General features: G+C 51.0%; 6 protein-coding genes and 1 pseudogene across 6 annotated transcripts; 5 read left to right on the forward strand and 2 right to left on the reverse strand.

The window, feature by feature from the left end:
* The first annotated feature begins 2,559 nt into the window (after nt 1-2,559).
* LOC100899222 (notch-regulated ankyrin repeat-containing protein B-like) lies at nt 2,560-2,898 on the forward strand. Its single transcript, XM_003742785.1, has one exon. The coding sequence runs from the start codon at nt 2,560-2,562 to the stop codon at nt 2,896-2,898; it is 339 nt and encodes a 112-aa protein (XP_003742833.1).
* A 17,988-nt stretch (nt 2,899-20,886) lies between these two features.
* On the forward strand, nt 20,887-22,533 carry LOC100899364 (cholinesterase 1). The gene has a single exon (XM_003742786.1). It carries the CDS (start codon nt 20,887-20,889, stop codon nt 22,531-22,533), a length of 1,647 nt encoding a protein of 548 aa, XP_003742834.1.
* Nucleotides 22,534-23,141: 608 nt separating this feature from the next.
* Nucleotides 23,142-27,341, reverse strand: LOC100899505 (sodium-coupled monocarboxylate transporter 1). The gene is made up of 13 exons (XM_029111302.1): nt 26,995-27,341; nt 26,643-26,844; nt 26,463-26,528; nt 26,255-26,374; nt 26,002-26,156; nt 24,838-25,001; nt 24,601-24,739; nt 24,326-24,498; nt 24,082-24,236; nt 23,806-23,948; nt 23,582-23,729; nt 23,377-23,478; nt 23,142-23,237 (listed from the first exon to the last, which is right to left on the reverse strand). Exons 1-13 carry the CDS (start codon nt 27,174-27,176, stop codon nt 23,142-23,144), a joined length of 1,845 nt encoding a protein of 614 aa, XP_028967135.1. The 5' UTR covers nt 27,177-27,341.
* Nucleotides 27,342-29,804: 2,463 nt separating this feature from the next.
* Nucleotides 29,805-32,543, forward strand: LOC100899649 (probable glutamate receptor). The gene is made up of 8 exons (XM_029111303.1): nt 29,805-29,932; nt 30,013-30,100; nt 30,185-30,343; nt 30,422-30,548; nt 30,645-30,871; nt 31,902-32,158; nt 32,249-32,427; nt 32,488-32,543. The coding sequence occupies exons 1-8, from the start codon at nt 29,805-29,807 to the stop codon at nt 32,541-32,543; spliced, it is 1,221 nt and encodes a 406-aa protein (XP_028967136.1).
* A 1,831-nt stretch (nt 32,544-34,374) lies between these two features.
* LOC108864189 (probable glutamate receptor) lies at nt 34,375-36,382 on the forward strand. Its single transcript, XM_029111304.1, has 6 exons — nt 34,375-34,502; nt 34,630-34,717; nt 34,802-34,960; nt 35,041-35,167; nt 35,267-35,493; nt 36,122-36,382. The coding sequence occupies exons 1-6, from the start codon at nt 34,375-34,377 to the stop codon at nt 36,380-36,382; spliced, it is 990 nt and encodes a 329-aa protein (XP_028967137.1).
* A 5,189-nt stretch (nt 36,383-41,571) lies between these two features.
* Nucleotides 41,572-42,688, reverse strand: LOC114828197 (uncharacterized). The gene is made up of 2 exons (XM_029111305.1): nt 42,551-42,688; nt 41,572-42,408 (listed from the first exon to the last, which is right to left on the reverse strand). The coding sequence occupies exons 1-2, from the start codon at nt 42,686-42,688 to the stop codon at nt 41,572-41,574; spliced, it is 975 nt and encodes a 324-aa protein (XP_028967138.1).
* Nucleotides 42,689-49,094: 6,406 nt separating this feature from the next.
* On the forward strand, nt 49,095-50,869 carry LOC100899924 (SCAN domain-containing protein 3-like; annotated as a pseudogene).
* The last annotated feature ends 18,732 nt before the right edge of the window (nt 50,870-69,601 follow it).

The following is a 69,601-nucleotide window of genomic DNA, read 5'->3' on the forward strand; positions in this document are numbered from 1 at the left end:
CACCGAGAGCACGGTGAGGAGCTTCTTCCGCGTGTATTTTCCGAAGTTGTTCGATCGATAAGAATCCTTCGGGGTTCCGCCTCAGTCAGTCAGCGAAAACGCCGAACGGAATTCCCGAACGATGGGTGTGGTCACGGCCGCGAGCGATATTTCCGTCGTCTGCGGTCGATTACCGCAGAACGGAACCATCCGCGACGCGATAAATTCCGGACCAGAAATAATTAAGCAGGAGCCGAGTCCGCAGACGGAATTCGAGCGTCAATATCCTGAGTGAGACCGGAATGAAAAGAACAATTTTTAGGCTTGTGGTCCTGCCCATTGCTGTACTCTCCGAGTAGCAGAGCAATTTCTCTGCGCGGTGGAGATTAAATAGAGCGCGGGCCGGGACACGCACGGAGTCCAACGGATATGGGAACTGAGTTCTCGTACGCTGAGAAAAATAGAGCACTTATATTCGGATTCCCAATCAACAGCGCGGACCATGTATGGACACCTAACCCAAAATGGACGTATCTTCATTGGCACGCTCGGAAATTCCCATGAATTGTTTCTCGAGCGACCCGATGTGCACCGATCTAGAACTCATTGATATTGTAATCGAAAGCTATCGAATCTGAGCCCGTGGACATTAGCAATTTCATTCCCCTCAAATGAGGGGCAGAACTGGATATCGAAAAGCTCAGGATAAAATATATCGCGAGGGCATCCTTCCATGTCCGACATCCGAAGCTAGGCTGGGAATCTAGTTTTGTGAGGTGACGGTGTATTTTGAAGCAAGCCATGGCGAATTCCTGCTCGCGGCCGTTTAATTCTTCATCTGGTTACGACTCCGCTCCTCGACCGGTCGGAATTCCTATGCTCTCTCCGATGGCGGGTACGAACAGGAACAAGAGACATCGAGAATGACAAAACGCAGAGGAATTCGGGGGCAACAGTCAAGGGGCCGGGGTCCGGGCTGAGACTCACATGAGCCGGACTGGGTTTCACAGTGAAGCGCTTGCTCGCTATAGATATCGATAATCGCCGTTCTCACGCTGCAGGAGGGCAACTAGTTATCATTCAAACGAAGAAGCATTCAACGGGGCAGCCATAAATGTTCCGCAGGAATAGGCGGCGCCTTTCGATGAAACTCGCTCTAGTCTAACGAATCGCAAACGGAATAATTCCGTATGCGGTCCCGCAGCTTGAGACTACAGTGCTCGGAACATCGCGTGGGCCAAGTTCACGTACAACGGGCAGCCTTCCCTCGAGAACAACCACTAAGAGACCCGCATTGGAACGCAAAGCTTCTCCTTCCAAAGACTGGCTGCGAGCAGAGCGTGCAAGCAAATGAGAAGAGATTTCCATCTAAAGGAATCGTATTGCTCCCTTCCTGCTCTACCGAAACTGGGAAGATGCGCCCCAGAACCTCGATCTCCTCGATCAATCAAGTTGTCGAGCGTTCTCCGAGGAGTTCTTGCATAACTGGGTCACATCACTTCCTTGTCGGAGCGATTACTCGGATTCGATCACTCGCAATGTCTGTCCTCGCAGTTCGTAGTCAGTCCTGGCAGTGAAGGTGGTGGAGGAAGTATCCGTTGCCTACTCGAGTCTGACTGTGTCACCTTCCCACCACAGCAAATGAATCGATGAGAACAATCCTTGATAGGGTTTTAACCTTAGATCCACCTGTTTCTCGTTCCCACAACCATAGCCCGAGAGTTTAGTCATCCCCAGAATTTTTAGATGGGCTCTAACCCGGCTCCATACTGAACATTCAGCTTCGCATAGTGTGACGCAGGTTCGTTCTTTCTGGCCGTGATTCTCATGGAGCTCAACGGTTTCTTTCGCGGGTGCTGAGCTCGACGGGGACGACTTCCATCTTCCGGCAATTGTTCTAAAGTGCGGTAAGCTACCAATCACTAGCAGCTTGGAAACAGCTAGGGAGCGATGACGTGCTTCTGAAACATAGGTCTCCGATTTCTCTCCGAATCCGCGCGAAATATTTCTGAGAGGACTGAATTCTCTCACGTTTGTCAATGGTTGGAAACGTCCTTTTGTCCGGACGAATTTTCTGATGATGCCCCTCGTACCCTCGGACAAAGCTCTTGTCGACGACAGACGACTCGAACAACAAATATGCGAAACATTATGAGAAAATTCTCACGATTCCCTTTCCTTCGGCTGAAACCCCTCTCCCTGACTGGAACTCGCTTTATTGCTGCTGCCGATTCGATCGTGCCTCGCCAGAATAGCACGGACGATCGGCGAGGAGGGCTGCGCGGTGCGTCTACTAGCGCTGACAGCTGCTGAGGAGCGACAGTTGTTAATTTGAGCACAGTTGTTCTTCAAGAGACAGTCGTCGAGCTTGATTTCGAGCTCGCCCTGTCGGTGCGACCACAAGCTCGAGAGCAAGACGATATCTGGATACAGCAATCTTTCCCAGTCCCACTAGGAGCTCGGATCGACCATACATGTGCGCATGTACTTGGAACGTGGAGTGTGTACTTCGACTTCGGACCGGCCCGGTTCGGTGAATGACTCCCAACTTCAGTTGACGCAGTTCATACGTCCACCGGTATGACCCCCACGGCTGAACTTGTGGTGCCGACCCATACCTCGACGGGTTCTTCGGCTATCAACCAAATTTTACGTTCGGGTGACACAAATCTGCTCTTGAAATTGCTATCTGACGGAGAAGTCGGCGAAATCAACGTCAACGTATTTGATCGCGAAGGAATGACTCCTCTGCACAAATCCGTGATGGATGGCAATTTCGAATTGGTTAAACTACTAGTGAAAGTGGGGGCCGATGTCCGGTTGGCTTCACGCGACGGTTGGAATGCTCTGCACATCGCCTCTTTCGGCGGCCATGTAAATATCGTCGACTACCTGATAAACTGCTCGGTACACCCTTGAGCATCGAGCAATGCGTATGACTTCACTCGGGGCAAGGATGCTGATGACTACCTCGTAGACGATGGGGAAGTCCACGGTGCCGGAATTTCGCCGGGTTAACGTGACCTTTCCGAGAAAGAATTCCATCGGATGCCTCGGGCTCTCACCTCGGCTGGGAGAGACCTAGCGCAGTTCCAGACCCCGGGTCCTCGTGCCTTTGGCGGTTCTGATTCGAGAACGAAACGATAGGAGGCCGGAGAAAAAGATGAATATTATGTTGCTAGCAGGGGAGACGATCTTCTTCTCCTGCGGCTGAATCGAGAGGCACCGACGCACAGTGGTCGGAAACCACGGAAAATCATAACTTCTGAACGGCTGGACCGATTTCGCTGAAATTTTTATGGTGGGTTATTGGGCCTAAAACGCAACTTTTGAGGATATAACTGGGTCTGGGTTCGACCCCGGTGACCCCGAGAATCGAATTTTTTCACTAAATCGGCGATTGCGGCTAAACGGCTGAACCGATTTTGGATTTCTTGGTGGCGTTGGAAAGCTGAGTGAATTTCGCATCTTTTTGTCTCTTGAGAGTTTGACCTATGACCTTTCGTAAGCGAGCTAGCGGCCGATTCTTAGAAGCGCCGATATCTCCACGAAAAATGCTTCGTTTTTTTCTCGCAAAAAAACGATTCGGTGTGGAATTGGATGATCTACCCGTTTCTGACGATATTACAATCATTTAGTAAAGAGGAAAAAATATTTTTTCAAAGTCAAAATCACGTTTTTTGCAGTTTTTCACGAAAATGCCCCACCCCTCTAGGTCCGTAGACCCACCAACATTTTTTATGACTGCCCCTTACGCCCCCGCATCCCATGAAGGTCATGTTGGGCACCCTTCCGGGATTATCTACCTTAAATCCGGAAAAACCTTCAAATGGCAGTTTTCATAGAGAAAAATTCTTAAATTAATTCAGGGCTAATATTCGCTGGATCGGCTTTATTCTTGTAGAAAACCGCGCAAATCAACTCAGAACTTCGAATTCGCCGCCAGCGACGCCATCTTTGGTGCCGCCGCGGCGGCTACATATACACCGCGCGGGACAATCGATTCGCCATACGTGTTAGTGCTTGAGCTGTTCAACGGCCGAAAGCTCTTGCGATGAAGTCGTACATGCTTGTGATACCCTACGGGGATCTTATGGACTTCTTCCTATCTAATCAATTCGACCTGGACCTCATCATGGAAGATATCCAGCATCGGTACCACATGATTCATCAAGACGATTTCAAGGAGCCTCCCGGGACTCATCGACGTCAACGTTCACGAGCAGAGACTTCTTCAAACAATCCTGGTACTTCTTCCCGAGCTTGATTCTGCAGCGACCGGTTGCTTTCCACCTCTTCGTGAAGTTCGGCAAGATGAACTTGCTCAAGTGTGCTCTGAACTCCTTGAAATCGTCTTGATGAATCATGTCATCATGTGGTACCGATGCTGGATATCTTCCATGATGAGGTCCAGGTCGAATTGATTAGATAGGAAGAAGTCCATAAGATCCCCGTAGGGTATCACAAGCATGTACGACTTCATCGCAAGAGTTTTCGGCCGTTGAACAGCACAAGCACTAACACGTATGGCGAATCGATTGTCCCGCGCGGTGTATATGTAGCCGCCGCGGCGGCACCAAAGATGGCGTCGCTGGCGGCGAATTCGAAGTTCTGAGTTGATTTGCGCGGTTTTCTACAAGAATAAAGCCGATCCAGCGAATTTTTAGCCCTGAAATTAATTTTAAGAATTTTTTCTCTATGAAAAATTGCCATTTAAAGGGTTTTTCCGGATTTAAAGGTAGATAATCCCGGAAGGGGTGCCCAACATGACCTTCATGGGATGCGGGGGCGTAAGGGGCATCATAAAAAAATGTTGGTGGGTCTACGGACCTAGAGGGGTGGGGCATTTTCGTGAAAAAACTGCAAAAAAACGTGATTTTTGACTTGAAAAAAAAATATTTTTTTTCGTCTTTACTAAATGATTGTAATATCGTCAGAAACGGGTAGATCATCCAATTCCACACCGAATCGTTTTTTTGCGAGAAAAAACGAAGCATTTTTCGTTGAGATATCGGCGCTTCTAAGAATCGGCCGCTAGCTCGCTTACGAAAGGTCATAGGTCAAACTCTCAAGAGACAAAAAGATGCGAAATTCACTCAGCTTTCCAACGCCACCAAGAAATCCGAAATCGGTTCTGCCGTTTAGCCGCAATCGCCGATTTAGTGAAAAAATTTCGATTCTCGGGGTCACCGGGGTCAAACCCAGACCCAGTTATATCCTCAAAAGTTGCGTTTTAGGCCCAATAACCCACCATAAAAATTTCAGCGAAATCGGTCCAGCCGTTCAGAAGTTATGATTTTCCGTGGTTTCCGACCACTGTGCGACGGTAGCACTGGACCACCAGCCGACCGACCAACAAGCAGAAGACCGACCAGTCCACGAGCCATCCATCGACTTCTGCTTGCTCGCAAGTTAGTCAGAAGTCTCGTCGTGTCATCGACAGGCAAAGTGATAAACCGAGCGAATGACGGAAGTGGTCATTGCTCGGCTTGCCCCACTCTAATTATTCGAGCGTACAGCGACGTGCTCTGTGATCGTGCCGCTCGTACAAGAGACTGGAAAATCGAAAGGGACACGCTCGGCACTCGAGTCTGCCCTGCCCAACGTAGTATGAAATTCCTAAAGCCCACAAAACCCAACCGAAGAATGATGATCGCCGCGTTGAGGCGATCGGCAGCTTTGTTGAAAGAGCGAGAATTTCCGAAGATCTTCATAGGAGATTCCGACGCTCGAAACTGTACATACGACAATCGGAACGAGAGATTGTGGACGGAAGGGCGCGAAGCTCTCCATGAACACACTGTATATATTCAGAGCATGGGAATCGTCTCTGATGCTCCCTAGGACGGAAGGAAAAATCTCAGAATCATCTTTCACTGTAGAGAATAAATCGTTGCCTTGTTACCGAAATGAATCACATGTATGATTGTGTCTCTTTTCCACGACTTCTCTCCTGAGCACGGAGAGAAACGTGGTTCCGCCGCGTTCAAGGGTTTCGCTCCAGCTGCTTGCGGAGCGGTCTGCGGTACCGCTGCGATTTCCCAAGAATATCCTCAGCAGCGCGCGGGTCTTCCGATCGGAACCGCTCCGCATTCCCTCAGACGCTAATGGGTAGTGATGAATTTCATCCGAAGGAACCATTTCGACAGACGTGATTTCTATCCGGGCTCGACCATGAAAATCAGTCAGCTTCGATTGTTTGTCTTTCTCTTCGAGCATTCGGTGGAGACGTTCAGCACACAGCCTCCGCTCAGCTATCCATCGCTGCCCCGGACTCCGGAACACAGAAGTTCATATTTCGCAACGCATTATGGCATCGGTCATCATGTCACGAGCTTACAGGCGTCATTATGCATCGGAAGTCATGCAATCACGAAGCGAAGTCCTCGCGACCAACTCATTGCGCCTAGTCAAGAGCCCGTACGCCGCATAGACCACGCCTTTGGAAGGGATGGGTTATAGATCGAATTCGATTGGTTTCGACGTTATTCTGGAGTTGAGAGGGATCGTAGCTCCTTCTTCAGCGTCCGCAGCAGTCTGATTGATTGAAGCTGGATTTCGCCTGGGTTCAGACAGAAGACGCCTTTGATCATTATCGATGAGATCGTAGAGCTGACTCAATTTTCGCTGTGCTCGAAGAATAGTCGAGAACGCTTCTCTGAAGGGTCGTCAGGTAGCCGGCGATGCTCCGAGATGTCGACTGATCAGGACTGATTCTTGAATGGTTTGAGTTTGTGGGTAAAGAGATGGTCAATCGAGTCGTCTGAGTCGATCTGAACTGGAATCAAGAGATCTGGAATAGGACTCCGAAGGTGTAGGGGGAAGCTCGCCCCCGACCCATCCCGGCCGTTCCGCGAAAAACGAACTTCCGCAAGCCTGGAGTCACTGGTATCCCGCCTAGTATAGCCGAAGCTGAGGCGATCCGCGAGTATGAATTCATCAAGAGAGGGAGAAGTTTTTCCTGAACGTGGAACAACGCGACTCGCTGCTGAAATGCTTCCGAACGACTCTCCTTGAAGCGTAGAAAGTTGTTCGTGAGTCTATTCCTGAGGATAAGGTCCGACCGACGATGATCTGATATTCAGACCGATGGCACGCGGAGTTCACCAAGGGTCGGGGTAGATCTGATTTTCAGTGGATCAATCAATGAATTGCGATTCCCTTCGAGCTCATGCAGTGAATGAATATCGAAAGAGAACCCGAATAATCGAGGCTTCTTTGTACCTGACGATATCGATGGTCAGCTACTTCTCGATTCTGAGCCAGAGGGAAAGAGCCGCCCTAGCGAGCATGGGCTAATCAGGTCATGATTCATGTTTCCTGGCACTTTCATCTTGCTCGCTCGATGTCGGAATACGCATGGATTCATTGGAAAGCAGTGATGGCTCGCCAAATGATGCGAGAGATCAATCCCTTTACCGGGAACACATAATCGGAAAACTAAACGGAAGCCCCCAGAGAACACTGATGGAAGAAGGTGGGAATCGAGCTTCAAGGAGGAATATATCGAGTCACCACTCTCTACCGCAAGCGACCAGGGTTAACTCATCTAAATGGCTTACTGACAGCGTATTTCTACCCTCTATAAACATGATTCCGGGGACCCACGAAGAACGTTCGAAGGCTCAACTCATGGCTCACGGCCAAGGCTCAACGACTGTTCGAGCACTGAATTGACAGTGCATCCTACTGTTTTCTCACCAGGCGGGGTCCGCATGTCGCTTGGATAACTGAATTGACGAATGGCATTTTGGTATCAAGCTAGCTCTCGCACCGTCCAACCTGCAGCCTGACTCAGCTCTAGCCTTTAATGCAATTCCGGCTGTTGGCCGATGTTCCGGAAAATACCATCGCCCTGCAACACCGAGCACTCAAGCCGAGGGCGCGTCTCACTTCTCCATTTCATCAACTCAGATGTACATACTGTGTGACTCCCATCCGAGCGCTGCCTCGAGCTTCTAGTGGTCCTGGGATTTATTTCCCTGTGATAGCTTTTAGGTCGAGGTTTTTCAACACAATGATTGGTCCCTCTGAGTTGTTGAATGTTTGAGCGGAGTCTAGCCACAGCGAAGTTCTCCAAACGTGCCATGCCCCCCAAAAATCTCCATCCGTATTCTAAATTCTGAAGCGTAGGAGCGAGTCGCCTTGGTCTTCCCTTGTCCTCCATTACCCCGATATCGGTCTGCCCCCCCCCCTTAAACGAAATTCTGGGTACGCCCCCGAGTGCGACCAATCGCCAGGGACATGGGGAACTTCAAAACGCAGAGGAACTCGGGGGCAACAGTCAAGGGGCCGGGGTCCGGGCTGAAACTCTCATCAGCCGGACTTGGATCCACAGTGAAGCGCTTGTTCGCCATAGATATCGATGAACGCCGTTCTCACGCTGCAGGAGGGCGACTGATTATCATCCGCCTGAAGAAGCATTCAACGGAGCCGCCATAAATGTTTCGCAGGAACAGGCGGCGCCTTTCGATGAAAGTCGCTCGACTCAAGCGAATCGCAAACAAACGAATTCTGTAACATCGCGTGCCCGATATCACGGTTAGGGGGCAGCATCCTCTCGAGGACAGTGACTTTGATGTATCGAATTGAAGAGCAGAATTTTTCCGTCGATAGATTTAGTACGAGCTGTGCTTGCGACGAAAACAGGAGAGACTTCCATCTCAAGGAATCGGACCGCTCCCTTCCTTTCCACCAAAACTTGTGCAACTTCGTCTTCACAAAATTGCGCCCCGAATCCTCGATCTCCTCCTTCCCAATCGATAGATCAATCAAGTACTTGTACTCCAAATACATTTTGCATGACTGGGTCGAGTCAGTCTTTTTTTCTGCGATGTGGAAACAATGTTATTTATTCGGGCTTAGCGCATATAATTGGTGTAGACTGACAGCATCAGACTAGCCGACTCCCGGCAGACCGTCCCTATACGGTAACGAGCCGATGACGGCTGCGGAATTGCCTCTCTGCACTTCGATCGCCAAGCGTTGGAAGAGATATTCGGTTGCCCTAGAGTCGCCCGTCGCCCCATATATTCGTTTGCCCTAGTCAGTCTCTTGTCGGAGCGATTAGTCAGAGTCGATCATTCTCAATGTCTGTCCTCAATTTTCGTAGTCAGTCCCGGCAATGAAGGTGGTGGAGGAAGTATCCGTTGCCGTCTCGAGTCTCACTGTGTCACCTTCCCACCACAGCAAACGAATCGATGAGAACAAACCTTGATGGGGTTTTAACCTTAAATCCACCTGTTTCTCGTTCCCACAACCATAGCCCGAGAGTTTAGTCATCCCCAGAATTTTTAGATGGGCTCTAACCCAGCTCCATACTGAACATTCAGCTTCGCATAGTGTGACGCAGGTTCGCTCTCTCTGGCCGTGATTTTCATGGAGCTCAACGGTTTCGTTCGCGGTTGCTGAGCTTGAGGAGTCCGGGGACGACTTCCATCATCCGCCAGTTGTTCTCAAGTGCGGTAAGCTACCAATCACTAGCAGCTTAGAAACAGCTCAGGAGCGATGACGTGCTTCTAAAGCAAACGGCTCCGATTTCTCTTCGGATCCGCGCGAAATATTTCTGAGAAGACTGGATTCTCTCACGTTTGTCAATGGTTGGAAACGTCCTTTTGTCCGGACGAATTTTCTGATAATGCCCCTCGTACCCTCGGACAAAGCTCTTGTCGACGACAGACGACTCGAACAACAAATATGCGAAACATTATGAGAAAATTCTCACGATTCCCTTTCCTTCGGCTGAAACCCCTCTCCCTGACTGGAACTCGCTTTATTGCTGTTGCCGGTTTGATCGCGCCTCGCCAGAACAGCACTGACGATCGGCGAGGAGGGCTGCGCGGTGCGTCTACTAGCGCTGACAGCTGCCGAGGAGCGACAGTTGTTAATTCGAGCACAGTTGTTCTTCAAGAGACAGTCGTCGAGCTTGATTTCGAGCTCGCCCTGTCGGTGCGACCACAAGCTCGAGAGCAAGACGATATCTGGATACAGCAATCTTTCCCAGTCCCACTAGGAGCTCGGATCGACCGTACACGTGCGCATGTACTTGGAACGTGGGGTGTGTACTTCGACTTCGGACCGGCCCGGTTCGGTGAATGACTCCCAACTTCAGTTGACGCAGTTCATACGTCCACCGGTATGACCCCCAGGCTGAACTCGTGGTGCCGACCCATGCCTCGATGGATTCTCGGCCATCAACCAAATTTTACGTTCGGGTGACACAAATCTGCTCTTGAAATTGCTATCCGACGGAGAAGTCGGCGAAATCAACGTCAACGTATTCGATCGCGAAGGAATGACTCCTCTGCACAAATCCGTGATGGATGGCAATTTCGAATTGGTTAAACTACTAGTGAAAGTGGGGGCCGATGTCCGGTTGGCTTCACGCGACGGTTGGAATGCTCTGCACATCGCCTCTTTCGGCGGCCATGTAAATATCGTCGACTACCTGATAAACTGCTCGGTACACCCTTGAGCATCGACCAGTGCAATGCGGATGACTTCACTCGGAAAGAGGATGCCGATGATTTCCCGAATCACGACGGTAGCGGATACCGCGGCACCGGGACTTCCACGTCAGAATTATTTGTGGTAGAATTATTCGTCTTCGAGAAAGAATTTCATCGGATGCCTCGGGCTCTCACCACGGCTGAGAGAGACCTAGCGCAGGTCCCAGATCCTCGTGTCAATGACGGTCTCTATGTTGGGAACGAAGCGATAGGAGGCCGAATAAAACGAAGAATATTATGTTGCTAGAAGAGGAGACGATCTTCTTCTCCTGCGGCTGAATCGAGAGGCACCGACGGTAGCACTAGACCACCAGCCGACCGACCAACAAGCAGCAGACCGACCAGTCAACGAGCCATCCATCGACTTCTGCTTGCTCGCAAGTTAGTCAGAAGTCTCGTCGTGTCATCGACAGGCAAAGTGATAAACCGAGCGAATGACGGAAGTGGTCATTGCTCGGCTTGCCCCACTCTATTTATTCGAGCGTACAGCGTCGTGCTCTGTGATCGTGCAGCTCGTACAAGAGACTGGAAAATCGAAAGGGACCCCCTCGGCACTCGAGTATGCCCTGCTCAACGTTGTATAAAATCCCCAAAGCCCGCAAAACCTAACCGAAGAATGATCGCCGAGCAATGTCCTGAGACGGGACACGTTGAGACGGTCGGCAGCTTTGTTGAAATAGCGAGAATTCCGAAGATCTTCATGGGAGATTCCGACGCTCGATACTGTATATACGACAATCGGAACGAGAGATTGTGGGCGGAAGGGCGCGAAGCTCTCCAGAACACACTGTATATAATCAGAGCATGGGAATGGTCTCCGATGCTCTCTAGGACGGACAAGAAGATCTTAGAATCATTTTAAGTGTAGGGAATAAATTGTTGCCTTGTTACCGAAATGAATCACATGTTTGAGTGTTTTGTTCATCTGTGACTATTCCTCGGCGTTTGTCATTGGGAGAATTACGTCGCATCCACTGTTTCCACTCCGGCTCCCTGAGGAGTGGTCTGCGGTACCGCTGAGAGATGAAGAAGTGTTGTTTTTTCTCACGGTTACGTGGACGAGGAGCAGAGTGTATCTTCGGAATAGAAGCGTCGCCTTCAGCGGATGGTCACCTCACGAAGTGCCGTGATCAATTGCCATCGACAAACGACCAAGTCATTGATGACAGGAACAAGTCGACGACGGTCGCTTGCTTTCTGGATTATTTTCTTCTTGTTTGATTGAGTCCTTTCTTCTGGGACGTTCACGAGAGGCTTCTTCCCACTGCTAGAGAACAGATTCGTTCTGAACGCGTGAGAATCAGTTCATTTTCTCCCGTCGATCGATATCTGCGATCTTAATCATCGATGATCGTCCAATCGAAGGACTACTGAACATTTATTCAGTCTTCGGACTTGATTCCTTCTCCCCGGTTGAAAATTCAGCAGATCCGCTGGATGTCCCTAATGCGCACTGCCAGGTTCCCATGGGCTCCGTGATCAGAGGTTGAGAGGCTCTCGGGTTCAGGAGGTTCAACTTCCCTGGTTGGACCACGGAAGAGACAGCAGCCAGTAAGCCAGCTGAGTTGCTGCATCCTACACTTGTTGCATCCGCTAATCTGGTTTGGTCGAAAAGACAGGAAACAAGAAGACAGGAAGTAGAAGTGTAGTTCTGTGGAGGTTCATCATCAAGCATCGTCTGTTTGGCCGCCACCGTAGACGCACAGGTGGTAGCGTCGCCGACGGTCTCGTAACGCTCCAAATCTGAGGATCGGTCTCCGCGGTCTGCTTCTTTAATGTCTCATCGCGATATCAATTATTGATCTGAAATGAATTCCTTCTCTATCGATAATTTTCCAAACCTCTATGGATGGCTCGTAGAATCGGGAAAGCGAGCTCAGTGGAGCGCTCAAGACGGTTTCATACCTCCCGGATTCCACGATACAGTGACTCGATCACTTCAGACAGACGACGATCTATCGCTTGAGCTGAGAAGATTCGAGCGGGAACAAACTCCTCAGAAACGAGTCGAATCGGGAGTGAGATATGAGATTTTCGACAGACGTGCGTGACGCCCAAGGTCGGACACCGTGGCTGCCTCAATGCGTTCACATTCTGGGAAACGAACGACCGACCGACTTGTACGTCTGGCCTTCCTCATCTAAACGTCGACGGATCGAGCCTCCGCCGACTTGGGATCATACAGCTATGTCAGCAGCACCTGTAACAAGTTGCTTTTCTAGCAACGAACAGCCCAAGTCTCGAACGAGCAGATACTCCGATCTTTCTATTTGAGTAATATCGGTGTCGGTGGGCGAGGAATTTCAGCTCCTCGAACTCGGACAGAGGGTCGGATGCCGCGACAGGCTGAGCGAGCGAGCAGAAGAAGAAGTAAGCGTCGAAGAAGGACGTGCGGACCGACAGGGCAGGCATGTTCGGCTCTCTCAGGAATGCGGGCTTCGGCGCTAGATCGCCTAGCTGCTCGCCTGCTACTTTCACAAGACGGCGACCGACCGACCAAGGGACGGACGGATCGACAGAGCGCCCGATTCCGCGACGGCCGAAGAAGCCGACGGCGCCCCTAAAGTCGAATGCATGCATGCCTATTTCTTCTCGTCTTCTCATTCTTCTTCCACTACTACTCGATTGTAGCTGGCGGGGTTTTTTGTTGTCACCCAAAAGTCTCAAACGCTCGCTGTCGTCGTCTCCTCGCTGATCGAGACCGCCGAATATAATATTGTGTGAGAACGCTTCAAAAACCGAACGAGATTCACGGACGTGGTTCGAGCCACACCGGCGTCTAGGCTCTTCTGGCGGCAATCGACGGCCCAAGTTTCTGAACGAGATTCCTCATTGGGATGCCCGTCGGCATTCTTGGCTGCTCGTCGTCGTTCCGACGCAGTATCACGAACATATGTTTTTCTATCCATCGGTGGAGCCCCCTCGCTCGGAAGCAATGCATGGAGTATGGATAGACCCCATACCGATCATCTTCACGCTGACTAGTGATTTCCACTGATTTCTACGCTGCATCGGCGCGTTCGATCGCTTCACACGGTATGGGAACCAGAAGCAGAACAAGCAGTCTCTTTAAATTGTCTCTCACAAAATACGGTGAGACATTGGACAGATCCAGCTGTCTGACGGCGGCATCTGACACTTCTGGCTCATACCTACGTTCTAGCTGTGGTGGCTGTACGTCGTCGCAGGCGAGAACGACATAAAGAACGACCCCAGCATTGGCAGCCACAACAATCCCGACCGTAGGCCACAACCGCGCAGCGTCAACGGTGTACAACGGTCTCCTGTTCTTTTGGCGGGAAGGACTTCAACCTCAGTTCCTAACGATTGGACTCACTCGGACTACCGATTCTGGGAACTCGCCTCGGCGTCGTCGACGTTGTTGTTATTATTATGAAGAACGATGTCGAAGCGAAGTGGTCTCCCATTGATCTGACGAGCGAGCGAGCAAGCAAGCCAGCCAGAAATAGTGCCGCTGAGAACGTCGGATCACGTGGGAACCACCGTTGGCATAGACCAAATCCGGTGATTTGTGCTTACCAGCATATAGATTCTCACCATCCCCTCTTGAAGGTGAACACTGATGAAAAACACCGAAGAAAAACCCGGCCTGCGACGATATCATTTGTTTGCGATAAACGACGGCCCCAAACTATCAGATGTGCTCTCTTCGAAGAGCTTGTCAAGCATTCCCTCTAACGGCGTGCGAAGCATCCATTAGCTATTGCTACTCGCCCCGGTCACAGCACAGCTTACCCGCTCGTGTCTTTCCTCGATATGAGGAAAATCGAGCGCTTCAGAGATATTGCTCCGCAGTTCCTGAACTTATGATTCAGTCTTAGGTGTTCTCAGACAAGCGCCGCTGGAATGCGATAAGAGACGGAAAAACACTCAGAACAATTAAATCAGAGTTTACCCGCCAGAATTACACAACGGCCATTCGAAGTATGCGCGAGTTCTGTGAGGAGTGCCCGCTCGTCTCGCGTTTCCGACCTGGAATGAGACATCAGACGAACACTGTCGATGCTTGCCTATATTCTCTTTTAGGCCGTCGCGAACGGAGTTTTGCTTATTCTTTTTGTTTAGAATTCAGGTCGGTTCGATTGTTCGGTGGGATCGTTGTTCGGCTCGTTCAGTCGCTTCGTCGGTCGGCCCGTCGCTGCATCGCTCGCTTCACGAGCCCTCTTCGAGTCAGGTTTTCGTCGCGTCGTGTGAATCCATCTAGTTCTCAGGGAATGCAGCAACGGTCTCTTCTCTCAACAAAAGGTTTCACACACAAAACATCGAAGAGGAAAAGGAGGCTCTCTCAGAGTATTGACTTGGAAACAAATAGAAGTCATGGAGTCCGGTCTGGTGACTTTGTAGTGATCTTCCATTTCTTCGTTAATTCCAGAATATTCCAGACTCCCAATGTGCATGGTCAAACTATTTGTCACCGAGGCGCCGCGACAGAGATAGATTGTTCCCAATCAGCCTTGATCATCACGCGGCTGATGCTCCGAGTGAGGACTCGACAAAGGAAACTCGTACCGTCGGCGTCGGAGGAGGAAACGCTAGGCGCCGGACCTTAACGATTGAGATTCCGATCCGCAAAAGGCGAAAGCTAGAACAGCCTAGTTTGGGATGGAGTCATCGCAACCGTCGTGAGTTTCGGACTTGCGAACTTCTAGGCTGATCTCCTCTGCGGGCGAATGCGTGCTTGATGACAAGCTCGTCCCAGACACTATTCACTCCGACATTCACTCCGACACTATGGTGGCATTTCGCAAGGGAGGTTACCGTGCTCTGGTGCTGCCGGAACCAGCTGATTTGGAGACAGCTGATCTACGAGACGTTGCAGCGGCTCCGTTGGTTTGGCGAGCGCGGACTATTGATTCGAATGGAGAATGAAACTTTGACGTCATGGGGGAGCACGAGAATTCGGATTGTGCTGTCGCTGTTACTGAGTCGAGAAGACCGGCTCGCGTCCGTGTCTGAACGGTCTGCATTTCTGAAGAGGGCGTCAAACTCGAACGGGAAAAGACAAACGCCACCGGTGAATCTCCCATGGTGAAGCTAGTCACGCACCGCTGCGCGATCGCTCTGTTAGGAACGCATACAATCGGAAGACGGGGATCGTGATAGAGTTTCACAACGAACTTTCCTACAGGAATGTGCGACGATTCATTGGCGGGAGAGGAGAGGGCGGCAGGCGGGGGGGTCGTCGCGAGAAGTCATGGTACATGGTCTGTCTAGGCGGTTTTCGCCGCCGCCGCTGCGACACATTCGTTGATGTCGATGGTGGGCTCGTGGGACGATCATTCTCGAGCGAGAGTGTCACAACCACCAGTGAGCGAGCAGCCAACCGACCGAAGGTAACGGTCGCCTGGCTGTGAGAGCGAGGTCCGCTTCGAGCATCCCAGTGGGAACATTAAATACCCGTCTCTTGTTCCGCCGTTTAAATTCCTCCCCGGCATCTCAATCAATGAACCCCCGTATCCGAAGTGTAAGCCCAACTAGGGACCACAACTTCAGATGCCTAGCAGATCGTTCTCTGTCTTCGGAACACGTCGGGTTGTGCCAAAAAATATACCAATTTTCGATGACATTCCCTTTCTCCCCAAATATTCTCATTACCCTCACAGCGAGAATTCTCATCCGATTCTTATGAGACTCCCGCCTTCGAGATTTCAACGAACGAAGCATTTTCGGGAGCCTGGTAGGAGACGGGGCGGAGCATATTTTTTCCATCGGACAACCCGGAAACCATGTCTCGGGAAGATTTCACGCAGAGCACTATGAACAGATTTGAGAGGAGGGGGTACCTATTAGTGAGCGTCGCAGGAGCACCCTCCATTGAAGTCTACAACATAGATAACTGCGGCTTTGGTTCGGATCGACTCGAATTTGGGCCGTAAATCTTTATCTACACCGCCGACGACTGATCGCGATTTCTGCAAGTTCCAGAAATCGCTTGATGCCGTGCTCGTGATTGCAGGGCTGATGAGGCCGTGTCGACTCATCCGATGATATTTGATAGATGTACCTGTAATCCTCGACCGCTCGGAGCTTGCCTCCTGACAAGGACTCGAAGAGATATGCGTGTTTTGTAAGCAGGATAACCATATTTTTCACAATGCAACGCCCATGCTCAATGAATGAGTGCTCCCCGTGTAGCATTTCTCGGAGTGATGGTGGATAGAGTCAGTGAAGTAGTTCCGGAACCGAGAAAAAACTCCACGGGAAATTCCTCTCATGAGTGAGAGCTATACATATAGGATCTACGTTCGCCCGCGGTACTCCCACTCGCACCATGCGGATCCCTTCGTCTGAGCTGTCGGTAGCATTTCCGGAGAGTCTGTACAGAAAATATCCCTCGCAACATTGGAGATATCTCTCTAGGGAGCCGAGGATCCACAGATCACAGGGAACTATCTTCATTGGGAATTTCCACGGAAAGCACGGCGACCACTCTCATATCACGAATCAGCTCACGAATCCATTTGGGTATACCGAATGCTTTCGGAATCGGATTGGGGGTTCGGATGGTGGCTTCGTGAAGTCCTGAGGTTCGACATCGGTGAGAATGGCATTCCGTTCCCACCTGTTTTTGGCTTGTATCCGAAAATCATTTAATACTCGGGGAACAACTCTGCACCGTCATCCGGTGTAGTCACTGAGAACTGGTGAGCTACCCAGAGAGAGATAGGAAGAAACAAAGAGAGAGAGGTAGGGAGCGAGCAGTCACTCGACTGTTCTCAACGGAAGTTCATAAGCAAGTGCATTCCGAATCATCCTCGTCCTTTACATACAACACGATCGGATGCACCGGTTCTGAGCGTTTTTATGTCTTGAAACATTCGTTTGCTGTTACGTCTCACAACAATGGGATGTTTCACCACCGTATGAGGAGTCAAACTCGAGACAATAGAAACAAATGCGCTGAGAGGTTTCGCGCTGCACCGTCATGCGTCAAAACCGAGGACCCGGAGCCGAACGAACCGCTATGTAGAACATTTGGAATTTGGCAGAGGCTCGTCTCTAGGCGCGAAAGGTTATGCCCAATGGTCCGCCGAGTGATGCAAGTTCTGGAGACGTCTGTGCTGCAATGTTCTGAAGCCCGGGCTCATGTCGTCGTTCCAATCCTGATTTTCGACGTTGGAGTGGATTGTATTTTGCGTTCTCCAGGTCAGCTTCCGCTCTCAGCCTCGGCAGACAGCTTTCGAGCCGTAGTCTGTCGTTGATGTCAGTGGCGGCCGATTCTCAGGCTTTGGTTGCAGAGCGGGTGGATCGCTTGGAGGAAATTTCTCACGCTTCCAAGAGAGTGACTCGTCTGACAAGCTGCGAGATATGATCAAATGTTTAAACTGCTACCTTGACGATAACTTCGTTCTCGTGTTGTTCTATCGTGTTTGTTCAGATCGAGGGCTCCCTTCTCACAATCTTGATTGTTCAAAGAAGATACCTGCTCCTCTGCATTGGGGCTTACTCCGAATGGCCAACATTTACCGATGAAGTCGGAAAGCATCCGAAGAAAAGAAAACCTAAGCTTGGAATGATCTCCATATTTTCGAGATGGTCCCTTTATGGAGGGAAGAATGTTCCAGCCGCGGTGAGAGTTGGCGCGATTCCGCTCGTTTCGAACGATTTTTCCGTCATTCGGGATCACGTCGGGAATAATCGTCGCACGCATACCTTGCGCCCAATCTCATCGCGTTGACATCCTGCTGTCCCCGTCTCAAAGTCGGGAATTTCGTTTAGGAGGCCTGGGCGCGCAGGGGTATTCACTTTGATCAGGGCTACCAGAGTTGGTTTCCTCTGAGAACATGCAGAAAAGCGTCGACGACGAGGAAGTAGAAGACGACAGGTCAGAAGAGAGGATGGAGAAAGCGAGAAGCAGAGGATTCTTCTCTTCATTTCTCTTCCTGGTTCTCACACTAGACAGCAGTCTCTTGTTGGTTGGAGACAGGTTGCGCTGAGAGTGCTGCAGGGGCCACAGGCAGCAGCCGCCGCCGCGGCTGCTGTAGAACCAGTGCGGACGAGAACGTTGAGTCATTGCTCTTTGTGAGGAAGTGAAACCTATGAGAAACTTTGGTTTTTTCTCTCCGTCAACCTGGCTCGAACGTGGGTGACCCCCACGCAGACTTCCGCAACGACAGTTGATCATCCCCGGCTGTGAGTGTGTGGAGACACCGGTCAGAGCCCTCGTCGACATCCTAACCCTCTTCCTGGTCGCCGAGCTGCGATGGTTCCAATGGATTTCGATCTCAGCTAACGGTCAGCCGTATTCCTCCACTTGCGGAATGTGAGACCATCGGCAAGAGGGTTTCTGATACATCCCGAAGCCGGCGGCATCGGTCTCGGAGCGCCTCCGAGATCCTGTAGATTCCGAACAGTTTCGGACGCAAGGTGAAGAATTATCAGATGCCGTTTTCGCCCCATTAGCCGTTGACTGTCCCGGTCATCGAGGGTATACTCTACGGTGAGGAGCCGATCGGAGCCATGGATTAATGTCGTACCACCATGCGATAATTACGTAGATGAAGAAGTTGCGATAGCGGAACGAAACATCGTATATAAATCAGATGCAAAGGGGCAATTCAGTCCCCGGCATCTCGAATTCCGATCCGAAACTATCGTTGAGATGACGATGTAGCCGATAATTGTTTATACAAACACCAGCCAGAGGAGCATGATGAGCTGGCGTGACTCCGACGGCGCGGCGCTCCCTTGCCTGCAGTACTCACGTTCGGTCTCTTGTCCTTCATGATCCAGCGAAACTCTGCCGCTTCCGAATAACGACCGTTCTCGCTTTGATTTGTGGCCACCAATTACGGCACGGGAGTCCCAGTGTAGACGTCATGTCACTCGATCGGGTTCCGCGGAAACCTACGACAAATATGAAAACCTGATGATCGTCTGTTAGAAAATCGTCCTCTGCGCAGCAGCCCCGACTCGCGATCAGCGCTCCTGACTGATGGCGAGCCGGTTGCTCAGCTTTCGCTCAGCTTCCAGAATCCCACACTCGAGCTCGCGTTCCATCGCAGCAGAGCTGCGAAACGTTTGTGCTAATTATAAACCTCCCGAGAGTCTTGGATTTCCTTTCACACGCTTACATAACTCTCTCGTAACGAGAATAACTGGAGCACGTCTGGTGACACACCAATACACGAAAGTGGGTCAGGTTTACGGAGCTTGCTCGTAGTACTAGTGAAGATGGAGAGAAACGAGGTTAGCTATCGCTTGAGAATAAGTCGAAGAGCAGCAGCCTTTGCCGACTCCAACCGCAGCAGGCAGACTGGCTGGTTAGTGGGCCCCAAAACTCTCAATGAGAGAGTCTCATGAATGAGCGTAGTGCACGACGACGCTCCGAGACCCTACAATGAACATCCTCCAGGAGGCCTTGTGCAGTGGTGAATTGTTGTGAACAAAAAAAGCTGCTACCGAATCAACCTGATCGGACAATGACCATGAGAAGAATCTCTCCCCAATATTTCCCCACGAAATGTTTCTGACGAAAGAAGCTCCACAGGTTGATGCCTTGATTTGAGGAATTTATTGGCCCTTGTTTCGACGCTTGTAGGTTGGATCCCGACGACTCCCAAGCCTTGTGCGATTCCCTCTGATGGAGTGGTGATCAAGGTTTTATATCCCACGTTCCCGCCTCGGAGCGGCTTGGCTTCCCGCTGCATCGAATCGAGTCGTGGCAGCACGCTACTTGATGAGCGTCGGTTTCGGTGAGGTGCAGGAGCAGAAGTGAAAAGAAGATACCCACTTGGTCCCCCAGGGAACCCTTCGTTGACTCTCCGTCCTCCCCATCAGGTTTTCTGGAATGTGAGACTTCCTCATTCCCTGATTCATGGTAACAATATCCCGAGCGGATAATGGATTCGGGCTCCTGAGCTTGCGAGGCGATAGATATTCTAGGTTCGGCAGAATCCTCTCGAACTTTGCCCTGAACGGGGACTCCTTCGAGTCCTGGCTCAATGAGACACTAGTCTAAGGAAGCTCCGAAATGTGCATCAATAACCATTATCGAAAAGTTGGATGCGACAGCCTGACCCGGGACTCGGGACCCAGGATTATTCGAGGAGAGCGCAGGTATCTCGGAAATGCGGAATCTCCCGTGGGATGTCGGTGCGACACCATTGCGAGTATAACTTCGCGCATGCAAGGGAGATTTTGAATTTGTATTCGGTAGCTGATTTGATTTCTCGTGCAGCCGGGCAATCGCTGCTCTTACGCTGACTTCATATCGAGCGACACAGGGTGCTTTTTTCTGTAATTCCGGTTGTTCACCGGTTCCGGCGCGAAGGCCACGGCAAGACTTCCACAGTTGATCCGCTGCCGCGGTCTATCCACAACGAGACTATCACCAGAGTCCTCCGGCCGCTGCTCTGAGTGAGTGGCAAGCGCCACCATGTTGTTGCATGTGCGCTTCGTGTTAGCATTAGTTTTCCTTTACGGTTCGATCCCACTGACGCGGTGCATCAGTGAAAATCCAGTGGTGCAGACTCCATTGGGAGCGCTCAAGGGTCGAACCGAAGTCTTCAAGTACTCCGGCCAGAGTCTGGACGTGTTCAACGGTGTCCCGTATGCCGAATCGCCGACCTCGACTGGACGCTTCCGGAAGTCCTCACCTGTGAAACGCTTCACTGCCGATGGGAGCGTTTATGACGCCACCCACTATCGACCGGGTTGTATACAGCCGCAAGGGTTGTTCGGCATCAATGAGAGCACGGTATTCGATGAAAACTGTCTGTTTTTGAACATATGGAGAAGGAGCGGCACGGACGACTCTCACCGGAAACCTGTGGTCCTAATAATTCACGGAGGAGGATACACAGCCGGAGACGGGCACGAATACGACTTCCGTGGGACTCAACTGGCCGCGTTCGGGGACGTCGTCGCCGTGAACATGAACTACAGGCTCGGTTTGTTCGGCTTCCTTGACCTTGACTTGCCGGAAGCCCCCGGAAACATGGGTCACACAGACCAAACTCTGGCGATGGAATGGGTGCAGAAATACATCGCTCTGTTCGGTGGGGATCCTCAGCGAGTGACGCTATTCGGGGTGAGCGCCGGCGGCTTCTCGATATCGGCACACCTGATAAGCAAACAATCGGAGGGTCTATTTCACGCCGCCATCATCGACGGTGGGGTGATAACCAAAGCCAAGACCGACAGTCGCGCGGAGCATTTGACGAGCGTCCGCAAAGTCGCCAGGGGTTTGAACTGTTCAGATGAGACGACCGAGGATCTTTTGAAGTGCTTCACCGAGGCCGATGCTCAAAAACTTTTGGAACAACAACAGGCCAATTCCTTACTGAAGATTTTCACGCCGCCGACTCATGGAAACGGCTTCCTAGCGAATATCCCGGAGAAGATCGTCAACCACCAACCAGGTTCATTCACGCGAGTGCCGATACTCGTCGGAGATTGCAGTGACGAGGGAAGCATAGTGTTCTACCCTGAAATCGAGAATGTGAATTTGACGAGCGTTTCCGAAACTCTAAATTACCTGCAGACTGAGCTCGGAGATCATCCGCTTTCACGAAATTTCAAGAGAGAAGATATCGTCGAGGGATATAATATTTCGGAGGGTGGCACTTCGGAGTACTACCGGAACGTCAGTCTGGACTTCGTCGGCGATGGGTTTTTTGTCTGCCCCGTGAGGAACTTCGTGCATCACTATTCTTCAGTCGCCTCGACACGTTTCTATTACTGGGAGCATCTCACGAAACAGAAAGTCTCCCTGGATCCTCTGACTTGGGGCGCTTTCCACGGAACCCCATTCTTCCATATGATCGGTTCGCAGTTCACGTATTTCGAAAACGACACCATATCTTCAGAAGACGCTGACTATGTGAAGAAATCCATCAGGATGGTTGTGGACTTTGCCTCGGATCCTGCGGCGAAGCTCCGGTTCGGCGACATCGAATGGCCCCCGTACACGAAGGACCAGCGCAATGTTTTCGTTTTTGGCAGAGAGAGAGACTACCTGAGTCTTGGTCATCCGAAAGACTCGAAATGTGGTACGGTATGGAGAGCCTATGAGGATATTTGATTTAAGTTCCACACTGGAATATTGAAGTCGAAGTCAGAAATCCGAATCGAATAAATGAGAGGCGGAGTTCCTATCCTCAAGCGTTGAGCTTTCAGTGCCCTGCGAGGGTGTGCTAGAACTTGAGGGAACGGCAGGAATTCAGGAGGAGAGCGTCTTCTTTTCATTTCTAGTTCCCAATTTATGCGGGTTGATTTCTAGAGATGAATGCTTCTCTACCACGACAGTATGCCTAAATATGTTCAAGTTTCGCGTCATCAATGCGATATCTCCTCGTACGCCTAGTGCTCAGTTTTCAACGTTTTCTTGATTCTTCGGCTCCAGAGATCACAGGGAGAACGAGCTGGCGTTACATCGAAGTACGATGTGAAAGAATGAATGGGAGTAAGTTCTTAGCGGAGCCGCGAGATTACACCGTCGAGGGCGGATTCTAATCTTCATCCGCCGGAGCCTGTACTGTTTCAGGTCGAAGCTGGACCGATTTTTCTCGGATCCAGTATCGGCTCCGAACTTCCTCATGATATCGGGATCGATCTTCAGAGGAAAGAATCTGCGGGGGAAAATCAGAAAACAAGAGCTTTTTCCTACAAATCTTCACATCCTCGACACCGCTATGTGAGTCCCTTGATGAGTCGTAAATTCGAAGCGAGGGATATGTAGCTCGCTTCGTGCGTCGAAACTCGCGTTGACAAGGCCGAATCGAGACTCTGGCGGATAAAATCCCTTCACGGTTCCAATATCCTGCGAATCGTGTGGAAAATAGAGCTAATTCGAAATCCTTGGGATGGATCCAAGGATTGAATGGGCTTTGGTGGATCGGGAAGACTCTTCGGGAATGGGACTCACATTCCCGGATCGCTTGACGATCAGTTTTCCTTTGAGTTCCTCGGAAGTTACGATCTTCCGAATGGTCCAGTTGTAGAGAGGACTGATGAGCCTTGGATCTATCTGTTCGGAGGAGCATGAAAAGTCAAGAGACGAAGAGCAATCGAACATATCTACAACGTGAATCATTGGCGTCTAGGATCGATTGCGATAGCAAACTCGTCACCTTCTTCAAATTCGTTCCTCCTGTGCAGAGGGAGACAGAAAACCCCACAATGAGGACGATGAATGTGGCAATCATCGAATACCAAACATAGGAGATCCTGTATGCCCAGAACACGCCGCTTGGGTCGATGAGTGAGCTGTGGAAAGGTCTCCCATCAGAATCGATGCGGAGAAGAATGTCGCGGGAAAAAATTCGGCCCAATACGTTTCCTCGGACGAGCTTACTTGGTAGGAAGCGTAGCGTTCATCCATGCGGGGCATCCGTTCACCGAGACAGGAGCAGTTGTCACCGAGGGCCTATGTATAAAGTTTCCCGCCCCAATCCAGAGCGTCAAAACGAGTGATGACAGCAGTCCGGAGATGGCACCCTACAGTTACGGGCAGCGAATATGTTCTAGTTTCCATTCAGGGCTGAGGAAGTATTGTCTCGATACAAAATGAAAGTATCGTCCATTGTTTGTTCATAAGGAGAGACTGCCATCGAAATAAGCGGCGACTGACATGCTTGTTGGCTTGAGGGATGAATATCCCCAGAGTGAAGACGCCCAACAGTGGACCTCCAAGAATTCCGAAAATCGCTAGCGTAGCTTGCAATACATTGCCCAACTGCTGCGCTACTAGGACCAAAATCACGGCCAGCATACCGAAGAAAATAGCTGCGGAGGGGAGAAAATATTCGTCTTATTATATCTCCGGATCGATATCAATTCGGCTCAAAGAAGTAGATCAGACGATTTTCGGATACCTAAGCCCTTCGTGATCCAAGTTGCCGTTTCATCGCTCAGCTCGCGCTTAGAATATCCTCTTATTACGTCTTCCAAGGTCACCGTCGCTAACGAATTCACTCCGGAGCTGACTGTCGATGATGCTCCGCTGAAGATCCCGGAGACGAAGAGGCCAGGGAATCCAGTAACAGTCCTGGAAAATATGATCTCGTGAAGTTATTGGAGGTTTCCCATTCGTCTCAGGCGTGGATTTTTTATTTCATGGAAGCCTTTACTCCTGGGGTCGACTGCGTACCCGAGAGTATCCATGACGAATAGAGGCAAAAGCTGATCCGTATCAACGATGCGCTTCGATAAGAGAGGGTCACAAGAGTGGTGTTTCGCAAACATGACGAGACCGGCGAGCGAGCAGATGAAAAGCAGAAACACGAGGCCTAAAATCAATCTCCGTTCGCACCGGGAGTATCGTGTATACTTGTGCCCCCTAGGATGCTGCAGCACATCTCGTTCGGAGCAGAGAGAGGAACGTCACCTGGAAGGTTGATCCAAATCGCGGCTCGAGCTTTTTTCTCCGATGGCAATGTCAAGTACCGCTGAATCATAGCTTGAGACGTTCCGTAGACGGCCAGCCACGTGAAGTTGCAGCCGATGAGCAAGCCCCAGACGGTATGACGATCTGTTGGGTCCGTGTTAAAGCTGGAAGCAGAGGCTCATGTCGATTTTCACGATCGTTCTTCAGAGGAATTCCGAGGAGCTGAAGTTTCCCTCGACCCCAAGGCGCGATCATTTACCGCGGATTCTGAGAAGATTTCGCGGCCTAATACCAAGGCGAAGCCGAGAAACCCCCTCCAAGAACTCCCCTTCGGCGGGGGACGGGGAGAGGGCAGGGGAATCGCCCCTCCAGAGGCAATTCAGCCGCTCGCTCGACGTATCGGATAGTTCGTCACGCGAGGTTGACGCTGGAATTCTCACGTGCAGTAGCGTGTGAGGCGATAAGGGTGTCGGTCCGCCCCGGGGCGGAACTCTCCGAAAACAGGCTTCTCGAGTTTGACATTCAACAAAAGTATGAGTTGGCGAGTTTTTCGCCTCCTGGTCGGGTACTTGAAGATGGTTGCCAGAAGGGCACGCTCGGGGGCGGCCCCCCATTAAACGCGTTCGGAAAACGAGAGCTTTCGATCACCGTTTTGGACGCCGACCGCCGCCCCCACCGTGTCTCTTTACACTGGCCAAAGCATCTCTCGGAAACGTGATACTCGAGCTGATCGTTGTCGATATTCAAACCCGATATTTTGTTGTTTTGAACCGACTCGCTTATTGTGAACCCATGATTACACCCTTCGCTATCACATGGCAGCTGCCATTGTGCTACTCTGATGCCCTCTTTTACGTCGCTCTCCCTATTAGGGACCTCCGGATGATGAATACAATTTGCTCTCCTCTATTCTCGATCAAGCTCAGTCCATGGCATGCCCCCGGGAGGCATCGTCGAAGGAACGAACTCCTCTGGATCTGGATAAGTTCAAAATCGGGAGGAAGGAGTGCCGGTTCCTCCGTGTTTGAAATCAGTTTTGTTAGCCTGATCATCATAGAGCTGATCAGAATTAGCCTGATCAGTTCGATAAAGGTGGGTGAATGTATTCGGTGCGATTGAGACTCTTCTCGTGGCCTTTTAGTTTGTGAGAGATACATGGCTTACTTAAAAAATGTGACCCGATCATGAGCTGCGGCGATCTTCAGCACTCGATCCATACCGCCCAGATCTGAGGAGCCCTTGAGTACCACGGCGATGATGGCAGCGTACATCATGCCGATTTGGAAGACATCGGTCCAGATAACAGCTTTGATCCCTCCCTGACGCCGAAGTGCAATACTCGCCATTAGATGCGGCATCTTATCTTGAAGCAGCAACAGCGTCTCAGGGTTCGTTCTCGAGGGCGGAAATCGCTTACCACAGCCGTGTAAAACGTGCAAACGATCCCGGTCGATAGAACCGAGAACCAAACTCCTATACCAGTTACTTGCGAGAGAGCCAGAGATGGAGCGTACAGCACAATCGCCATGTAGACAATCTGAAAGTTCCCCGCGAGTCATCACGGAAGCTGCAGCAACCTTCGATTCAAATGCTGAATATCGACTCGGCCATACAGGTCAGCTCACCATCTGGATCATGAAAATCAGGGTGGCAAGGGTTCGACATGTTTTGTTGAAGCGTCGCTCCAGGTACTGGAATAGACCGTGCAACAGTGCTGAGTTTCTCGAAGGGACGGTGTACATTATAGTCATCGATTAGAAATGATGCTCATCCGGCTACGGACTCGGGAGCACGGTGGGAGTCACCTCATAAGCACTGGTCACTTCTAGACGGTAGAAAACCGGCATGTAGAGATAAGCCGCAGTAGGGATGACAATGAAGTAGCTCAGCATGATGAGCATATATTGTGTTCCGAATCGATACATTTCCGTAGCAATACCCAGGATCGTGATGGCTGACATGAAAGAAGCCAGAATAGACAGCGACACGGGGAATACGCTCAAAGAACTGAAAGCGAAAAAAAAACATGACCGTGATCGCTAAGAAGATTACGCATACGAGAGCTCCTCGATTCGTCCATGGCTGAATGGATAGCGGCATGGAGGTCTATTAGTATACGAAGACTCGTAAACGAGAGTTGTAAAGTATCGCACGGACCGGTTCCCTAAGAGCAATTCACTCGTGGTGCTCTGTTTCTCTCCTGAACAAGCGTAGTATAATCCGATGGCAGCAGAAACTGAGAGCATTCCTGCGAATACCACGTAATCCCAGCCTCCGAAGCGGGACACCAAATCCTCTGTTGATACATAATCCAACGCGGCTTCTGTCGTTGCTTCCATGGTGGACAACTCCGGAGAACAGTACTGTTGCGGACTTTGATCGACACTGCGGGTATCACCTCGACTTGACCGTATTTCCCGGATCACCGAAGCTACATCGATCGTCGACGGTATCGCTCCTCTTTGCTTGGATAGCTGAGGGAATACCTAAGTACCAATGTTCCCAGAGCCGACTCTTCCGAAGGAGCTTATGAGAGACTGAGTTGCCCGGAGAGGGACATTTAGCTCCTTGCCCCTGCGAATAGCCTTCGTCCGCGGATCATGCCCCGTGAAACACGTGCTCGTTATGAGAAGCCTTGCCGTGACGATAGCTCATCGAAGGTCAGCCATTACGTAAAAATTCCCATGCGCTGCCTCCGGGTCAGTTTTCCCTGTCTCCTTATTCTCGATCAGGAGCAGCTCAATCAATTTAATCGAGATGAGCTACAATGCTCGGTGGGGTTATGGTGGATTTGTTGACCTGACCCCTTTCTCTATTGCTTTTTCAAAGCAGATTTTTCGATGCGGTCCTGAAACTTAGCGGACGTAGCTCGAATACTCGATTCAAGCTTCAAACTTCCTGATTTGGCTTCGAATCGGTCGCTCACGAGTTTCGGAGCGCTATCTGGCAATCTAGCGCTGTCTGTCGTCCGATTTAGACGTACAGAGCTTGTCACCACGATGTTCGCTATCATGTCTTTTTCTCCCGCACCCCCCCTTCCCCAACGTCGGGAATTCATTCCAGGGCTCTGCGGATGGTTTATTGAGGATCACCACTGTCGTTCCTTAATATCATTTTGCTCTCAGTCATTTGGTCCACAACCCACGAAGTCCGCGGAGAGGGGTTATTCCTGACGGCAGCTTATTCGCACCAGGCTGTCAAAAATTGGACAAGCCCACGGGCATTGTTTCCGGCGGATCATCAATGTTTTCAGACTGTGACAACATTGCTCTGACCCGAGGCACACGGAATTTATGTAAGCGAGGTCGGACACATGTATCCGTCTCAATCCCACACGAGATATTCTGCACCTGATCCGGACGTTATTGATCGAACACTATAACAGGTACGCTCCTTCCACGTGTAATTCATGCAGTAACTTATTCACGCCGGGATTCCTGCTGTCAAGGAAGGATATTCGTCTAAGCTCGATAGGATTCAAGTCCTCAGAAAGATGATCCCCAGATCGGTTTTCGGACTCCGGGAATGTCTGATCCCTGAACAAAGGCGAGACGGCAGACCGACTGAGATCTGACTCTCCAATCGAAGGCATCAGGTTGCGGACAATCGAATGATCGACGCCATCGAAGGTTTGACGCTCGAGAAACATTATGGACGAACAAATGAGTCTTGTGAGGTGACCTCACGTTTCGGCCGAAGGATCTCAAGCAGTCTCTCAATAATCTGCCGAGGGATATCGAAATTGCGAGGTTTCCCAGGTTTGGCATTGTTGGTTCTGTACAATGAGCGTGACCACTGTTATCACGAGGCCTCGATGTATCTTCCTTGAGATCTCCCAAAACTCTTGTTTCTAAATTTTGTGCTCTACTTTCCGTGCTTTGCATTCCTCGATTCTGATCACCAGTGCGTCAACGGGTTGTATCGAGCTTATCATCTGCGCCGCGCGTGTTCCACTGCTATCATGGTTCAGTTTCAAAAGGCGGCATTTATGCGGGGCTGTGGACGCTGCCAAAACGACATGCTTTACACGTATCGACAAAGCCTCACTGAGAGTGAGAAGCAAAGAGCCTGATAATTTTCTGCAAACATTCGCTTTCTACAGTGTGACCATTCAATGAATGTAGCAATTTCACACTCATGATGCCGAGCCCTGAGCGATCTCAAATGTATAGCTCTGCTTGTGAAATACGGCGCCTACCAGCCCGGCTCTCGGCGGGTCAACGGGATAGGCCCGGTCAAGCGAGCATCCCCGTGGGGAGGTTAAATTTGTGGGGGGGATTCTGCAGAATTGATCTTCGATCTAGAGGGGAGAGATATTCTGAATCCTACGATCAAGCTTCAGATTAGTCGAAATGATCCTCGAAACCGTCAACTTCGGCGGAAGCCTACTGCTCTCACTCGGCTATGAATCGAGTCGCGCTCTCACACGGAACACGGACGAATTTATGATCCGGTAGTGGCGGATATTCTCATGTATCTCTGAGGAACGTGGTAAGTCATGACTTGTGCTCCCTTTCGAATGGAAGGAATCGGATCGAAACTCGGAGGTTTATGAATATATGTAGCTCTGAGGAGTTCTACGCCGGAAGAGCGTCACACATGTGCATGTGAAGTTTATCGGATAACGAATCGTCCCGGAGGCTCCGATAAGGACAAAACTTCGGGCTGACAAATAGATAATAATCTGCGTTCACCAGGCCATAGATCTTCGAATGCTTGCGAGTGACGGCGGAAAGGTTCCACGGCTCCGCAACTTTCTTCCAGTTATCGCTGCAATCACAATAGGGCGGATAACCTTCCTTGATGATCCAAGTTTATGCTCATGATATTCAGGACGAGAAATCAGTCGATTGCCAGATGCTCGAGCATTCGCAAGAGGGGAGTTTTTAAAATATCTCTAGCTTCTTGCCTCCTTCGTAGGACGAGCGCCGACGTTCCGCAGAATCAGAAGCCCATGGGCGGCCGCGATGCGTGATTCTCTGACTGTGGTCATGGCGAGGAGCACGCCATTTTACTACGTGAAAGAGACCGAATGCGCTTATGAGGGCGTTGATGTTCTCATAGTATCGGCATTGAATCAAGCATTGCGAAAAAAGTACGTTACCTAGACTCCGTGAAGGAGTAACCTTGTCTAGTTTCGTATACGAGCTAATGGAAACTACGTCTATGCTCTAGCTTCTCTATACGCACTTCCCCGGAACGAAGTTGGGGCTCATGTACGACCGGCAACTGTACTGGGATGATCGGCATGCTACAAAGAAAAGTGACGTTCAGAATCGAATCTGCAGCATCCCCCGCGAGCTCTCATCGTTCCCAATGGATTTCTTATATGTATAATGTTCCACAGGTCTTCGACCTTGCCATGTCGGGCATGTCAATATCCTATGATCGTCGACGGTACGTCGATTTCAGCTTCCCCTATCTCCAAGATAGGTTAACCTTCGTTGTACGAGCCCCGCGCGTCTTGGATCCATCCAGTGCCATCATAAAACCGTTCGAAGCCGAGGTGCGTTCCCCTCGCAGAACTTTCGACGGAAAAAAGTACTGTCGAATAGGGACAATTTGTAACAGAGGGCTTCTCCAGGTTTGGGAGTATCTGATCCTTGTCGTTGTCATTTCCATCGTTATACGTCAACTCGCCCGTTTAATGCCGTCAGTATTCCACGATTTCCTGGACTTGCTCGACATCTTCAGCATACTCTTGGGAAAAGGTAAACGCTCTTTCTTGTGAGATTCCTAACGGCTTCAGCGACTTAAAGAGCGATCTAAATAGCTTGCAAAATTTAAAAATTCTCCTCTGTTCCAAGGGCAAATCCATGTGCCCGAGCTTCTATCTCAAGGTATGGTCCTTTGTTCGTGGCTAATCATTTCGTTGGTTCTGTCGACGTGTTATTCTGGAGTTCTGTTCTCATCGATGACTCGTCCCGGGCTAGAAGACGTCGTCAACACCATACCCGAGCTGACGGAGGCCTTGGTGAACAAGCGAATAGCCTGCGGGACGCTGAGGAACACTCACTTGGAGAAGTCTTTGCAGGTATCGTAGCTATTTGCCGGTCTAGTAATTGAAAGGCTCAGGAATCTTAGATGACTCCGCCACTGAACTGATCCACCGTCGAGAAGCGTAGCGTAGGAATCTTGGTATCCTGCGTTCAATGATGAAGATAGAGGAAGATTTCCTTCTCGAGCGGGAGGGCCGAGGACCGCCGTGCCGGAGGTCCTGTCGCATGCGGCTTCACGATACGGGGGACTCTCGCGGGCCCGTGGAGTCATACCTACGCCGGGAGCACCTCAACCCGACTTCGACATCACAATATTTGCGGACGATTCTCGCATCCGAATGGACTCCATGAGGCTGCAGGATGCGGAGAGGGAATCCGCTCTTATCTATACCCGCTTCTCGGTCACTGTCTCGCGGCAGGAGATCCATTGAACGCTCAGGATCCGATCGATCTTGATCTTTTCGACAATGATTTCGCACGCTGGTTCCTGCTGGGTTGAGCTCCGCTCGTAGCCAAGGATCCCCAGTCCCCAGCTACGCGTCGTTGGCGAACGCGACTTCCCCCAGTTCCAGGGAGTCGGGAGCATCGGGGATGGTAGAATCGCAACTCTTTTACATTCATGTATATTTTTTTATCCAACGCTCTGGAGAATTTCGTACCTTGACCCAGATTTCTAAACGTCTGCAGTTAGCGGCTGAAGGACCGATGCCCGCGCGATATTAAGTCACGTTTGGGCTTGATGCATATATTCTCTTCCACCGTACAGATAATGTAGGAGGCAATCGACCCTATCCTCAAGAATCCGATACGATGATACTCGGATGGCTCATTCAGCGGCAATCTTCGATTTTAAAGCGGCAAGGATCTTGAAGGATCGACACTTGAATAGAAGTCCGATTCTGAGTTCCATACTTGAGAGAGAATGGAAAGATGTGTTGTCGTCGCGCGCTTACCGCACCATTCTTCACAAGCTCCTTCTTCATGCTGATCGACACCTCATCTCGACCATTCGCTCGATACGCATTCCGCTCATCGTTTCAGAAACGATTCTCTTCTTCTTTGCAGCAAGACGGGTCTCCGAAGCCTTTCGAGAGGGCCATACTCGAGTCTCTGAAGTCTGGCGAAAATTACGTGAACAGTGACGTCGCGGGTCTTGAGCGATGCAAGAGCGGCCGATTCGCATACATCGGGGAATATATTGGTATTTCCGCCGATGTCGAAGATACAGGAACAGTAACCTTCGCCGACGACTCCTTTCAACTGGTTCTTTATGGCGTAGCGATGAGACAACAGCTGAATATTGCGGAGGAGCTGAATCTAGTGTAAGAGATTCGGCTATCGTCAGAGAGGGGATTTCCCGAAAAGATTAACCTCATTGCGGCCTCCGCCGATGAAACTCATATTGTTTACAGAATCATCCAGCTTTGGGATCACGGTCTCGTGGAGTACTGGTTGGCCAACGCAACTTATAATCCTCGACGCAGCGTCGATCAGCGGAGCCCGGAAAATTTAGCAATTCGACACATAAGAGGCGCTCTCAGCTCCCTATGGGCCGTATGCGCTGCATTGGTGGTTCTCATCGCGGAAAGAGGTTACTCAAGGTGTGTTTCGCTGAGATCTCGACAGAGACTCTCTCCGCACGAATCTCCAGGATTGGAAATGTTCGAAAACAATCATGCGAAACTCGTGTTCAATAAAACAGATTGAGCTACATATATTAACTAAGCACGTCCGAGTGCACAGCGTTCGACTAGTCTTCCCTCGTTATTGCTGATACAAGTCTCGTCGAGCGCTTAGTCTCAGCGCAGTATTCATGGTATCTCGGAATCACAGGAACAGGGAAGGCGATTACGACGACACAATCCTGTCGTTCCAGGGATATATTCTATCCTTGCTTCAATAATCGAAACTTGAGATGAAGCGGCCGAAACTAAGCGACTGAGCGAGTTTGAAACTGAGGTTCCCCCACCCTCACCGTTTCCTGATCGTGCACGCTCATTCCTGAGGTGATATCGCGAATAGTGTTGTAATCGATCGCGGGAGTCGTCGTCTGTCTCATCGTACTCCTAAATCGAATCGCAGTCTCTGTCGTCCCTTCGAGAACTGGACGGTCGGCCAGGATTGATCTCGGGACGATTGTGTATCTCGCAGCAACTTCGTTGCTCTGATGCTTGATGTGTCCGACTTAATCCGCCGTTTTGCCGGGTTGACACTTGGAGCGCTCCGTTCCTAGCCCCGTATAGCTGCTGAATGTCTCTCTAGCCGCTCGCATGATCGTGAACAAAAACACGGAAACTCGCTCTTCGGGCATGTGGATGCTTGCGTCTTTCTGAACCTGAACGCGTTTGAATGAGGGGTACTGCATTCTTAAGCAACTGAGCAGTCTTCGCCATGTACGACCGACCGGATCCATGCCGATTGGGGAGCGTCCAGGGAATACTGGCGGGACAGCCGGGGATGGGCAGGACGATTTCTTGCAGCTCTATTCACGCGATGCGGGGATGCATCGGGAAAGGTTTTAGATCTTAGCTCCGCTGACGAGAATCTCGCGGCAGGCTCCGCGTCTGCGCTTCTCGTGCGAGAACTTGGTGACTCGGTCAAGGGGCTCATCAAGCCTCGACATACGATTGAGACATACAAATGGAGTAATTTTGAACGGATGAATATTTCCGGGATGGGGACCGTCGCATTAAGAGCTGAATCTCTCTCACGTCACCTTAGCTACCATCGGAAGAGCTTTTCAATCGATCTGATGCCGCCAAGGTGCCAAGAATCATTACTCTCGCGAAATCCGAGAGCGAGTTTTTCTTCCCTCTCATTGATCGGAAGCGCTGCGACATTGGAATTCCCGGTTCGGTATCTTTATTCACTTAGGCAGCAAATTCTTATCAGGTTGAAACTTCTGAGCGTGGGGACTTCCTCCGACTCATGCATCTTCCGTCCCAGCGACGGTTGCGCGAGCACGTTTTCCTCAAGCATTAGATGCGCTCAAGTGTCTGTCTCCCAGTTTTGAAACCGAACCGGCATCTCCCTCCCGGTGAAGCTGAGGTTGAATTTTGAGACTTGTAGCATTGAAACTTGGGACCCTCAGGATTGTCAAGTTCGTCGATCGTCTGACTTCATTCGGGGGGAGCCGACGCCGACTCTGGCGTGAGCTATAAGAATATACACACATACATACATGTGATTCCGTGATCGCGATTTTAAGTGAGTCCGGGGATCTGGCGTGCTTCGAGCTCGCTGGACTTCCCGTGATTCATTGAATTCATCGATAGTGGTGAACATTCGCATCGATAGAATGAACATTCGCATTTTGAAGGCTGTCATGTCTGACTTCTTATCACGCGATCGAGTTCCTCAGCTGTCATTTAGAGCAGTCATCGAGACTCGAATCGGTGGCGAGCGAGGTTCACTCTCTCTGTCAGAGCTCCTGTAATGCGCGAGCGAGTGAGCGTAATCGCTTCTGATCTGAAGATTTCCATATTCTAAGGGAGGACGGCTGACATTCCGCTGAACCAAGCGCCCATGGGCGGCCACGATGAATGATTCTCTGACTGTGGTCATGGCGAGGAGCACGCCATTCTACTTCATGAAAGAAACCGCTGGCGCATATGAGGGCGTTGATGTTCTCATAGTATCAGCACTGAATCAAGCTTTGCGGAAAAAGTACGTAAATCAAACAATATTCGAATGTTCGTTCCGATGACTATCTATGGATCCAATGATTCAAGGAGAGTCCAGTTTCGCGAGTTATTATCGACTATACGCTTAAGCAAACTCGTCAATGCTCTAGCTTCTCGATACGTGCTTCCCCGGAACGGAGCTGGGGCTCATGTACGACCGGCAACTGTACTGGGATGATCGGCATGCTACAAAGAAAAGTGACGTTCAGAATCGAATCTGCAGCATCCTCCGCGAGCTTTCATTGTTCTCAGTGGATTTCTTATATGCATAATGTTCCGCAGGTCTTCGACCTTGCCATGTCGGGCATGTCAATATCCTATGATCGTCGGCGGTACGTCGATTTCAGCTTCCCTTATCTCCTGGATAGGTTGACCTTCGTTGTTCGAGCTCCGCGCGTCGTGAATCCATCCGATGCCATCATAAAACCGTTTGAGGCAGAGGTTTGTTCCTATTGAAGAGAATTCGACAGACGAAATCTGTCGCTTAGTAGCGAGTATGTGTAAAATACGATTCCCCCCAGGTTTGGGAGTATTTGATCTTTGTCATTGTGATTTCTATCATTATACGTCAACTCGCCCGTTTGATGCCGTCAGTATTCCACGATTTCCTCGACGTGCTCGACATTTTCAGCATACTCTTGGGAAAAGGTATTCGCTCTGTCTCTCGTGAGAGTGCTGAGGGCTCCGGAAACTTGGGTAGCAATCCATGTATATATACCGACAAATTCGTTTCTCCACTCCTTAAAGGGCAAATCCATGTTCCCGAGCTTCTATCTCAAGGTATGGTTGTTTGTTCATGGCTAGTCATTTCGTTGGTTCTGTCGACGTGTTATTCCGGGGTTCTGTTCTCATCGATGACTCGTCCCGGGCTGGAAGAGGTCGTCAACACTATACCCGAGCTAACGAAAGCTTTGATGGACAAGCGAATGGATTGCGGAACGCTCAAGAATACCCATTTAGAGAAGTCTTTGCAGGTACAGTATTCTTTTTTCGGGGGTTTCCCGGGGGTTCTTTCGCATGCTCGACATTGAAGCCCCCTGAGAATGGGGGGAGTCAAACCTACAGCGGGAGCACCTGCACACGGCTCCAGAATCTTGCGCACGACTCTAGCTTGCATTTCCTTGGCCGGAGATTTATTGAGCTCACCGGGTTCGACGGATAATTATGATCATGATCTCGCGAATCTATACCTGCCGGAGGTGAGCTCTGCTGGAACTCACGAATCTTCAGGAACTCGTCATGAGAGGACAGACCTTTCCCGCTCCCGGGGCAAGGGGAGGCTTTTCCTGTCTTTGAGAATCGCGTGGTAAACATTCTACCATGACCCTGAACTCGAACGCCTACGAATGCCAGCAATCAGCCGCTGAACGACCCATGCTCACGCACGCCCCCGTCACGTTCAGGTCGAGATATCTCCCTCTCCCCACAGAGCCGCCTGATTGGTCATCGACGATATCTTCCAGATTCCAATACGAGCTCATCTTGTTTCAAATCGACCGCTCATATCCCGGGGATCATTCTACCCGACATCTGAAAGTTTTTATCCGATACGCCTCCTAATTCCGCTCTTCGCTTCTGCAACGGTTCCCTTTTTCGTTGCAGCAAGATAGGTCGCCGAAACCTTTCGAGAGGGCCATACTCGACTCACTGAAGTCCGGTGAAAACTACGTAGACAGTGACGTTGCGGGTCTTGAGCGATGCAAGAGCGGCCGATTTGCGTATATCGGAGAGTATATCGGCATTGCCGCTGATGTTGAAGATACAGGGACCGTAACCTTCGCTGACGACTCATTTCAGTTGATTTTATATGGCGTAGCGATGAGACAACAGCTTGATATTACGGAGGAGCTCAATCTAGTGTAAGATATCCAGAAAGGGAATGACGGGTGAGGGATGGGGTGGTTTCCCATCCCAATTATTTGACGGGATTGGCTGAAAACCCTGAATCTATTGACGATCTTCCTGATGCAGCTCATATTGTTTACAGAATCATCCAGCTCTGGGATTACGGCCTCGTGGAGTACTGGTTGGCCAACGCAACTTATAATCCTCGACGCAGCGTGGATCAGTGGAGGCCAGAAAATTTAGCCATTAGGCACATAGTAGGCGCTCTCAGTTCTCTATGGGGCACGTGTGCCGCATTGGTTGTTCTCGTGGTTGAAAAAGGGGTCTCATCGTGTCGTTCGCGAAGATCTCGACGGAGATTCCCTCCGCATCGGTCTGGGAGTTTGAAAGTGTTAGACAACAATCATGCGAAGCTGGCATCGAATAAAATAGATTGAGCTATATTGAGCATATCCAAATGTACAGCGTTCGACTAGTCTTCACTTGTTATCGCTTTAAGAAGTCTCGTCCGGCGCTCAGTCTCGGCGGAGTTTTCACGTTGTCACGAAATCACAGGAACAAGAAAGGCGATCACGACTATATAGTTGCGCTCTCCCAGGATTAGACTCTGTTCTTGCTTCAATCGTCGACGCTTGGCATGGATTGGCGCTTTAGGATGTGTGACTAGGCGAGTTTGAAACTGAGGTTCACCCCACCTTCGCCGATTTCTGATCGAGCGCGCATGTTCCCGAGCAAAGATTGCGAATAGGGTCTCGATTGATAGATGTAGTCGCCGTCGTCGTCATCGGGCTCATCGACCTCCTCAATCGAATCGCCGTCTCGGTCGTCTTTCCGAAAACTGAACGGCTGGCCGGGATTGTTCTCGAATCGTATATTGAATCGCCGTGGCTCTTCTCTTCCGTCAGCTTCGTCATCGTCGTAGTGAACGGGTTTCTTTTTCCGTTTATTCCGCACCACCGAGGTGTATTTTTTCGGAGCGTCGGCGCTCGAATGTTTGTTGTATCCGACGTATTTCGGTGCTCTGCCGCGTCGAGACGCTTCGCTCTTAGCCACGTACGGCTGAGCGTGTCCGACAGGGTCCTCGTCGGGCTCGGATTCGGGGCGATATTCAAGAGCGCGCTGGCTTTTCCTCTTGTGTCGTGGCTCGCCTCGTCGGGGATATTCTTCAAGGTCTCCCGGCGTCGTCTTCCCATCAACAGTATCTTGCGACACATATTTTGGCACTTTGCGTCTATGGACTAAATGGTCGTCGTCGCTGTCGTCGTGCTCGGGTTCATCTTCTTGATGACGGTGTTGCCTGTTTTGACGACCCCGTCGAGAAACATGAGCGTCCCGCGACAGATCTATCGCATCGTGATGAGTCACTTGGTGGATTCCAGCGGGTTCTCCGTCCCCGCTTTGATGCGTGGAAGTTTCGCTCTTCGTCCGACCGTCGTCGTAGCCAACCGCCGCGTATCGAGTTCCCGGGTCGCGCTCGGCCTCGTCGAGGATTTGCGGTGAGTTGGACGAGTGTTGGAATCCAGAGCTTCCATGAGACTTTGGCTGAGGCTCTTGTCGAAAAGCTCGTTCGTAATCCACTTCGCTCGGCGGCTCTTCTCTGACACCGTGCTTCTGAGGATAGTATCGAACTTCGTGATCCTGCGACACTGGTTGGGATCTGCTCGATGTGTATCCGAATTGAGAACGAAGTTGCTGTTCTTCCTTGACTCGGAAATCTTGTTGTTCGTAAAGCACTTTTCCTTGGGGTCGGTTGTCTTGTGCTGGCAAGACGTGCGCCTTCAGCCGACGAGTCGTCCGGTTAGGATCGTGGAGAGAGCCCGCATGCGGAACCTTCAGCTTTGCTTTCGCAGAAATTTTGCGACCCGTCGGCTCCAGGAGGTCCTCGCCGCCGTCGTTGTTGTCTTCTCCGTCGACCCCGCCTCCATCACGGAACTCTGCGTAAACATACCTGTTGTTGCGGGCCTTGACGATGCGTTCATCCTCGGTGTACGTTTTTGGGTTCCATTTTATTATCGGGGGTCCTGGCCGTGGGAAAACAATTTCTTCACGCCATTCGACATTGTCGAGTTCTTTCCGGAACCTTCCTGGGTCCATCTTGATTTGCTCGCCGAATGTCGCTTTGGCCGCTCGCATGCTCGGAAACGAAGACACGGAAACTCGCTCCTTAGGCATCTGGATGCTCGCGTCGTTCGGAATCGGATTTGAATGCGTTTGAATAGCGGGGCTTGCACTCCCGGGCGACTGAGGATTCTGCGAAATGCTTGAACGACCGGATCCATGCTGATGGGGGAGTGTCTGGGGAATACCGGCGGGATAGCCGGGTATGGGCTGGACGAATTCTTGCAGCTGGGGTTGCTTGTTAAGAACTGCTCCGTAATTCACGCGATGCTTCCCCGGTAGTAGAACGTGGCTTTGCTGATAAGAATCTTGTGGCAAGCTTTGCGTCGGCGGGGAAATCGAGATCGCCTCATTATCCGACAAAACCGTCGCAACATATCTCTTGGGCGGAGCCGACGAGAGGTATTCCTCGAAGTTGATCGCGGTCGCGAAGTTCCTGTAAGAATTCGATCGTCAAGCCTCGAGATACGATTGAATCACACAAGAGGAATAAGTCTGAGCGAATAAATACTTTCGAATTGGATATTGACGAATTGGAAACTGTTTCCCCCCCTTCCGTAACCGTCGAAGAAACACTCCCGTCGATTTGGCGCCGATGAAAACGCACCGAGAATCATTTGTCTGGTCTTGACCACACATTACGCCACTGGATTACTTTTGCGAAACCACGTTTTGTTTTTCTCTCATTGACAGGTAGCGCCGTGTCGTCAGAATAGAATTAGCAGATGGTTCGGTATTTTGCCAGCTCAGGAACGGAGTCTTATCGGACTGAAACACCCAGCCATGAGGTCTTTCTGCTCGCTCGTACGTCTTCCGTCCCGGCGACGGTTGCGCGAGCACGTTTTCATCAAGCATGGGATGTTGTCGCGTGACGGTCTCAGTTTTGAAACCGAAGCGGTACCTCCCGTTTGGCAACGCCATGGTCGAACATTTGGATACGAAGAATTAAAACTCGGGAGTGTATGGGCTGCCATATTCGTCCATCGTCCGGCCAATTCGGGGTAGCCGACGATGGCGGAGGATTGCAGAATAGATGATTTCGTGATCGCAAAAATTTTTTACAAATCCCGGGTATCCCAGCGTGCTCCGAGCCGTCAAGACTTTCCGCGATTCTTTGAATCAATCGATGGTTGACTTTGAAATTTCGAAGGTCATCATCGGTTAGCCGCATCTCACGCGATCGAGTTTCTCCGCTGTTATCTATGTAGATCAGGTAGCGAGGAACCAAATCCAGATCGGCAAGCGGAAAACACTTCCTCTGACTGTACTCTAATACGCGCGACCGAGTGAACGGAATCGCGTGTGATCCGAATACTCACCCAATAGGTCCCAATTTGACCGGGACTCCGACTCTGTATGGGCCTGGGTCGTACTGAGCTCTCGCTCGACTCGTACCGCACAGCGTCCAGATGAGGAGCGTGAGGACGTTTGCAATCATCGTCGACGCATCAACTCTTTGCGTATCGATCGAGGAATGCGGGCCGAAACCGCTCACGTCGGTTCACTTCGCTACTTCTCCGTCAAACTGCACCGGCGTTGTTTTGTTCGCGCGCTGAACACATAATGAGTCAGTAGAAGCAACGCTTGAGCCAGCCTGCTTGCCAGCCAGCGGCTAACAAACCCGCTGTCTCCCCTTGCTACTAAATTGCGCAAGGGGAGAATTGCAGGAGAGGAGGAACAATCCGGAGCAATTACCCGGATATCGAGCGAAAACCGAAGTTACAAAATAAAAATTCGCCGAACTAATATTCGACCACCGGAAGGTATGCATCGCTCGGGTATATGTATCTGACGCATTCGACGGTGATTCGCTGTCGGGGTTCCCCGAAGTGGAAAAATATCCCTCAGCCCGAGGCTCGGACGGACATCATAAGGGGAACTGGACGAACAAATCATTCATCTGCCGTAGCTGCTTGTCCCCCCTTTCCATCGTTCAGGTTCAAGGCCGACCCGCGATGCTCAGGTACATATACATATGTATGTACATGTGGAGTGCTAGCGCCAGTCGGATCACGCACCAGTCGAATAAATGCGTGAAACGTGTTTCATGAGCGATTTCCTGCTAGGCTGAGTACCACGGATGATCATGCAGAATTAGCCCACTCAGATCAATGGCCCGCTCGGTGATTTTCTCGAGCAAGCTGGTCCCGGCTGAAATGGAAAGAAAACCTCCGAGACAGCGATCTCGGGGATATTTAGGAAGGAGCGGTCCGGCAGAACGGGCATTCCGGCTGTTTCTTTCGGCAAGGGGTGCATCCGCATCAAAGGAAGGGGCAATGAGATGATGATGAGGACGGCGGCCCACCCCGACGAACCTTCTCCGGAGGCGAAGAATTGTCTCATCCGACGGAGAACAAGTTCGCGATTTTGTGATTCGATAAAACTGGAGCTCCCGGGGGATCTTCGTTGGGAAACCCTCACAGTCCTGTCAAATAAAACTCACGAAGAGAAAACCGATATCGACACGGACGTCGAGAAGCGCTCGCATGGCTCGCGAAGACTGAAAAATCTGATCGCTCGAGCAGAACTATAGGTTTTCCAGCTGTTCGGATGACGGCTCCTCTTAAGTGAATTGCGCTGCCTGCTCATAAGCTCACGGAGCAGATCGAGCGGGAAATTCATTTCCACCTCATATGGCTGTTCGGGGTCCGTAGAAGTGATGCTAGTACAGTGTGCGACAAGGAAGCGCCACGGATCCAAGTGAATGACCGGCCTTTCATCTGTCGCCGATCCTTCGCCGTCGATCGTGGAGAATTGACTGATAGTGGATCTAGCTGAATGTTTATGTATACATCCACGGCTCCAAGCGGGGGAGGAGATTTAATACTCGGTCGCGGGATGGAGTTTGACATCGATATATATATAAAGTTTATCAGTAAGATCTACGCCCATATATACAATTGTTTCGATGAGTTGGACAATATGCTTGACTATATTTACACTGACTTCCCGAAAAAACACGAGTACCTAGATCCTCGTTCTCACTGGTTTGGATTATGATGTTCCTCGTGCTGATGGCTGCATTGTTAGGTGGGTACGGATCGCGCAGATTTCCTCCGGGTTCGGGAGCGGCGTTTTTTCTGTGGCATTTATCCCAAATTTATGTTGAAAGCGAGTGCTCCGTCGTCTCCTCTATTCAGGGTGACACCTCGGAACACTCGGAAAGGAACTCTGAATAACGAACGTCGACTCTCTTGGGCGGGTTCTTCTTCCTCGTCTTCGTGGGAGGCAGGTGGAGGCTTCCGTCTGCCCGATGATTTACTCGTCTTCCTACCCCCCGAGCCGGCGCTGATGCTGCTTCCGCCACCGCCACCGAATTGAATGTTGAAGAGTCTCCGACCTTGACCTTGGTCTTGCTCTTCGGAATCCTCCGGCTCCTCGGCCTTAGTTCGGGAGTATTTCTTCTTCCTCTTCACGCTCCTCGCAGGTGGGTGGCTCTCGGCTTCTTCATCATCGTGGTAATTCGTTTTTTTCGCTTTGGTTCGTTTCCTGGGTAGGCTGGTGGAGCGCGATCGGTACGCTGTTTCAGTGATGTCGTTTACGTCAGAGGGAACTTTCCTAACGTGTGTGGCTTTCTGGTTCATCGCTTTCTGCAGCATGGCGTCACCGGAGAGCCCGCCCGAAAATTCGAAGGCAGGGTGTTCTTGCTCTCTCGACGTCTGCAGATTATTGTATGGTCTGTCTTTGAGAGGCACGGCGTCCTCATGATCGCCCTCGCCCGCGTGTTGCATCGCCGATCGGACTTCGGGGTTCTGCAACTCTGGGTCGATACCCTGGGCCTTGCCCCTGTATTCCGCGGGGATGTCCGGTGGACTACTACCGCCGAACGCGGCTTTCTGGAAGTGATTTCCCATGTTCTGATTTAAACGCAAAGGGTTCCCCGCTAGCGAGACGTCACCAAGTTGCACGGGGGCCAGATTGATTACCTGAAAGTTTCAAAACATTTCCTTTAATTTTCTTTTTCGTTTCCCGGACTGATGGATTGGAACATCGGAGCTTTCGGGATAAACCACTTCCGAACCGGAAACACGCGATTAGAAACGAAATAAATCGAAGCTCTGTACCCACTTCAGGCCGCGCTGATTTTTCGAAAGCCCCAACCATGTGGGCCGGTACGCCGTGGTTGTCAAAATTCACCGTAGGGCCCATTTGGACAAACAATCGACTGGGATCGTTGTTGGGGCCGTAAACATTGAACGGATCCATCGGGTTGTGATGTTGGATGCCCCTGAAGCGGAAATTAAGAGAACGGCGACACTTTTTATCAATTCGTTCAAAGTTCTTATTAGCGACATACTTTTCATCATGATCACTATTACTCCGGTCGCTTCTTGTCCGAAGTTGGGGACCCCTGTCGCGGCCGGAGCTCACTAGGCACTAGCCAACGAAACGAAGACAAACAAATAAAGACCGATCCAAATCTAAGCTGTAGAGAGCTGACAAACTGTGATGTAGCTGCTCCGGCAGCGCTCCCACATTTTTTTCTCGCTGCGAGCAGTCGGCGCGGAGTCTTCTTTTCGCGCGAACACTTACACGTGATGGCGTAACCCTGACTCCGGTTCCTTCTTCTTCGTCGTCGTCTTCGACTACTACTATTCGGTATCAGCTGGTTCGTTTGGTCCATCGCGGTGCCAACGGCCCAACGAAGTCTATTCTTGTTCATTCATCAGACAGACGATTTCTCGCATCCTGATGTGAGCCTCGCTGTTGTTGCAGCTGCATCTCTTGTCGATGCGAGTATAGTCTGGGCTCCTTATGCAGTCAAGTGCCTTGCTTCAACACTTTTCCGACACGTACAGATTTCATGCAGCGAATTTCGGGAAATCCAGCGATCGTTCCCGGCCGGCCCACTCTTGGCTCGCGGTTTCTACATGGCGCCCCAACGTCCACCTAATAATCGGACCGGTCCGTCGCACAGCTGACCGACGGACCGACCGATCGGTCGGTCGACCCTCCGTCGTCGATCCGGACAGACAGTCACTCAGTCAAATAGTCAGTTAACGATTCATCGGCGTATCGCCGTAGCCGGAAGCGGGTGGCGTGCAGGGCCTTTGACCGGGAGGAATTTCGCTAAGATGTCACAGCGGTCGTCATACGCCGTCTTCCGGTTTCGCTTTTGGGTATTTGTTGAGTTGTCACTTATTTCGATGCGGGTATTGCGAACAAGAGATAATTTCCCCCAAAAATCTCTCAATCGCACATTTTCCTTCGCGAGTAGCTTACGTAAGCGATGTCAAGCGGGAATCCTCACGTCGACCCCGTGTACCGAAAACGCGGTGCGCGAACGCATGTTCCCACGTTTTCACTTCTTGGTCTTGTAGGCGACAGTGCTCACGCACCGCAGAGTTCCCTGACTCTTAAGAATCATTCTCGCGTCGTTGAGCTTGAAAGCCACATAAATGAGAGCCACTCCCATCTGATATAACTCGACTGTTCCGAAAACCTATGATGCATCCGATGCCATGTTTTCACGGAACCCTCCGCACGACTCGGAACTGAACCCGGAGGGGGATGGCTTCTAATGATGGCAATAACGATTGATTTCTAGAGAGAGGATCACTTACCCAGCTAACAGAGATAGATCCGGTCGTAATCCCATTTGTTGAGCGTGGAGTCTCGGAGGTAGCGTCGCGGCAACAATTAACACAAGCTGAGCAACTGCCCATGAGCGGAGACCGACTCGGAAGACACTAGCAGTCAGGCTCGGATAGTTTTTGAGACGGGCCATACCGGCACCGTTCTGACGTAGGTTCGCTTTTGCTGGGCTTTAGCTTTCTCTTCACCGTTGCTCTTGCTGCTGCGACGACGACGTCGTGGTGGGTCAGCAACGCACTGCGGCGAGAATCCCGCCGAACAAGTGCTGTCTAGGTTGGACCCCGTAAACATCATCTTGCGGCGAACCCGTGAGCGAGTGAGATAAGTGGAAAGACGTTCCGGCGGCATCGTAACTTGAAAATTATCCTTCCATCAATTTGACTATTTATCGCTCCGCAAATATTATATAATCGTATCGGTGATGATTCACTGAGCGAGACTGAGTGCGGAACATTTTTTTCAGGGGTGAGCTTATCGACGGCGACCCACAGCGCATCCGAAGCGTTCCAGGGTCGCTTCGACCCGGGAAAAAAGGAAGACGACGTACTGTCAACGTCCGGATCTGATGCGTGGTATTTTTTCCTTCTTGCCTCTCGCCGACCCCAGCTTGAGGGACTGCGCCAGCCTGTGATTCCGGATCGGGTGCTGAAGCTGGGTCGGCCTTGGCCTTAGGAACATAGACGTGGAGGGAACGGGGAAAATTATACTCTCAGAGGAAAGTATCGGCTCCCGTTGGGTTCCCGAAATTCCACGTTCGCTATTGTTTCACCGTGAGGCTGATCTCACGCAAATTTTGGACATTGGGAATCAGGGTCGACGGATCCAGCCGCGGACGCAAAATAATTCCCACATAAACATTGTGCACGACCGACGAAAGTTGCCCTCGTGCTGAGAACTTCATCTATCGTAAGCGAAAGGCCGTTTGTGTGGATGCGAATCATGCTTTCGACAGTGCCGATACCTTCTTCACTATAACGTCACCAGCGAAGGCGCGAAGGATGCCTCTGACACATCGACTGTCACGCTCGTCACAACTTCCACTGGCTTCGGCAGAATCGTGCGGAAGAGGCGAGAAATGATTCCGTTACCGAATAAACCTAATTAATGTCCCGCAAGAGACAACGTACCCGAGAAGGGACGGCGAAAGGATTTCTGCCAGGAGGAAGGAAGGTCCCAGAGGCGGCGTCTCGGCACGGACAGGGAGATGTGATTACAGCTCTAAACGAAGAAATCCGGTTACCCGTTTGTTCTCGGCCCCTCCACGGTGCAGTTCTATGTGCTTAGCAAGCTCCGACAACGGGGGCAGCTGTCGAGCGTCCTCGCCAGCAGTTCTTCCTTGGCGCGAAATTCTCTGCGCGTGGATCTTTGCGCAAGGTCCCTGTCAGACGGCGTACTCGCTAGGATATTTGGGCAGAAGTCTGGTTGCAAGATCCTCCCCGCAAAGCCTGCCTCACTGGCTCCCCCTCCGAGACCGAGCGACCGTTCCTCCTCCATTACTTTCCTCTCTCACCAGCGCTCCCTTGCGAGCTCCCGCTCTTGAGGACGTCGCCGCCGCCGGTGCGTCGGGTGGGATGGAGCTTCATCTCGTGAGACATCGCATTCTCTCGCTCGCAATGACGGCTAGCAGTTCTTGGGTTTTTGGCTCGCTTAATAAGATTAACTTCAACACCCTTCCGGGAATTCGGCCTCACTACGCAGCGCATTAGTGATAGTTATTGGCTCACTCTCAGTCAGTCAGGTGCCGGACCGCCTGCCATTGCGAACTCGGTGCCCGATTCCAGGAATGAATCCATTAGAATAACAGCTATCCGATTGCTAATCGATATTTGACTCGATAACGATGGATCTCCCCGTTAACAGATTCTGCAATCCCGAGGGTCCCGATCAGACCGGTGCAGGAGCCCGCCTGTATTCCGCTGTCCCAGGTCTTCGCCAGCTGACCGAGCAACGACCATCCACCAGAGGTTTCGGCCGGATGGTTTTCAATCATTTTCGCTGGCAAATAGATTTCACGGACTTCCAACAACGTTTTTCCGGAAAGTGTGTTGAATTCACAGGCTCGGAGACGTGAGCGCTTAATCAATCAAAAAATCTATTCACGAATGGGGCTCCACGGTATGATGGGAATTGGGCAATGACAAGCAGTATCGATCTCTGCAGCGTCTTCTCTTTGGGCGTCACGCTCAAACATAGAGTTCGGATCATGTGTTTACCGAGGCTCGATGTATGCGCGTCGGGCGGCGGGGGCAAACGAAATATTCGATGGAAAACAGAAGATGACGGAATGTGGAAATGAAATTGAGAAAGAACTGCGTTGGGATTCCTCGGGATTACCGTCGAGTGAAAACGTTCCAGATGCTTTTGCAACCTGTTCCGACTTCTTGGGAAAGAGACGTCGACGTTAGCAATGATTGTCTCCAATCGGTCGATTGGATTTGTTGACAAGAGTCGCCGTGCCGTCGGAACGTGATCCGTTCTTTCATGCGACGTTCCTAGCCATCGATCGGCGGAGAAAACAAAGACTTGCGGTCGCCATCGCCGCTTCCTCCGAGTGTCAGCGTTCGCAGGGCCGTTTCAAGTTTTCAGACGTTTGCTCGGACGGAGTTGCTTTCCGGGGGAGAGCTAAAGAGAACGCTTCTGCCACGTCTGCCATTCTGTCCAGAGCCGGCGGAGGTCAGACGTCAATAATGGGGCAATAATGGGGTGAAAACTAGTTTGTTTGGAAAATTCTCGTGGGAAATCGTCCAGCTGTCATGACCGACGGGAGCGACGGGCCATTGCTCACCTCGATGTACCGAAAATGGAATTTTTATAGTTTAGAACTATTCTGACTAAGCTCTGGACGGAATGATCAATTGATAACGTATCTTAGGCTGAACTTCGCGGATCGGGTGTCGTTTGCTCTCCATGGTACGCGAGCATACGATGGTCAGCGGAGTCATCCTTCCTCCCCCTTGGATGGGAACACGGATGAATGGATGGGTGTCCGTATGGTGGCCCCATTCGTGAATGTTAATGCATGGAATGACTATTTCCGCTCGGATGTGCGAGCCAGCTGATTGTGAGCTAGACGCCGATCATAGTTTCTGAGGGAGAAAGGATCCCGTTGTATCCATACCGACGAATTCCTCGGGTCAGTCGATGAACGTGTACCTGCTCATGCTCTCGACAGACACAAACGTCGCTGCGTGCTTCCCTGTCGACTAGTGCTTTTCGAAAAAGCAGTGCCAATCGGTCGTTTGGTCCTCGTTCTGGACTCACGGCTTGAGTCAATTCCAATCTACGGCGCGGTGCCTAGAACTAGAACGAGGGGAACTCGAGCACATCCCTGCGCCAGCGAAGGCGAGCCGAGCTACCTCATGCGACAAACGTCACGGAGCTCTTCTTCCGATTTTTCTTTCCGAGAAAGATGCTCGTCTTGCGTCGTGGTGTTCCGACCGAAGAGCCAGGGCGGAGTCACGACTTTCTACGTTATGAGTCTCGATTACCGAAATCTCGACCTTGGGGAGAGAATGAGGGACGGAAGCTATGTTTGATTCTGACAACATCGCTCTGAGCATTGCTCCGGATAGACATACTCATGTACATTTCGAAAATGGAGATGACAGCTCAACATCACAACTCCTGGTCTTGCTCCTAGGTCCGGAATTCCCGCTCAGCTGGTATTGTGCGTCGCTCTACATGAGGATTTCGCTCAGGACCTCCTTGGAGAGGGAGCGATGGTCGAGCATACTTCGGAAACCCGAGTCTCGGCGATCCCCGGTGACGATTCCTCTGTCGGACTCACGAACCACCATAGGTCCGAGATTCGGCGTCTTCCCAGGAGACGGAACTTAGGAATTCTCGACCTCCTGGAGCAAATGGAAGGCTACGACGAATGCAATAGTCAAGAATCCCCGAAAGACTCCCTGAGAGAAAGGCGAGAAGAGCCGCTCGCTCCGTCATCCCGAACGACTGTAGTTCGGCACCAGCGCGCGAGTTCCGTACCGCCCACGATGCGGTTCGAAATGGAGGTTTTTTCAACCTAGATCGACGATGATGAGAATCAGGGCAATGAATTATCATAACTGGGCGCAGACGTCTCGCATGCGATAGAGAGTCTTTCCTGCACGGGAAGTATTGAAATATCGGGGGTGTCGTTGTTTGCGCACACTCCTCCTTCCTCCCCCCTCCATCCCTCAGCCTACTATATTCGATGAGATTAAATCTCGAACTGGCTTTCCGTGGAATTTCCGGTGCGCACCTGGAAATTCTTGGCCCACCTACATAATCAATGTATTCGCCGCTGCGTTACACCGATAAGACAGTACATTCCAAATGGAAATCGAGAGATCTCTGTACGGAGAGTCGCGGGAACATTCTGCATCTCTCGGTTCTTCCCTGTAGAATTCGAATTCGTTTTCATTGCCCTCAATGCAGGAGTATAATCCGACGGCAGGTCGGATATGCTGATCGGAAGAACCAAGCACGGAGTTCGCTGAAGATGCGGCTCGTCTTTTTCGTCCTCGATCTAGAGCAGTGTTTCCCAAGTATGGGCAAGTGACCCACAAGTGGGTCACGGCGATTTCCCAAGTGGGTCACGGGACTTCCGGACTCTTTCATACTATCGATTCAAGACTCATCGCGAGATGCACCGGGAGCTGAATTCGGGCGGGGACTTCTCCGTCCGAGAATCCGTGGATAAGAGGATGCTTTTATGCTTCTTTCTCGTCCATACGATTAGTGTTGACATGAGTGTGGAGCGCGGACGTTCGAGATTCGAGATGCGCGTTCTACTCTCGCTCAAGATTGATGTTTCGCAGCGCTCCCACTTTGAATCCTTCGAATGCTTTCGGTAGTCGATGCGGTGGGTGGTGACAAATGAGAGAAATGATTGTTGTGGCTCTCGAGTGAGTATTGCGCCGAGATATTTCCGTGATTATATGCGCAATCGGCTCTGTGTATGCTTACTCAACATGTCCGAAATCACTCTCGTGCAGGTAATCAAGATTGCGAGCCGTCTCTCAAGCCCTCCGCAATGAGCAATCCGAAGACAAGACCAAAGCGGCGATATTCCGAGCAGTTTCTGAAGTTTGGCTTCATTGCGGTCGAGACCAACAGGAAAGAGACAGCGCCTCTCTGTCTCATTTGTCTCCAGGTCTTGTCCAATGAGTCCATGAGATCCTGTCGACTTCAACATCACTTGAAGTCGAAGCATCCTCAGAAGGCCGCCTCGCCACTGGAGTACTTCGAGTCGTTGAAGGAAAGCTTCGAGAATAGACCAAGGGTAGGCTCTTTGTTCGCCAACTCCAGGTCCGCGGCGATTCGAGTTCAGCAAGCAAGCTATGAAATCTCTCTCTTGATCGCGAAAACTGGGAATAACCATTCGGTCGGAGAGCAGCTTATCAAGCCAGCGATAGCGACATTCCTCAAAACGGTCGGTCAGACTGATGACAAGGAAGTTGCGGCATTGCCGCTGAGCAACAATACGGTTTGCCGGAGAATCGATCGTATGGCTGAAGATATCGAGCAGAAGCTGGTCGAGAAATTGCGGAGCCGTAGCTTTTCTCTACAGATGGATGAGTCCACAATAAGACAGAGCGAAGCCCTCCTGATGAGTTATGTGAGATATATAGACCAGGAAGATCTGAAGGAGGAGATGCTGTTCTGTAGATCGCTGGAAACGACAACGACCGCAACCGACATTTACAAGCAAGTCCGGGAGTACTTGTCAGAGCATAAAATCCCTATGAAAACATGGTTTCATGCGTGGCAGACGGCGCACCGGCCATGATGGGGAGAAAAAAAGGTTGTCTCAAGATGTTGAAAGATGACAACCCCGGGATGCTCACCATACACTGCGTGATCCACAGGGAAAACCTGGTGGCTAGAACCCTCTCACCGAGTCTTCACAAAGTCATGCAAGCTGTGATCAAATGTGTGAATGAGATAAAAGCAAAGCCCAAGTTCGAGCGCTTATTCGAACAGTTTTGTCACGGTCAGCAAGAAGCACACGTGCGGCTCTTGATTCACACTGAAATACGCTGGCTCTCCAAGGGAAACTGCCTACGAAGGTTCATGGAACTATTCGACGCTGTCGTCGAATTCTTGAAAGACAAGGAAGAGGTGGCTCTCCTCACATCGTTTGAGGGGAAAATTCTCGTAAGCTACCTCGCCGATATCTTCGACTTTCTGAATGGCTTGAATTTGAAGCTACAAGGCAAGAAGGTCTCTCTAATCGAGGCGCAGGAGAGCATTCAGGGTTTCATAAAGTTCTTGCGAGTTGCTGCGAACAACGTCAGAGCTAGGAAACTCGATCAGTTTCTTTGGTTGAAGAAGTGTAAGCTGTCCGAGGGTGCCCTGATGATCATAGTTGAGCACATGTCGACGCTCATTGAAAATTTCAATGAAAGGTTCTCTGATCTCATAGAAATGAAGTTCCCACTTTGGGTGAGCCAGCCTTTCTTGGTAGACCTCAATGAGGCCGAGCTAGAATTCCAGCAAGAATTGGCGGAGTTGCAATCTAACCTGCCGATGGAGGGTGTTTTTAGAAATACGGGACCACGGACATGGCTTTGTCATGGAATCAGGGAGAAATATCCAAAATGTAGTTCTCTTGCCAGAGATATATTAATCCACTTTCCGTCGTCCTATTTGGTTGAGTGCGGGTTTAGTGCGGTGAATGACTTAGTGGACGCAAAGAGAAATCGACTTGAAATAACCAGAAGAGGAGATCTGAGGATAAAATTGACCAATATCGAACCGGATATAAAGAAACTCTGCGCGGAGCAAGTAGCGCACTTCTCCCATTAAATTAGCTCCTGATCATTCTAATAAAAATTGTGGGTGAGGAGGTTGACGAAGTCTCCTCGCTAGTCAGGAAAATATATTTCACTCCTTAATATTCGTCGCCATTAAAGAGTGTTTCCGAACACATGCTCTTTTTCAAAGGTGCTGGGTTTTGTCGTGGGCCATGGGGTCTTTGTCGAGTCCAGATGTGGGTCATTGGGGAAAACTCTTGGGAAACACTGATCTAGAGGATGACGACACCTAAAATTGAAGTTCCAGGAGTTGGGGCAGCTTCCCCGTATGCTCGATCGATCGCCCGCAGAGTCTTACGAAATGAGGGAATCAATATTAGGCCACCCGTGGCCACCACATCTCTTGGGGACTCTGAATGATCTTGTCATGAGACGGGAAATTCACACCAATGGAGAGACAAGGTAGCTCGTTAGATCCTACGCCGTCGAGTCTTCGCCGCTGACCAGAGGCCGAACTCGAATATGGATATTCGATAGCCACCAAAGTTGCGATTATCATACTACTTGTGTTGATGATGTGCTGTCCTTAGCCTCCTGCGGCTTCTCCAGAAGGACGAGCGTGATCGTTTCTGCGACCTTCCACCTCTTTCGAGTTTTGTGAAAATCCTGCAGCTTTCGTCGTCGGTAGCAGCAACGTCTTCGAGAATCTTGAAGTTCTTCTCCCTAAAGACTGATCCTAGACTATCATGGCAATCGGGGCATATCACGAGTTCACCTCCTGAAGATTCACCTCCTCAATCCAAAATTCCTGCCTCGTGTTGTCCCAGTTCTACTGATTAAGGCTCGGAGACTGTCGTCGAGACATGAATTCATATGCCGGCAAACCCGACGGTTTCCAAGGCGGAAGCTTCGGCACCAAAGGGCGAGCAACCATCGGTGCTCCTAGATCCCTAGACTCGGTCCCGCATTTTCTCGGCTCAATGCCATGGGACTGTCGAGTTCCTGAAGGGTTTCCCGAACTCAGACAAGATAACGCATACCAGGCTGGAAGTCATCCAGGAATGCCCGAAAATGATACGATTCTCGGGGCGTCTTGGATTCCCCCAGCGGTACTGTCTGGATGCGATAATCTGAGTTGTCATGACAACTGAATTCGGATTCCGACCCATCAAATCACGGACCGGCGGTCAACTGGTGAAGCAAGAATATTCGCGGAATGCCCTGACCGCGACGAGTCTGCCAACCCCCTCTTTTCAGCGGCCAGCCTGCGGCCGAATTGAATTAGGACGAACGACTAACGTGTGGTCGCTAATGAATAGTCAGCATACCTGGTCGAATTCAAGAATTCGGTTGAGATTCTCCACGGAAGTTCTCAAAGGGGTGAGAAATGTACGTCAGAGCCCTTCCTCCAAGTACAATTCGAGAAACCCGCCGGAAGAAAACGATCACATCTTATTCAAAGAGAAGGCGACGCAGGAGGAGGGAGAGAATTCCATTGGAGGGAAACAGCGACCGAAAGCGGAACCAATACGCCGGAGCTGAAGGGCTCGGATAAGCTGCTGCTGCCTGCCTGCTCCCTGCCATTATTTCAACAGCAGGGAGTAAAATTAGATTCCCTCGTCCTGAGACTGCTGAGGCGCCCTCAAGACGGTGAGCCAGCGATCCAGCCAAGATTGGGCTAATATTGAAACTCATTTTGGCCTCAAATGGCCTTTTTCCTTCGCGCTCTCGCTTTTCGCTCTCCTCGTTGCTTCTTTCACAATAATAACAATAATAGTAAGGAGCGACGGAGAAGGAGGAACTTCTCGCCGTCGGAGCATGCTGTTACGACGCTCCGTGGCCAGACTCTAAAAAGAATTTTCAAGTTAACTCCCGGAGGAGTCTCCCCGCCTTATCAGTTCGGAGTCGATGCGAAAGGCCCTCGTCGTTCGCGGGACCGCTTCTCAGAATGCAGCACTTCAGCACTCAACCCTTTTCGCCGAGCCAGGGTTTTGTCGCTTTTTTTTTGTTTACGGGTGAAGGTGTTCACACCGTCATGATAAAATCGAGCAAATCCGTGAAAACTTCAGCGTAGTGAGTCGGCCGGATTCTTCTGCAAGTGCGTATCGTCTTTTTGGCGATTCCTCTATGCTGTGGCACCCCGGTCAGACGGCCCCCTTCCAGAAACGCTGTTTAGAACTCTCGTCGCGAATCGCTCTCATTTCGCTGCCGAACTCCGAGTTGGAAGGGACCGTCGCGTCGTCGACGAGCGAGGTCCTGAAGTTCGGAATTCCGCTCCGAGATTATGCAAATTCAGACGTGAAGGGCTAATCTATTCGCATTCCTGATGGGGCTACTCTGTACCATTCTATCCCCACCCGAAACAGTCTCCGATTCGGAGTTGCCTCCCTAATGCTTTCCGCTGCCGCGCTGTGAATCAATCGATAGCTCTATCAATCGCTACTACCCTAGCGACGAGCAAGTTCCACGGTGAGAAATCGAGTGGTCGCAGTGGAGTTACGCATCTGATAATGCGTCGATCTCCAGAGTTGACTCATCGCTCCGAAAAGCATTCCAGTTCCAAAACTTCGCCCCAAAACTTGGAGATCTATACCCGGAAACAATACGCAGTAACTAATTCATCCGTCGTGGCTGGCGGCCTGTTGTCAGACTCGTCACTCCCATCGTTTCTGGCAGTCAATGTAGTTTCACGGCATGGCGAGTGACACCAGGCCGACAGACTGGCTTTCCACCCACCCTGACCTTCGTTCTAAATGATTAATAAGTTTTCCCGGATCTCTCCCGAGCCGTGCGTAGGCTTAGCTCGCAGAACGCTCGGAACTTTCTTTTGTGGGGATGCATACCGCGTTCAGCTTCCAAGCGAGTTTTCGCAAACCTCCCACGGAACGTGAGATCCTCGTACATTTCCGAGGCGTTTCTAGCTCTATGCAAGAGCTTGACGATGTGGGGCCTCGCATGCTCGTCGAGGCTTTTGTCAGAGGAAAGTATCGCGCTCCGTCGGCAACTCTGATTGAATTCGACATTGACGAACACGAATGCATTCGCCAAAAGTGCCGCCTGTTCCTGCCCGATGCGACACGGAGTCCCTTCCCGGAATTCGGGAGATACATCATGATTGGAGCCGAGCCGTGCCCGGAATTTCGACCTCGCAAGCAAGGCAGCGACCCTTTGGCTCGCGTCTCGTGTCAGAGAGGGAGAGGAATTCAGAGACGTATTCTCAAAGATGCTCTGATTCCGACAAGTCATAGTGCTTGACTGCGCTCTGGCCAACGTGTTTTGGGCCAATCCATGCGGTCAAGGAGTGATTCCCAAGGCAAAGACGGCGTGTGAAGCGGATGCTGACTCTCGATGTCGCGGGCTCGAGCGTGGAGTGACGTGGGCCTGGTGGGGTTGGGGATCCGGCCGAGAGCGTGCAGCAGCCGTCGAGCGGCCGACCGATCGACGGGCCGGCTGGCCGTCGCAACAAGGCATCCCCTACTGAGAGTTCAAACGGCCTCACGGTAGAGAATAGAATGGAGCAGGAAGGGAAATATCCGTGGAATGAAGACAAATACGCAAAAGCTGTGCGAGTTCTCGAGGGAGTAGTTTCAATGGAGGCTGGTCTTGCCTGACTGCTGCCTGCCGGAGGCAAAGACTGTTCTCGCAGCAAAAGCTCACAACGGAGGGAAGGCAGACCGCGCAAACTCGGCCCTGTTGCGCAACGATTCGGGCTGCTAGCCCTGCGCGTCCACATGAACGACCGGATACGACCGCGTTCGTCCTCCTGCTACGCCGATTGTGAAGTGGAACAAAATAATTTAATTTCGGTGGCTACTGCAAGGACGAAAAAGTTTCAGTTTTTGTCGCGATATAGCAGACGCTTACCTTGGGTTTCCGGCGGAACTCGACGTCGCGCGGCGATTTCCATCGACGGTAACCGACGAGGCATAGGCGCGGATCTCGCTCCTCGATGTGGGTTATTCATCCCGAAATCCTCACCCGAAGCTCGAGGAGACCGAGCGCTTAGCCTTATCGAAGCAAAGACTTATTTCGTCGATCTCCAGTTTATTCTCCCGGTAGCGAGAGCCGAGGAGACCGTTTATTCGAAGAGTATCCGTTGAATTATATATCCACTCGATGCGAGGAGCCCAGCGCACTCTATAATCTCTTTCCTGGAATCCTCGCTCCTGTCTATTCTCAACCGGTCTCAGCTTTCGGATGGTCTGAATTGAGCTTGTAGCTCAAGATGACACTCCACTGGGATACGTGTAAGTCGGGGAGATCATGCTGAATGCCCGGCCTGCCTGCCCCCAGTATTGGGGCTCCTCGATCCGAGAGGTGCAATGGACTCTTCGCGTCGCTCTGAGTTATGATGATTCCTATGCTCGGTCTCGAAAATTCGGACCGGGATGTCACCGTACGAGCGATCGCGCAGCTTATTAGTTCCCCTCTTATATAGGTAGCACCAGCGCTCCCGATAGAATCTTCATATTACGACCGCTGCCGTTCCGAGCGGGTGAGCCCTTGCTCGACGGAGACGGTGGCTCAGACCTATTCTGCCGAGCTCACCGTGGCAGCGTATATTAATTCCATGTAGATCAAACAGCCTGCCTGTCTGTCTAGCAACCGTCGAGGTGCGCACCGTTAACGGCGGCTCTCAAGAAAAGGTCGATAGCATTCGGGTTCCGCCAGCGGAGCTGTCCCTCTGATTGGTTAGACTATGCACGATCACGTTCTGCTGAGTCGCGCAGCAGCCTCTCGGACCGAAGATGGGAGGACACACACTGAATCTAACAGTAGGGAACTACGGGTCCACTGACCGACCGACCGACTGACTGACAGACTCCTCTGTGGTCCCATCGCGCCCTCGTGGCTCCTCTCGAGATCCGCTCCCCTGTATGTATGTGTGCATGACGAAGCTTCTGCTGTCCGATCATGGTCTCGCTCGATCGTCTGCTCCACCTATGCTCTGTTTCGAGGAAGGTATTCGAACCCTTATGTTTCGTTGATCGTCCGCGGATTTTGGCGTGTCTCCGAACGTGAGCGTGTCAAAGACGGCCCTCCATCGCTAAGGTGACGCGATTTGTTCGGGAACAATAATTCCACGGAGGAACCCAGTCGAGACACACGAGATACATTTTTCATCCTCTTTGTCCGGTGTCGCCGATTTTTCGCGGGGAAGAACAAGAACCCAGATAAAGAATGACGGGGAACGTGACGCCAGGAGAGGTATCGACTCGGAGCCGTATTTATTTGCCGACTTTTGACTCCGCAATATAAAATGTACTAAAGCTGCCCCCGATTCCACAGCAGCTGTGCCCGCCATAAGCATGGGCTGGCGGAGAGCGACCTGTGCTTCGATCCCACGCCCGCTGCGATTCCTTGTCGATCCTGAAAATCTTCTCGTGAAGCCCTATTCAACGATCGGATTCCAAGAATGGGGGGATGCTCAAGTCAATTTGTAAACAGCGATTAATGCGGGCAGCTCTTGATGAGGAAAGAACATCTTGTTTCGATGCCTTGCTCTGGCGTCGAACTTCATTTGTTTCACGTTGAGAATAATAGACGACGAACGCCCGAAGCTGATTGCGCTTTGATGCCTGAAACGCTGGGTTGCCGGGTTTTATCGAACACCGCCTCCATGAGGCTCACGTTCACCGCGCGAGCAGCCGACGTGAGCAGCGTCAACAATAACGTGAACATCGAGATTTCCAGGATGGTCGGACTAATCGATTCTTTCCGCGCGTACAAGCTGTTTGTTCGTGAAATTTCGAAACAAACTCGATGCTGATTTCTAATTGATGAGGCCCCGCTTCCGCTTGTTCCCTGAAAACGATGCGCGCTGCCATGGGAGCCTTGAGTGGATCGGTTTCCATTCTTCATTTATATAAGGGAGGGATCCTGTCTGTACGGGGAGAAATGTATCGAGGAACAATGAATGCAACCCCAGTCGCGCACATCATTCCCCCTGAGTGAAAATTATGAGTATCACTTTTTTCTGTTCGTCGTCGGAGCCTCGAGGAGGTGATGATTTAGACTCTAGATCGTGGCGAGAAGGGATATTTTCCCGATCCGAATCCAGCCGACCGGACGTTGAGCTCGAAATCGAGTGTTATATTACGTTTTCTGAATGAAGATATTGGCCGAAAGGAAGAGAAAACCGCTGCGTGACCGTCACGCAACAGCGGTCGTACACGAAAGCCGGTGACATCGTTCGTGTCATCCTCCGTGTCAAACGATAACCGTCCGGCGGAATCGAGCGGAGAGAAGGGAGAGGCGCGCCGAGAAGGATAAGGGCGAGTAAACCCTGTTGAGGTAGTCGACGACTGAAGCATGAGGTATGCCTATAGCGTTTCGCCACGCTAGCCACGCGCACTTTCGTGATCGGCTGAGTGGTCTAGCGTCATCGTCGTATATCGTGGCTCTAATTCCTCTGCATCAGATCTTGAGCGTCTGCCTCCATCTTTCTTGTTTCTACGCTGTTCAGAATACCCTCTCTCGCCCGTCGCCGGCGACCAATACCCATGCCTTGTTTAACCAGCGTGGCGAATGTACGGTAGAAAATATCTGTGACGCCACAACAGGCTGAACGCATCATTAGGTTGTGGGGTCAGAGCGTCGCAGTTTCGGCGTCAACTTGGAGCGTTGAATTTTCGGCGACATTTCAGCCCCGCATCTCCAACTCGACGTCTCGGCTCGCAGGAACTACTTGGGAACGAGAACTGCCTCATGCCGTCCGGGGCCAGAGCTCCAGCATGAATTCCAGCTGAGACTATCGCCCCGGAGTTCTTCCTGGAGACTATCTGGATGTACGAATTTTGTGCAGAATCTGCCAGGCTTCGGTTCCGTCTGCGCAAGAGACCAGGGCCTCCGAACTCGAGCGCTGAACTTAATTCACGGCTTCCCGGACTTTATCTCTGCCACAAAGAGCGTAGTCGAGAGCAGACGGGTCGCTCCGTCTTCGCCGGTGTCGCGTCGTCGGGGGTGATGGCGATTCGAGACCAGCTCCACAGAGACCACACAGACGCTGCATTCGTCCTCAACCACCTCGAAACAGAAGGTTTTTGAGGGAGACTCTTGATGGAGCTTTTGTCTATGACGTAGCCCCCCGGTCGACCGACGAACAAAAACGCTGACCGAGTCAGACTCGCCCAACGGTCGGTCTATTTCCCAAATGGCGAGTTTAGTCCAAGGAAGTAGGATTGCTCGGCGACCTCTCTGAGGAATTGCAACGTGATTAGCAATTGAGTTTTTAGCGGGAAGGCCGTCGTCTCTCGAGAGGACTGCCGCCAGCCGTTTGGGCAGACTTTTTAAATACATGGCGCGAGTTCAAAAACAGTCCGCGAAGTCTCTTCGCTTACGGCAGAAAGGACAGCCCCTAGGAGTTTAGCTGACTCTCGAATCTCGCTTGAGATTAGCTTGAATTAACGAAGTCTCTCGAAACGCTGACTGCGTGAAGTATTTATTCGCTCCGAAGCAGTAGCTACGATGCCCCGTCTTGCAGTCAGGAGTTTGTTTGAACTCAGGTTCAAACTCTCAGCGTCTGGGTTCTCAACTCCGAGAGTATTCTATCAGATGCGATAGTGGAATAAAACGTCGCTGTTCCATCTCAGAAAAGTGCTTCGCGAGAGGAATTTCCCGCCTTCGCCGGAGGAATTTTTCACTAATCCAAGATCGCATCTCTGACTTGTGGCGAGCACGCTCGGCCCCACAACGGGGAGAGGTAATTTCGCCGGTTGATGCTGCAGATGCTCAACGCCCCGTCTATGACATACGATGCTGTAGTTTCTTCTCTCGCGGGCTGCTCTCCCGCATGTCTATCCGTACCCCCGGCATCTGTCCGTTCCTCCAACCGTCCTTCCTGCAACGCCACCAACTCGCGTAGGATCCATTCAACCACCGACTCCCACTCCGAGGATTCTGCGTAGGCTCACACAAATGGGATTGCACTTTTATAGCCGAATGTAGTGTCTGCTGTCGCTCTGGACGCTTGCTGCTGAGGTCTTCGCTTGGCCTGGGGAGGTGGGTTGGGGTGGAGTGAGGTGGCTCGGCTCGGGGTGCTTGGTGGGGAAAAAAAGGAGGGAAGAGCCGACGAGCGAGGGAGGAAACTCGCGAATTCGTGGGAGGAAACCATGCTGCACGATCTTCATCCATTTCGTGTCTCGCAACGCGTTTGAGACGCGCTTCTCTGAAGTCGTCGACGTCACCTCGCGACGATGACGGTTAGACGCTCGATCCGCACGTCTTGTTCGCTCCGAAGATTTTTGTCTCGGACAAGCTCGAGTTTTCTTCCATTCTTGGCCTCCTCTCGAGTCTCGCTCAAGACCTCGTTGGCACATGAGATAAGGCACGCATTCTCCGATGTCTCGACTTTCATTGACACTCCAATGAGCAGCGAGGAAGATGGGGGGACGAATATTTTATTCGATGAGTGAGCGTGTTAGACCGTTCCTCACGCACTCACTCCATCTTCTTCTTCTCAGTCCGTCAGGGAGTCTCTCTGAGGATCGAAGGCACCGCCTAAACCGATTGCCCTCCCAGGAGGCGCCACTTCGTCGCTCCATTGTTCACTTCACTTGCAACTGAAGCGAATTTGTGTTCTTCGATCCATTTTTGCACTCGCCGTTCCTCGACTTCCGCTCTGCGTTCATCGGCCGTCCTATTCATCTTTTCCCACCACGCAGAGGTTCTGGCTCATCGCGTCCTCGGAATCCCCTCCTCCGGACCGAATCTTCGGAGTTGCCAAACTTCTTCAGAATTTCCGGAGGATAGCGAAATAATCATCCTGCATTAAACCATCGGTGCGGATATTGTTTATCCATTTCCGAAGTTGACTCATTTTCGCTGAAAGCCGTGGACTCTGGCATAAGTCTCTTCCTCATGATGTTATCAAGGAATTTCCATGCTGTGCCGGAAGAATTGCGCTCCCTCGGCATTTAGCCTCTCAGTGGCGAAAAACTTATGAATGCCTGAAGGGAAGCAACTCAAGAGGAAAATGTTTGGGAGCTTTGGGATCGGTGCGAAGACAAGCAGGAGCAGGGAAATTCAGGGACTATGAGTGCTGTCGGCAGTTGCTGCGCCGGGGCCAGGAAGGAGCTTCAGAACGAGGCAAGAGCGAAGACTCGATTTTTTTCCATCTATTCCCCCCTTTCGGGAGGCGCTGGGAAAGCGTCAGGAGGCAATGAAGGGATTTTGCGAGCCCGGATTCATCGAATTTCTTTTTCATCATTCAATCGAGTCCCGAGCTCGAGATAATCTCGAATGCGCCGAGACCTGTGTGCGGAGAAGATGGAGACCTGAGCAGCTTCGTCCACTCATGGGTCATTTCACGCGAACATCAGGAATTTGGTGAGCGTTCAAGGGAGCGTGGGAAATGATTAGTGAGTAGACTGTCGGTCGTAATACCGCGTCATAAAATTTGTGCATAGTATACAGCGAGGGGGTCGGACGTGGCAAAAACACGATTGATGTATTTGTGAAAGTGTTAGCTGAGGAAGCGAGTGAATAGCTCATGCAGATAGATCTAAGCTCGTATACTGAGAATAAGAGCCGTAGCCGGGGACGTCTTCTTGTCAGTGCCGGGACTCCAATATGACAAGGAGTAAACTTTACGCTGAAGCCAATAAAAAGATCGTCAATATCGCCCTTCCTAATATTCGTAGCTGCATGAGCTTGACGCTCGTCTTGGCACCAGAAGCCCCAGTATTGCCTGGATCCTACGGAACGACCTTGGCTCCCAAGTTTATGGGATGTCTATTCTCAATATTCATTTAACGTCTGCGAGGATCCCCAGCATGTGATGACAAATGTTCAGGGTGCAGGTAATGGAATGATCTGTCTCTGCCACAATACTTCAGGGCCCTCAAGAGCTCCGGGAGGAGTTTGCGGATTTCGTCATTCGCTCCGGACATGAGGATATTTTGCAGAATCACTGTTCGATGACATCTAGAAGATCAGAAAATTGTGCCTCGCAATTCTCATCAGTGTGACGATTTGCAAAGGATCGCTTCTCTGGGTAGGTACGAAGAATCTCGCCGCAAGTCGATACTGAGTGGAGCGAACTTCTGCTTGTGACACTCCACCGTAACGACCTGAGAGCTCGTCGACGACGCACTATAAGACCGTTCCACTGATGTCGTTTGTATTTCGAAATCAACAAGCGTCTCAGTCGATTCATTCGATTACTACAATGAACAAATGCAGCGCCGCCGCTGGTTTATAGGCTACGCAATGCGGCGAGACCGCGCCAACTGTTACGCGGCGGAGCCGCCGCCTCACAATCGAACTTCTGTCGGCAGGGTAGAATTCATCACGGAACGATGTACAGAAACAATAGGATTTGATTTCAAGGTCAGTAAATGCTCGATGCAGTTTTACCGGAAGTCGTTCATCGTCTGTTATCTGCTACTCCGCAGCTCCGGTGACATCATAACGGGACGAATGATCATAAGATCGTGAGAACGTGAATTCTTGGCAAACTCAAGAGTTTTATCACTGTGTGATTGAATGGACGGATGAGACCAGAAGGACGACGCTTGGCTCGTGTCTTGAAGAGATCCCTCAGTATGAGCTGGCTGATCTAGGGGTAGCCGTCTGCGAGAAGACTCATCATCGAAAAGAAAAATCGGCAGCAATGTTTCCCAATCGACCCTAATTCTCAATTACCGCTTCGAGCAGGGGGAGGTCAATAAATCTGCACGAACCATAGGGGAAACGCCTGAGTCGCAGGGTCGAATCGCAGAGATTGCCTCAGGTACTTGTCAGATTGTCATGGGTTACGTTTAAACGGGCCCGAATATTTCTGCCGGACTCCGATGCGCTGGTTCGAAACACGGCTTCTCGCCCGCTCCACGACGGAATACTATTCAGACTTGATAAAGCAGTGGGTTTCTGGGTTACTTCCTCTGATGGATTGTTTCCAGTGAGGACGCGTAGGATCTTCTTTCCTAGCTGTTCCTACGGGTCTCGTTTTTCCCTCAGTCGGACGCTTAGAAGTGAGCTAGCTGAAGTGTAGGCATTCTCTTCACTTCTGCCCCGTACAACCACTGTCGACTGAAGAGCTCGAGCAGGCTGACGAGGAGCGGAGCTGACGTGCTAGAAAACGAAGTCAGGGGTAAAAAGGATCTCCGCGTTTAACTTTCTCCGAAGCCATGACGGCACCCACTGCCACAGCTCTCCCATAAGAGCCGATAGACCGAGCTAACCGCTTATCCAACCATACTCTGATAGATATCAAATCTCATTGTGCTCCCGTTCAAATTGGGAGTCGGATTCGCCTAGTATAGGCGAATCGCCGCTCGTTCGAGCTTTCAGACACCAATGAAAACAAGATCGATTGTGAGCTATTTAGAATGAGCTCTTCAAAGCGATCTCGGCATGCCCATTCGCCTAATATAGGCGAATCCGAATGTGGAGCGTAATCGAATCTCCGTGGCTCTTGATCTGGAATTCGTCACATCGAGATTTGAGCGTCTTTTCTCCAACGTAATATCCGGGATTTCTCTCTAGAGTCTCCCGAAGCGAATCAACAGAAGTCAAGAACCTCGTGCCAAATCCGATCCGAGTCGAGTGGGATGCACGCTGGCATTCGATTCCACCGTCGGAACCACCCTGACTCTCCCGCCCGCTGAGATCAAACCTTGCGGATTCTCATCGTGACACCTCAGATTAAATCTGCCTTGCAAATCAGATACTTGTTGCAGGCGGCGCGGAGTCCCGCAGCACGTCGAGTTTCTCGCCGTCGGTTTGGAGTTGCCGCCGAGAGCTGACGCATGCACGCGCGCACTCGAAAGCGGCCATCGGAAAGAAGCTCCAGAGCAGCGATCTCGCCGCTCGTTCGAGCTTTCAGACACGAATGAAAACAAGATCGATTGTGAGCTATTTAGAATGAGCTCTTCAAAGCGATCTCGGCATGCCCATTTTTCGAAAGCGGACTCGACGCTCGAATCTCCTGTTCCGACATGAGGCCGATATATTAGCTTTGATCGAAAGCCCCGCAATGGAAAAATCTTATCTTGAAATTTTTCTCACCTCCTGAATTGTCCGGTTGCTGAAACGGAGCGGGCAAAATAACACGAGCTCCTGAAAGAAGGACGGAGAGGCGCCTCCCCTTGGTCTTGCTCCCGACAGGACCGTGAGGGGCGCTCGCTAATGCAATACTAGGAAGAATGGGAGAAACGGATGAGACTTTCACGCTCGGACTCCGAAAAGTATTCTATCGATCGCTTTGTCACCAAAAACAAATTGAACTCTGATTGGAGTACGCAGCGGGATCCGCCGGCGCTTCCGCCTGTCGAGAGACCGTTCTCAGTTCCGGTCGCGGAGTTTCGTTCCGCTTCGAGCGGTTCGTTTCAAACATGAATATTACCGTCGTAGCCATTTCCCGTTCCCTTTCTCGTTCGGATCGTATTCCCAGGGCGTTACCTCCCCGCCAAAACAAAAACAAAACGAAGATAAGAATTGAAACTCTGAATATGAATCTTGATCGTTCTAATTTCTCTGAAGCTTGAGTTCCGTTTCTAATAATCCCCTTCGAGATGCACGGGTTGGAACTCGAACAAATAGCTGCATGCCAAGCGAGACGGGGAGCTTACTCGTCTTTGATACTATTTTTTCATTTATCTCTCCAGCTGTCTTTAGAAGACATGTTCAAGATCTTCTTCTGGAAAAAGTCTTCAGGTCTGCCCCGCGGTTGAAAGCTGTAAGCTATTCAGCCGTCTATCCGCTGAAAGGAACATTCCCTACATCGGGTGCACTGCAAACGGCGTGACCGACTTCTGGTCCATAGGCATTTTTCTGTTCGTCTCAAGTGTTTAAGTGAAGCCGAAGTGCTTGCATGGGGATGAGCTTCGCGCTTCAACGAGCCCGCAGGAACAATGCTTCTGAAGCCGAACTTTGGTGAGGCTCCTAGTGAAGTAGCCAGCAAGCTCCGGTGAGCCAAGACAAAGACAGAACAACTTTCAACAATCAGCTGGTTCCGATAGACGACGTGTCTATCCTTGCCATTGAATTAAGGGCTTTTCCGCAGATATTTTCATTGTCATGCCGAGCTCCATGAATTACTTAACGAATCTCCGAAGCCATTCGATGAGCCCGGATATCCTTCTTGTTGCTTCGAGCAGATTTGCAGCATCCTGTGTTCGGAGCTGGACTTGCGCTCTCTCTTTTTTCTTCTACCAATCAGATGATTAAGTTCGTGAGGGGCCAGAGAATTTCTCTCATTAATGGTCCATTGGACATGGCCGACACAGATTCAGCATCAAGTGCCGGCTAGGGACCATCGTGAGGCTCAGTAATCAGCCGAATCGCAGTCTGAGCTTCAGTGCGCGGATTAGCTCTCTGGCTTCCATTTTTCGGGCGAGTTTCGCGTAGCGAACAGCGAGCCTCTCGTGAGATTCCATTCGGTTTCGAGCGGTCTCGAGCCCATCATAGTCCCAGAACAGTACCGGTTTCAGGACGCACGCGAGCTGCGAATGCGTGGGGAACGCGCGCGGGCGAACAAGGGTCCGCAAACATCCATGGATGCGTTTTCCGTCGGTCATCGAATAGTTTTGCCGAACATAACACCCTCTCGCCTACGGAGCATTGTTAACGGGCTGCACGAGCGCAAGGACGCTTGGTTGGCGTCCTCGTCGACGGCTCCGAACAAACAATCACAACCGAGCCGTCGCCTTATGAAAACGGTACATTACCAACAACGAGGACCACTGGAGTTGTGTAATAGACGGACAGGTATCTTCAATTTTCGTTTTAGATGGGTTCCGCATGCCGCACCGACTGGCCTACTCCCAACCAGTCCGCTAGCTGGGGTTGTATAAGAAAATATGCAGCGGCTTTGAATCAGCGTCACTGGAGCGAGCGTCAAAGAATTCCATGTCCCTGTGTTACGCGGCATTTGTCACCTGATTCGTCGTTTTTTCAACGCGCGGAATGCTGGGGGAGCGGAATGTGGGCAACAATGTGGGTGTTCTAATACAAAGGAGGCAAACGGAGACGCTGCGGAAAGGATGCAGAGGGCTGAAGCATGAGCGCCTCTTGGGGGTTGCCGCTCCCGGCGTTCGAATTGCTGGTGGTCGCACTATGCCTAGCGAGCTCCAAGTCTTCCGATAGTATTTCTAACGACGATATCTAAAATCGAGATCAAGCGAGATTCTCTGGACGCGGATTCCCGTTTTCGGAGAACGCGGGAACGTAGCCAAAGAAGAGGGGCTCGAAAGACCGGTCTCGCGCGCGGAATCCCGGAATTCCATCACAGCTCTGGAAGAACTGAGGGAAAGTGACAGGTTGGAAGAGGCACTGCGACGAAATCTAATCCCAACTCTTCTCACCAAAACGTGAATCACCCAGGAGCTATCAGCGTCGCTGAAGGTATGAGGAAAACATTGGGATTGCATTTGGGTTAAAGTGAACTGTGCTGTCCCATTGGTGCCGGCTCCCGCCGTGGACGGCGCAGTTCGTCGCCGACAACTCGAGTGGTGACGGTTATTCGTCGCTCATCTCGTTTGAATAATTTCTTAACACTCCCAGTCAAAAAATGTCCCTAAAAATGCGGACGTGGGAATGATAAATCGCCGGGTCGGAGACATGCGGTACGATGCCAACCGGAGCAGAAATGGAATTCAACCGCTCCAATCAATCGTGTCTCGAGGAAGTTGAATTGGTGCATGCACATTCCTTCCGCTCATCAATAAACTGATCTTTGCGCTTTTTTGCGACTATTAATGAGGTACCCACCCGAGTATCGTTTCGCAGTGGCTCGGATCTTCCTGAAACATTTAGTTCCCTAGATTTCATGTCATTTTCCAGACTGATGGTAATCTCCATCAAAACAACATTTCCCTGATGAAATTCAGAGAACCGAATAGGGGGGCGGTTAGCGCACGACCGTTAAGACTGGGTAAAAAATAATTCCCCTATCTATAGGAAAATAATAATCTACTGCATTCTGAAGATTGCGGATCGCTTTGGTAGCCTCTCTTATCTCACTGCGAGTGGAGCGTTATGCTAGAACGCTTCGTAGTCTTACTTCGGATGTAATTAGAAAGGGAAACTTTTTTGTCGCTTTTTGCGCTTCCGGACGCAGCTACTCTTCGAGACAGAAATCAGGTCACTAAGAGTGTTCTATGAGGCTATGCTTTCGAAGGGGGATGAGTTTTCGATCAAAAATCTGAACATGTTTCGGAAGTGGGTCAGGAATTCGATGTCACAACCATTGAAAGCGAATCTCATGAATTCCGCAGATTCGATGAGAACTTCCCTAATTTGATTCATATCAGGGCCTACCTGCCCGGAACTTCTTCGATTGATATCCCCGCTGCCAGGATCGATGTCCGGGCAAGCATCGACCCTTTTCAGTTGACCTTCACGCTGAGTTCGAATACAGAGTTGATCATGACCTTCCTGCCGGTGGTTCGGTTTCCTGATTAAATTTCGAAGAGGGTACGTGAAAGACTCTGTCGGCGTTCAATGATTGAAGCATTACTCGTTTTCAAGATTCTACGTCCCTCTTGGGGTCGTTCACCGTCCTCGTTCAGAACCCCCATCGGAATTCCTAATTCGTTTTCAATCTTCGCCAGAGGCTGCGACGCTAGCTATGAAATGAGTTCAGCAGAACAATTACAACAATCATTCTCTTATCAGGCATCTATCCCAACGGACTTAGATATTTGTTCGTTCCTTGGATGCGCTGTAAGCCCGTATATAATTCGGCGGAATTCGCCGATCCGAGATCAGTTCTAGCCCGGATTATCAGGGAGTTGCCCGATTGATGTTTCAGAAGCGCACACATGGCTCAAAACAACGAGTCATTTTTTTTCCACCGCCGGAGGAAACGTCCGGACCTTATCTGGATCTCTGAAGTACTTCAGTGCCTTTGCAAGCGAAACGATTTTGGCGGAGAAATCCGAGTATGGGTCGGGAGAAGTTTCCGGGCCGTGATGAATAAGTATAATTTTTCGAGGCTGTGAGTGTTGCGTGCTCCATTTCTCCTCTCTTTCATCCGAAGTGCGTGGGGTTTCGTCGTCTGGGGATCGCGGCTTCTATGAATGAACGAGCAACTAACATTGAACCAATCCTGAGTCGCCGAGGGGAGACTAGCAGAAAGCCGACAACGACGTTGCCGGGCGCTACTTCACGGACTCGTCTCCTTCAAAGGTATCATAGTTGGCGATCATTCGATTTTCTGCAAGGTTCCTTGAACTCCTCACAGGGCGTGGCGAGAACGGCGAAAGTGTGAATGCCTCCTACATTGGAACATTGTTGTTCGGAAGGAGCAGCGGTGTCGTTCTCTCTAACGGACGTGGAGTGTCCTCGCTGAGGAACCAGTTCCTCGAGTCGATCGAGAGCTGCTTTATTGTCACTGACGATGCCCCGTGGTCGAACAAAAGGAAATTGAGTTTTCGCATCAAGACAACCCGACACACCGAGCGACCGTACCGCGGCCTGCTCTTCCCCTCGAGCTTCCTTTCCCGTACGGCAGACGTTCCCAAAGTGTGCGCTCACCTTAAACTGCGACGCCGAATCCACTTGTTTCACCTGAAGCTAGTTGAGCACGGAAACCGCCCGACCTGTTCTTCTCGCTCTCTCGGCTCGCTACTCGGTGGTCCTTGGTCGAGCAGACGGTCTGTCCCCTACCTCTTGTTTCCCTCGGCCATCCCGAGGTTTTCGGTACGAATGCTCGCGGAAGGTTCGAGGTTGGCTTGACTGGACGCCTCGGAGCGGAGAATATCCTCAGGACCCCACTTAGTATCATAGCATTTTTGATCAAGGCTTCTCCGGTCTAAGTGGTCGGTCCGAAATGCCCCAGGCGGAGCAGACCGCTTGCCCATGAGTCTCCGCTTGCGATAAGTGTCTCTAGAATCCACCATTCGCTAGCAGATATTTCGGAGTCACCTTTTGATTTTCCGCGTAAGGACACCGGAACCCCCGGATTCCCAGAATTTCAGGCCGCGACAGCTCGGAATCTCTGTATATTATGTACCTTCTTTCTTCACTGGCGGACCGCACGTCACATCCGTCGAGGAACGAATATTCATTACGGACTGAATTAATTACTTGTATAGGGCAGCGAGTGACTTCTCTCGCGATTCCCTGGGAGTCTGCCGTGACCAGGCAAACAAAGCGGAATCATGGTTTGGAGATATCTTGTTGGAGTCTTAACAGTGAAAAATTCCATGCGCTCGCCCCCGAATAAAATGGCACCCTCAGGGAGGCATCACAACTCCCTTTGAGAGGGAGTAGACGAAAATATCAAGCCGAGAACTTCCCGCCGGGCCGTCGTTTTAGCTCGCTCGGAAACGTTTATGGCTCGAGCCTCGGGCTCATCTGTTTTCTAGGTAGAAACACCGACGCTCACTAGACGCTATTTCTTCGCCGATGATAAAAACTATGAATTCTTGATACGGTGTATCGTATCGGCCGGCTCATCTTGATCCCGTGCTCCTTCGTGTAACAAAGCCCCGCTTCGGACGACGAGGCGTACGACCGACCGCTAGAGCGATCTTACGAACAAGGCAGATGAGTCGAGTTAGCTGGGACGAGGCATAACTCTCCGCGACTCGTTTCTCTCCGTTGAGAATCACCTAGCCGAACAGCTCTCCTCTGCGATGGAAGTTCGTAGGATGCTCGGGGATCCCTTCCTGACTGATGACGCGCCCACTGGTGTCGAAACAAGACGAATATTCCCACGCTATCCATCGGCTCGAACGTCAAACAAACGAGAGAAATTCCTTCCGTCCCTCAATTTTCTTGTACGCAATTTTCTTGTCTTGTAGTATACCTCCGGGGTGTTCGGAAGCGTTGTTCGGCAACGAAGGAGCTCTTCTTCTAGGAAGAAGACATCTGTTACGTCACTGACGCCGCCGCCGAATCTGCTGCTTTGTCAACACGGGGTGGTCCCACTCTCATTTAATGTAGTCACTGACATCTCAAGCACGTTGACAAACAAGCAGAAAGTCATACATAGAGCAAATCTCATTGTGTTCAAAATTTTGCCTGCCGTCCCGTACGACACTCTTTTGAGAGGTTCCCTCGCTCAGATTGCGGCGAGTTTCGCTGCCGAAAAAAAAGCAATCGAGCCACCGCATCGCGTATCGCTCCTGCTAACGCACTTTCCGGAACTCTCCGCAACAGCTACTCGAATCCCATACCAACCTTTCAGAGTCATGTCGTTCGTTCTGCTAGTCGCTTTTTTGTACTTTCTATCGTAGGAAAATGTAAGAACGACCATATTTCGGCGCATCAGAAGGTGGCCACTCAGGCCGTGCGTTCGTTCAGAAACCGCGACTCACCAAACGTGAACGCTCAGTCGTTCCACAGCGGAAGCCGACCGAAATTGATGGGCGAAAGCGGATTCTCCCCCTCCGTCTCATATGATCCAATCCGAAAGCGACAACCACTGCTCCGAAGTGACTCGCCCTGATGCCAATTCCCGATTTTGATGCAAAGCGAGTGATTTCTAGAATTCTAGCGAGTCTGGGGGGAGAATCCGCGCCTCGAGACAGCTGAGTTGGGGGAGAATTCATTACTATCATTCATTCAAACTTCATTCACCGACCACCTATCAGACTATTCTCGCCCGGGTCATGTCCTGCCGAGCGAGGAATTTCCTGAACCCTCCCAGGAAAACGGACATGGGTCCGCACGAGTCTTCGTTTCCTACCTGACTCCTTTGATCGAAGAGCGCTTTCATTTGGAGCGACATCCGTGTGCAGCCTGAACAAATCGCCACTCATTGTGGTGTACCACCTATCATGACGATGGTGTTGGGTTCAGGGTCCCGCGTCATTGTCCATCGCTTGCGGACTTT

The sequence above is a fragment of the Galendromus occidentalis genome, unplaced genomic scaffold (assembly GCF_000255335.2).
Source record: "Galendromus occidentalis unplaced genomic scaffold, Mocc_1.1 scf7180000077431, whole genome shotgun sequence".
NCBI classification, from domain to species: Eukaryota; Metazoa; Arthropoda; class Arachnida; order Mesostigmata; family Phytoseiidae; genus Galendromus; species Galendromus occidentalis.

Bases quoted from the DNA above. Each gene is read 5' to 3' on its own strand.
- LOC100899364 (XM_003742786.1), top strand. From the start codon at position 20,887: ATGTTGTTGCATGTGCGCTTCGTGTTAGCATTAGTTTTCCTTTACGGT.
- LOC100899649 (XM_029111303.1), top strand. From the start codon at position 29,805: ATGCGTGATTCTCTGACTGTGGTCATGGCGAGGAGCACGCCATTTTAC. The intron at 29,933-30,012 runs GTACGTTACCTA...TCTATGCTCTAG, and splicing joins AATCAAGCATTGCGAAAAAA to CTTCTCTATACGCACTTCCC. The intron at 30,101-30,184 runs GTGACGTTCAGA...AATGTTCCACAG, and splicing joins TCGGCATGCTACAAAGAAAA to GTCTTCGACCTTGCCATGTC.
- LOC108864189 (XM_029111304.1), top strand. From the start codon at position 34,375: ATGAATGATTCTCTGACTGTGGTCATGGCGAGGAGCACGCCATTCTAC. The intron at 34,961-35,040 runs GTTTGTTCCTAT...GATTCCCCCCAG, and splicing joins TAAAACCGTTTGAGGCAGAG to GTTTGGGAGTATTTGATCTT. The intron at 35,494-36,121 runs GTACAGTATTCT...TTTTCGTTGCAG, and splicing joins ATTTAGAGAAGTCTTTGCAG to CAAGATAGGTCGCCGAAACC.
- LOC114828197 (XM_029111305.1), bottom strand. From the start codon at position 42,688: ATGGATCCGTTCAATGTTTACGGCCCCAACAACGATCCCAGTCGATTG. The intron at 42,409-42,550 runs GTGGGTACAGAG...TGAAACTTTCAG, and splicing joins AAAAATCAGCGCGGCCTGAA to GTAATCAATCTGGCCCCCGT.
- LOC100899222 (XM_003742785.1), top strand. From the start codon at position 2,560: ATGACCCCCACGGCTGAACTTGTGGTGCCGACCCATACCTCGACGGGT.
- LOC100899505 (XM_029111302.1), bottom strand. From the start codon at position 27,176: ATGGAAGCAACGACAGAAGCCGCGTTGGATTATGTATCAACAGAGGAT. The intron at 23,730-23,805 runs GTAAGCTCGTCC...TTCTGATGGGAG, and splicing joins AACGCTACGCTTCCTACCAA to ACCTTTCCACAGCTCACTCA. The intron at 23,479-23,581 runs GTGACGAGTTTG...TCCTCCGAACAG, and splicing joins GAGGAACGAATTTGAAGAAG to ATAGATCCAAGGCTCATCAG.